The 71,275-nt window shown below is 50.3% G+C and overlaps 2 protein-coding genes across 2 annotated transcripts in view; one reads left to right on the top strand and one right to left on the bottom strand.

The window, feature by feature from the left end:
* DRC5 (dynein regulatory complex subunit 5) overlaps positions 1-1,503 on the top strand; it is a 3,758-nt gene extending 2,255 nt beyond the window's left edge. The window contains exons 3-4 of the mRNA XM_073673273.1: positions 309-758; positions 1,243-1,503. Coding sequence (XP_073529374.1) covers positions 309-758; positions 1,243-1,428 — 636 coding nt within the window. The 3' untranslated portion in view covers positions 1,429-1,503. The remainder of the gene's footprint in view (positions 1-308; positions 759-1,242) is intronic.
* Positions 1,504-18,811: 17,308 nt separating this feature from the next.
* Positions 18,812-68,997, bottom strand: TMEM151B (transmembrane protein 151B). The gene is made up of 2 exons (XM_073671614.1): positions 68,496-68,997; positions 18,812-21,259 (listed from the first exon to the last, which is right to left on the bottom strand). Exons 1-2 carry the CDS (start codon positions 68,574-68,576, stop codon positions 19,820-19,822), a joined length of 1,521 nt encoding a protein of 506 aa, XP_073527715.1. The 5' UTR covers positions 68,577-68,997; the 3' UTR covers positions 18,812-19,819.
* Positions 68,998-71,275: the final 2,278 nt, after the last annotated feature.

Raw genomic sequence — 71,275 nt, 5'->3', positions numbered from 1 at the left:
GGATTGTCTACACTGGACACAGTGTTACAAATCCCCAGCTGTCAGAATTTCTCAGGACAGGAGTGGTTTTCATCCTCCACATGTGGCCATAGGTGCAGAGCTTCCCATGATACCACCACTGCTATTCCACCACAACACGGCAGGGCTGTGCTCCGCCCTTCTCCCCGCTGCCCCGACCCCATACATTTTAGATTTTGGCGTTCTGATGACATGAATGTTGTATTTGGGGGTCCTGTGTGTGACCCTGGAGGCGGTCGGGTCACTGAAGGTTTCATAGATTTCTGACGTCATTTGTCCTCTCTCCGAAGGTCTTTCGGCTCCACAGGAGTCGGGTTGGTGACGACAAGGTTCGCGTTCTGATTAGAAGTTTACTCAACCACCCATCCCTGGTTCACCTCAACCTCTCACACAACCAGATCTCGGACAGAGGGGCCCGCGCGATCGGGAAGCTGCTGAACCAAAGCCAGCTCCAAATCCTGAACCTGTGCAACAATGACATCCGTCCACACGGGGCTCAGGCCATCGCTCACGCCCTGACCAAAAACAGCAGCCTGCAGATACTGGACCTACGCCTCAACCACATAGGGGATGAAGGGGGGCAGGCGCTGTGCAACGCTCTGCTGCGGAACATCAGCCTGCACACACTTCACATTGGGAGCAATGAGCTGTCTGAGCCCACCGCCACCGTCCTCGCACAAGTCCTCTCCCAAAATACATCTTTAAAGATCGTCAACATCTCCTGCAACCACGTCGGCCCGGTACGCTCCCGATCACCCAGCTGTCATTTCTCCTAATCACATTTGTTAGAAAGTTTTCAACAATACCCGATAAAAATCACATTTTACCCTAAAGCTTTAACCACAAATTATTAATCGCATTGTTGAATAATTAGTAAGGAAATCATTGTATTTTTGTTCTAAAGTAAAAGCGCAACCTGATTCATAGGATAAATCTCCCCATAATGCTGAATAACTCATTTGTCATGTGATCTGCCTCCTCCCTGGTCATGTGATCTGTCTCCTCCTTGGTCATGTGATCGTATTGTCATGTGATCTCCCCTCCTCCCTGGCCATGTGATCTGCCTCTTCCCTGGTCATGTGATCTGCCTCTTCCCTGGTCATGTGATCGTATTGTCATGTGATCTGGCTCTTCCCTGGTCATGTGATCTTATCATGTGATCTGCCTCCTCCCTGGTCATGTGATCTGCCTCCTCCCTGATCATGTGATCCTTTGTACCCACAGGATGGCGGGAAGCAGCTCCTGGAGGGACTGTCTGACAACGAGACGCTGTTGGAGTTTGATCTGCGGCTGACGGACGTGGGGCAGGAGAGCGAGTTCTACATGAGTCGGATTTTGCAGGGTAATCAGGAGCGCGGCCGGGTTCAGGCTCCGCAGAAGCCGCTGTCCACGTCGGGGCTGGATCAGTAAGATGGAGATGACTCCGGATGCCACTTTGTATCTCCCCATCACTGGTGTCTATTCAATAAACACTGTTTTCCTCTATTTTTCACTTTATGGTGTGATCTGCTGATCCCCGGGCCAAGGCGGGTGATGAGAGGGTTGGGGGTGGCAGTTAAGACGGAGCTGGATGACAGTAGAGTGGCGGAGGGGTCCGGCCTCGGCAATCCTCCTGACAGAACAGTTTCTGCACTGCAGCAGCTCATCATCTCTATGATGTAGATCCTTACATCCACCAGTAGGTGGCATTCTCATGTTGTTTTGCTGTGTTGCTGGTGCTGTTAGTCGTGTGACCACCATGCTGCGCCCAGGACAGATGGAAATGATGCGTCACCGGACTAAGAGGGATTTCCTAATTCTTTTCTGTAAGCTTTCCAGACCAGGTGGTCCGTGGTCCCATCCCGGGAGCGGCTCGTCTGTAATGTGTGACGGTGACTGGACATGCCGTCAGTAAGGAAGAGGCGCGTCAGCTGCCGTGTCCAGAAGGTGCTACGTCCGGGCCACACCGCCTGACGCCATAATGAATGTGTCACGGGGATACGAACTCCTGCTCTGGTTAGAAATACTTCACCATCTTATTAAGATGTCGCAGGGCGCATCTCCAAGCAAATGGCGCCCGTGCGCTTACTTTTCAAAGAAATTTGTCGTCCACTGAGAAAAAATTATGACATTGGTAACAGGGAACTCTTGGCAATAAAGTGCACTTTTGAAGAGTGGCGACATTTTCTGGAAGGGGCAGTTTATCCGTCATGGTAATCACGATCATAAAATTCTGTTATATTGGGAAGTATCTGACGCCTAAACAGGCAAGGTGGTCATCGTTCTTCACCAGATTCAACTTTTTTATGACGTATAGGTCGGGGAATAAGAACATTAAGGTGGATGTCTCATCTCGTTGTTTTCCTAGGGGAGGAGACAATTGTGAACCAGTTCCTATTTTACAGAAAGGGGTAGTTATTGTAACTGTATGTTCTTGTCGTGGGTTTACCGCGACAGAGAGGAACCAGAAGACCGCAGCATCTGATTCCTCCCACTCCTGCACTTACTAGAAGTCTTTCATCTTCATATTAAATGGTGCAGGTTTCTTTCAGCAGCGATGGAGTTAATCTGCTCAGCTGTGAGCTCCAGGAAGCTTACCTGCATTAAGGCTCTCAGCTGTTCAGTATTAGCCACTCCCCGCTCCTATATATTCTGGGCTTTGGCTTGCAGTCATTGCCAGAGCTAGCTTATGCTGCATGGTGCTAGGCGTGTGGTGGAGAGTGGTTGTTTGAGTAGGCGTTTGGAGGATTTAAGCTAAGACTGTTGTGTGGACTGTTCTCCTATTTTGGTTTTTCCCCATCCTCAACTCCCCGGTGTTGACCTCTGTTGTTTGTGTGCATATATTTGTATGATTGTTTTTTGCCTTTAGCCCTGTTTGTATTACCTTGTTAGTCTGGTTGGTGTACTTCCATACACTTCTACTCCTCTCTTCCCTGGGTGGGGAAAGGGAACAGACTGAGGGCAGATTGAGGAGCTCAGACAAGGTACATGGCCCCGGCGTCTTCACCTTCAGAAGTAATCCAGGGAACAGGGCCAGCTACAGTGCCGCTAGCGTTAGGGACAGGGAAGGAGCCACTGACCCCAGGACACCCGACAACAGAGTCGTGATAGTTGTGATCTGGAGAGGGAGGTTGTAGAGGCTCAGGTGGATGTCCCTGCTGCCTGTCCTGTCCTTTAGGTAGACTGTTTGTTCCTGTGAATCTCCGTCTTAAAGTTTTAAATGAACATCATGATTTGGTCTTGGCCACCATAGATCTCCTTACTTGTCATTTTTTGGTGGTCTGGGGTGCACCAGGATGTTCGGGAGTATGTAGGTGTGTGTGTGCATTCTAAGACCCTCACAGAAAAGAAACCAGCTTTTCCAACACCCTTTCAGATTACCAATGCACTAGCAGGATGCAGCAGACCCCCATAATAAAGGCGGGGGCAGCGCAAGTGCGAAATACTGATGCGACAGCCCCCCCTCCATGAATTGGCAGATATGTGAGTGGCTGTGTAGTATTACAGATGCACACCGATGGAGTCTGCATAGGACGCCAGTCACACCGATATGTGTGATGCACAGTGTCTGACTTTCAGCCTATTAATGACGCCCATAATTTTAAGTCAAGCGGACCGCCCGGCACTATATCCGTGCACCCTACAAGACAGATGCCCCAATTCACCCACCCAACAAAAAAGGGCCTGGCTGCGTCCTGCAAAAAATGGAAAATGTGCAATAAAAAATAATGTATAAGATAAATACACCACATGAGGTATTGGTCGATATTTTAGCCAAAATACGCAAGCTCACAACCCGCGTCAAGGATCCTCATACTTGTGAGTAGTGTTGAGCGAATTTGTTCGTCATTTCAAATTGGGGTTCGTGTTCGGGGTTCCGGTTTGTTCGCGCCAAAAAATCGTCTCCGCCTACGAACATCCCTGATTTGTCACGCAATGCATGTTATCTGCGTGGCAAATCAGGGATGTTCGTGGGCGGAGCCGATTTTTTTTTGGCGCAAACTAGCCGGAACCCCGAACCCAAATTTGAAATGCCGATCAAATTTGCTCAACACTACTGGTGAGTCCCTACGCTAAAATAAAACAGCTCACAGAAAAGGACATGAATTCAAAAGACATCACAGAAAAGAAACCAGCCTTACCAACACCAGGTCAGATTGTGGGGTGCACGTATATAGTGCCGGGCGGTCCGCTTGATTTAAAATGATGGGCGTCATTAATAGGCTGTAAGCCAGACACTGTGCATCACACACATCTGTGTGACTGGCGTCCTATGCAAGCCCCATCTGTGTGCATCTGTAATACTACACAGCCACTCACATATCTGCCAATTCATGCAGGGGGGGCTGTCGCATCAGTATTTCGCACCTGTGCTGCCCCCGCCTTTATCATGGGGGTCTGCTGCATCCTGCTGTTAGAACCTTGCTGTTAGGTTTTTTTTCCTTTGCTGGTCACATGACCTTGTTGGCCTATTTAATCCTGCTCCGCCCTTCTGGCTTTGCTGGACTTCATTGTATATCTACTTTCTAGCTAGCCTGTGCTCTGTATCTAACTCTGTTAGTTTGCTTGGTCTACGGACCTCTAGGTTCTATCTATTTTGTTTGTTCGTCTGTCTGCTACTATTTCTGTTAGGAGGTGTCCCATATTCCTCCCAGTCCTTAGTACTTGTAGGGATTCCCTCCCCAAATCTATAGGTCTCCGTACAGACTAGATTAGGACTTTAGCAGGTCTGATCGCAGGATCAGGTTCCCTGTTACATCGTAGGGATTCAGCTGAGTCTTATAGTAGGGACAGATCTCCTCTCTTTCCTTAGCTTTGGTAGCAGAACATAACAGTAAGTCCAGCCTGTAAATTCTCTAAGGAAAGATTTTTTTTTGTTCCATCATGGTGTCGGTTCAGGATTTGGCTAAACACCTGCAGGGACTCTCTCTGGAAGTGGCCGAGCTCCGTCAGCACGTGAGTAACTGTCCTGGAGCATATTTCTTGGAGCCTAAGGTATGTTTGCCGGATTTATTTTTTGGTGAACATCGAGAATTTTTTTCATTTAAAAATGCTTGCTTATTGTATTTTCGTTTGAGACCCAAGTCCTCTGGGGATGAATCCCAGCGCGTAGGGTTCATAATGTCACTTTTGCGCAAAGAGCCTCAGGAGTGGGCCTTTTCTTTGCAACCTAGTGATACATGCTTCAGATCAGTGGATAGTTTTTTTTCTGCTTTAGGACTATTATATGATGATCCTGACCGTGTGGCATCAGCTGAGACTGAGTTGAGACGTTTAAAACAAGGATCAGGTAATATGGAAAAATATTGTACACATTTTCGTCGTTGGTCCACTCAAACAGGGTGGAACGATTCTGCTCTGAAAAGTCTATTTCTTGCTGGGCTCAGTGAAAAGGTTAAAGACCTGCTAATTGCTTATCCTACACCTGAGGATTTGCAACAGGCTATGCAATTAGCTATACGGGTGGACAGAAGACTGCGTGCTAGGGTTAATGAGAGCAAATCCTCTGCTATGTCAGTTTCTGGTTATGATAATGTGTGTACTAACAGTGGTGAACCGATGGAGATTGGATCGGTGGCACCTCGCTCTCAAGAAAAACACCGTCGTTTTTCAGAAGGCTTGTGTTTCTATTGCGGGAAATCTGGTCATTTGATTAAAGGCTGTGAGCTTCGTATGAAGAAAGAAAAAAAAAATGGTCAGTCACGCCCGTATTGCCTGTTTAAATTCCAAGGGTATATTTTTAGCTGCTTCCACGATTGCTCAGGAAAAATTAATGGAATTTCGGGTGTTTGTTGATTGCGGGTCTACACTGAATGTTATTGATGGGGGATTCGTGGAAAAACTCAATTTAAAACCTGAACCTTTATCATCCCCCATTGCTGTGGTTTCTGTGGATGGCTCCCCTTTGAAGAATATTACTCTCAAGGTCAGTGAATTTCCTCTCACTATTAATGGTGTTCACCATGAGAAATTGGATTTGGTAGTGTTGAATAACTTGCCTTCTCCAGTAATATTGGGTTTGCCCTGGTTAAAATTTCACAATCCTGTACTGGATTGGTCTACCAGTGAAATTAAATCCTGGAGCCATAAATGTTATGACAAGTGTTGTAACGGGCGTATTGCAGCTTTGGATAGGGGAGAATTGCCTGTTCCTATTCAGGATTTTTGGAGAGTTTTTTCTGAGAAAGAATCGCAGGTTTTGCCTCCCCATAGAGACTATGATTGTTCTATTGAATTTGTCCCTGGAGCGACTCTTCCTAAAAGTCGTTTATTTAACCTTACTATTCCTGAGAGGAAGGCTTTGGAGGAATACATACAGACAAGTTTGGCCGCCGGTCACATTAGGCCCTCTAAGTCTCCTGTGGCGGTTGGATTTTTTTTTGTAAAAAAAAAGGACGGCGGTTTACGTCCTTGTCTGGATTTTCGTGAGATTAACAAAATTACGGTACGCAATCCTTACCCACTGCCATTGATTCCTGATCTGTTTAACCAGTTATTGGGGGCCAAGTGGTTCTCTAAAATTGACCTTAAGGGGGCATACAATCTGTTGCGCATGAAGGAGGGTGATGAATGGAAGACTGCTTTTAACACTCCTGTGGGTCATTTTGAGAATCTGGTTATGCCTTTTGGTCTTACTAATGCTCCTGCATTTTTTCAGAATCTGATTAATGACATCCTTAGACCTTTGATCGGTAAAAATGTGGTTGTGTATTTGGATGACATTTTGATTTATTCGCCAGATCTGGAGTCTCATTGGCGGAGCGTGCGTGAGGTATTACAGTTATTAATGGACAATTCGCTTTTTGCTAAGCTGGAGAAATGTGAGTTCGCTGTACAGAGAATTAGTTTTTTGGGCTACATTATCTCCAGCAAAGGTTTTGAGATGGATCCGGTTAAGGTTCAGGCTGTGCAGGAATGGCCTAGGCCTATTGGTTTGAAATCAATACAGAGGTTTTTGGGTTTCGCCAATTACTATAGAAAATTCATAAAAATTTTTTCTAGTATTGTCAAACCTCTGACTGATCTCACCAGGAAAGGTGCTGATGCGGTTCAGTGGTCTTCTGAGGCCATTGAAGCTTTTGTGTATCTCAAGGAGAGGTTCACCTCTGCTCCCATCCTTATGCAGCCTGATGTTACTAGGCCGTTTTTGGTTGAGGTTGATGCTTCCTCTGTGGGGGTTGGCGCAGTATTGTCTCAGGATAACGGGGATGGATTACATCCCTGTGCATTTTTTTCAAAAAAATTTTCGGAGACTGAATTGAATTACGATATTGGTAATCGGGAATTATTGGCTATTAAACTCGCATTTGAACACTGGCGCCACTTCTTGGAAGGTGCGGAATTTCCCGTTCAGGTTCTTACGGATCATAAAAATCTGATATATCTTGACGCTGCCAAGCGCCTGAATGCCCGTCAGGCTAGGTGGGCACTGTTTTTCTCGCGGTTTAATTTCTCCGTTACTTACATCCCTGGTACTAAGAATGTTAAGGCGGATGCCTTGTCTCGCAGTTTTTCTCCCAGAGTCGGTGCTGAGAAAGAGGAAAACATTTTACAAGAAGGTGTTGTGATAGCTGCTTTAGACTCCGTTTTGGAAGATGAGATTCTTAAAGCTCAGGAGAATGCCCCATCTAACACTCCTCATGGGAGGTTGTTTGTGCCTGGGACCTTTAGGAGAGATTTGTTTGTTGAGTGTCACGAATCTCGGTTGGCAGGTCATCCCGGAATCTCTGAGACCAAGAGACTGGTGGGTCGCAGTTTTTGGTGGCCTGGATGGCAGAAGGAAGTCATTAAGTGGGTGCGCCAATGTACTATATGTGCTAGATCTAAGTCCTCACATACTCCTGCTGCGGGGTTGCTTTGTCCTTTGGAGGTCCCCAGTGCTCCTTGGACACATTTGGCTATGGACTTTATAACTGACCTTCCCCCCTCTGAGGGTTTTACTGTCATCTGGGTGGTCGTGGACCGTTTTAGCAAGATGTGTCACTTGGTTCCCTTCGTCAAACTGCCCTGCGCTAAAACTCTCGCTAAGGCCTTTGTCAAGGAAATTGTCAGACTTCATGGCGTTCCTACTGACATTGTTTCTGATAGGGGTCCTCAGTTCGTGGCTCGTTTTTGGCGTGCCTTTTGTGACAGGTTGGGAATTCATTTGTCGTTTTCGTCCGGATATCATCCTGAATCTAATGGCCAGACAGAAAGGAAAAACCAGGATGTTGAGCAGTTCTTGCGTTGTTTTGTGGCAGACAATCAAGAGGGGTGGTCTGAGTTTCTGCCACTTGCCGAATTTGCTCTGAACAATCATACATCTTCTTCTGCTGGTTGTTCGCCTTTTTTTTGTTGTTCTGGGAGACATCCGTCGTTTGGGTCGTTCTCCAAGTTGGGATCTGCCGTGCCTGAGGAGGAGAATTTTTCCGGTGATTTGGAAAGAGTTTGGACGGATGTGCGTGGTAATCTTCAGGAGGCCAACAGAAAATCTAAAGACTACTTTGATAGGAAACGACAGGAGGTTTTGTTCGCTGTTGGTGACATGGTTTGGTTGTCCTCTAGGAATCTGCGGTTGAGGATTCCTTCTAAGAAATTGGGTCCCAAGTTTGTAGGGCCCTTTAAGGTGCTTCAGGTTGTCAACCAATCTGCTGTTAGGTTGGAGGTTCCTACCTCCTGGAGAATTAATCCGGTCTTTCATGTCTCTCTGTTAAAAAAAGCTGTTGTGTCGGATGGTGACGCCTCTGCCTCTGTTCCTCCGGTGGTGGAGGACGGGGAATATGAAATTTCTCGCATCCTTGACTCTAGACGGTATAGAGGTAGTTTGCAGTATCTTGTGGCCTGGAAAGGTTTCGGACCCGAGGATAACTCTTGGGTGAGGTCAGATGATGTTTCCGCGTCCAGACTTATCAGAGCGTTTCACAGGAGATTTCCTGATAAGCCTGGTCCTAGGGGATCCGGAGGATCCTCTTAGAAGGGGGGGTACTGTTAGAACCTTGCTGTTAGGTTTTTTTTCCTTTGCTGGTCACATGACCTTGTTGGCCTATTTAATCCTGCTCCGCCCTTCTGGCTTTGCTGGACTTCATTGTATATCTACTTTCTAGCTAGCCTGTGCTCTGTATCTAACTCTGTTAGTTTGCTTGGTCTACGGACCTCTAGGTTCTATCTATTTTGTTTGTTCGTCTGTCTGCTACTATTTCTGTTAGGAGGTGTCCCATATTCCTCCCAGTCCTTAGTACTTGTAGGGATTCCCTCCCCAAATCTATAGGTCTCCGTACAGACTAGATTAGGACTTTAGCAGGTCTGATCGCAGGATCAGGTTCCCTGTTACATCGTAGGGATTCAGCTGAGTCTTATAGTAGGGACAGATCTCCTCTCTTTCCTTAGCTTTGGTAGCAGAACATAACACCTGCTTGTGCCGGGTGTTGGAAAAGCTGGATTATTTTCTGTGATGTTTCTTGGATTCATGTCCTTTTCTGCGAGCTGCATTTTAAGACCCCTCATTCTTGTCCGTCTGGGGCTCTTCAACCTTTGGCGATTCCCAGTAGACCTTTGACTCATTTTTCGGTAGATTTCATCACCGGTGTCGGCAGGTGATACTTTTATATTGGTGGTGGTGGACAGATTAGGCAAGATGTCTTATTTCATTGCGCTACCCGATTTACCTAATGCCAAGAACTTGGCGCAAATATTTATCAAAGAAATCGTGAAGTTACGTAGGATTCCTTCTGATATTGTTTCTGACCGGGGGTTGCAACTTATATCCAAATTTTGGAAAGCATTTTGTGTTAGTTCGGAGATCCATCTGTCGGTTTCCTCAGCATTTCATCCACAGTCGAATGCACATACTGAACGAGTTAACCACAATCTTGAGACTTATCTTAGGTGTTTAGTGTCTGAGAATCAGGAAGATTGGGTTACTTACTTACCTGTAGCTGAATTTGCGGTGAATAACCGTTGTCATGAGTCTACTGGTAAGTCCCCATTCTTCGGGGCATATGGGTTTTATCCTCAATTCTGCTTTTTATCTTCAAGAGTCCCTGAGGAGGAACGGTTTTCTTCATCTATTACATCAGTGTGGCAAAGTGTTCTTGATAATTTAAAGAAGATGGGGTCTAAATATAAGAGTGTGGTTAGTCGGAGACATTTGGTCCAGACCTGTGTGTTAGTGATTTGGTGTGGTTGTCCTCGAAGAACATTAAGTTGAAGGTTCCTTCTTGGAAATTGGGAACCAGGTTCATCGATCCCTATAAGATTCTTGCCCTCGACAATCCAGTAGCATTCCGCCTTGCTTTGCCACCCACTTTAAGGATTCATAACGTGTTTTACCGATCTCTACTCAAAAAATATATCCCTTCCTCTGAACCATCCCCACCACCATCTTCCCCAGTCATTGTTGATTGGAATCTGGAGTTTCAGATAGCTAAGATTATGAATTCTCTCTTGTCAGTCTCTTCAGTATCTGGTACACTGGAAGGGCTATGGTCCTGAAGAGAGGTTGTGGCTACCAGAGTCTGACGTCCATGCGATCAGGTTGGTCCGGTCTTTCCACGTGGCTCACCCAGATAAACTCGGCTCTGAAGTTACGGAGGTCCCTCTTAGAAGGGGTGTACTGTCACGGGTTTACCATGACAGAGAAGGACCAGAAGACCATGGTGTCTGATTTCAAGAACTCCTGCACTGGTTAGAAGCACTTCACCATCCTATTAAACAGTGCAGGTTTTTTCCTTGCTAGCCATGCAGGGGTTAATCTGTTCTGTTGAAGCTCCTGGAGCTTTCCTACCTGGATTGTCTCAGCTGTTCAGTGTTGTCCACTCCCCTCTGCTATATATGCTCGCCTCTGGCACTTAGGGATTGCCAGTGTTAGTTCTTATTGCCTGGTTCTGGAGTTGGAGGTGTAGTTCGTGGTTGGAGTTGGTGTTTGGAGATTTGTTCAGGATGTTGTTGGTTGGAGTTTGTTTGGGGGCACATCCTCATCCTCTCCAATTTGGTTTCTCCTTAATTTATCACCCCTCTGTACCACTTTGTTGTTTGGTAAGTGTATTTTGAAGTGATTGTTATTTTCATTTATCCCTGTCCGTCTTTCCTTGTTTGTCTAGTTAGTGTGTTCCTATACACTCTGGCTTCCCACCTCCCTGGGTGGGGGAGGGAACAGATAAGGGTTGATTTAGGAGCATAGCAAGGCACGTGAATCCAGCGTCTTCACCTTCAGAAGTAATCAGCCGAGGTACTGTGTAACAAAATGTGACACCAGAGGCCGACATGAAAGTGTCCGTGATTCGTCTGTGACTTTATTACACAGATGTCATTTACAATCTTCAATATTGCAGCCAAAAGGCAACATTGTGGTAAAAGCTATATACATATATATATATATATATACCTCATAATCATCAGATACGTAGCAAAATACATAAAAAATCTCCACAAAACATATTGTAAAAGGTGATGTGCAGTGCTGACCCTGGAGTGGTGACCGCACAGGGCCACGTCGTACTGGGGGGCTGATAATGACATTATTGCCATAAAGGCCGGGGATGCCGGCACGCAGTACAGGGCAGGCGCACGCTGGCAAGTCAACGTGGAAACACTTCTGGTCTGACTGTAACAAAGTGTCATCACTACACAGAATGTCTGACGCTGCTGCACCCTAAGGATTTCTGATGGGATCATCGAAGGGGAACCCTAAAACTGCATCTAAAGCCCGTGATAAGGTTGTACCCAAATGTCTGCCCAGCCGGGAGAAAGAAAAGATGGCATGTGTGCGACTGATGGGTCACTTACTATGCCCGGAAATTGGGCGGCTCCTTATCTCCCGCACATGACCACCTGGTAACAAAACCTCTCCACCCCCTGAATATTACCGCTTCTGACTGCCACATGTGCACCCCCTGAATATTACCGCCTGTGACTGCCACATGTGCACCCCCTGAATATTACCCCCTGACACTGCCACATGTGCACCCCCTGAATATTACCGCCTGTGACTGCCACATGTGCACCCCCTGAATATTACCCCCTGACACTGCCACATGTGCACCCCCTGAATATTACCGCTTCTGACTGCCACATGTGCACCCCCTGAATATTACCGCTTCTGACTGCCACATGTGCACCCCCTGAATATTACCGCCTGACACTGCCACATGTACACCCCCTGAATATTACCGCCTGTGACTGCCACATGTACACCCCCTGAATATTACCGCCTGTGACTGCCACATGTACACCCCCTGAATATTACCCCCTGACACTGCCACATGTACACCCCCTGAATATTACCACCTGACACTGCCACATGTGCACCCCCTGAATATTACCACCTGTGACTGCTACATGTGCACCCCCTGAATATTACCGCCTGACACTGCCACATGTACACCCCCTGAATATTACCGCCTGTGACTGCCACATGTACACCCCCTGAATATTACCGCCTGTGACTGCCACATGTACACCCCCTGAATATTACCCCCTGACACTGCCACATGTACACCCCCTGAATATTACCCCCTGACACTGCCACATGTGCACCCCCTGAATATTACCACCTGTGACTGCTACATGTGCACCCCCTGAATATTACCGCCAGTGACTGTCACATGTGCACCCCCTGAATATTACCCCCTGACACTGCCACATGTACACCCCCTGAATATTACCACCAATGACTGTCACATGTGCACCCCCTGAATATTACCGTCAGTGACTGCCCCATGTGCACCCCCTGAATATTACCTCCTGTGACTGCCCCATGTGCACCCCCTGAATATTACCTCCTGTGACTGCCCCATGTGCACCCCCTGAATATTACCACCTGTGACTGCCCCATGTGCACCCCCTGAATATTACCTCCTGTGACTGCCCCATGTGCACCCCCTGAATATTACCGCCTGTGACTGCCCATGTGCACCCCCTGAATATTACCGCCTGTGACTGCCCCATGTGCACCCCCTGAATATTACCACCTGTGACTGCCCCATGTGCACCCCTTGAATATTACCTCCTGTGACTGCCCCATGTGCACCTCCTGAATATTACCTCCTGTGACTGCCCCATGTGCACCTCCTGAATAGTACCGCCAATGACTGTCACATGTGCACCCCCTGAATAGTACCGCCTGTGACTGCCACATGTCCGCCCCCAGAATATTACAGCCTGTGACTGCCCCATGTGCACCCCCTGAATATTACCGCCAATGACTGTCACATGTGCACCCCCTGAATATTACCGCCTGTGACTGCCATATGTGCGCCCCTTGAACATTACCGCCTGAGACTGCTACCTGTCTAATCTTACACTCTACCATCTGTGAGATACACTTGTCCATCCTCTGCACACTACTGACTGGGACCTCCACCTGTCTACCTCTTGCACACTACTCACTGTGACCACCTGTTTACCTCCTCCACACTACTGACTGGGACCTCCACCTGTGTACCTCCTCCACACTACTGACTGGGACCTCCACCTGTGTACCTCCTCCACACTACTGACTGGGACCTCCACCTGTCTCCCTCCTCCAAACTACTGACTGGGTCCTCTACCTATCTACTTCCTCCACATAACTGACTAGGTCCTCCACCTGTCTACCTTCTCCAAACTACTGACTGGGACCTCCACCTGTCTACCTCCTCCACACCACTGACTGGGACCTCCACCTGTCTACCTCCTCCACACAACTGACTGGGACCTCCACCTGTCTACCTCCTCCACACTACTGACTGTGACCTCCACCTGTCTACCTCCTCCACACCACTGACTGGGACCTCCACCTGTCTACCTCCTCCACACCACTGACTGGGACCTCCACCTGTCTACCTCCTCCACACCACTGACTGGGACCTCCACCTGTCTACCTCCTCCACACAACTGACTGGGACCTCCACCTGTCTACCTCCTCCACACTACTGACTGTGACCTCCACCTGTCTACCTCCTCCACACCACTGACTGGGACCTCCACCTGTCTACCTCCTCCACACCACTGACTGGGACCTCCACCTGTCTACCTCCTCTACACTACTGACTGGAACCTCCACCTGTCTACCTCCTCCACACCACTGACTGGGACCTCCACCTGTGTACCTCCTCCACACTACTGACTGGGACCTCCACCTGTATACCTCCTCCACACTACTGACTGGGACCTGCACCTGTGGACCTCCTCCACACTACTGACTGGGACCTCCACCTGTGTACCTCCTCCACGCTACTGACTGGGACCTGCACCTGTGTACCTCCTCCACACCACTGACTGGCACCTCCACCTGTGTACCTCCTCCACACTACTGACTGGGACCTCCACCTGTCTACCTCCTCCACACTACTGACTGTGACCACCTGTCTACCTCCACACCATTGACTGGGACCTCCACCTGTCTACCTCCTCCACACCACTGACTGGGACCTCCACCTGTCTACCTCCTCCACACCACTGACTTGGACCTCCACCTGTCTACCTCCTCCACACCACTGACTGGGACCTCCACATGTCTACCTCCTCCACACCACTTACTGGGACCTCCACATGTCTACCTCCTCCACACCACTGACTGGGACCTCCACCTGTGTACCTCCTCCACACCACTAGCTGGGACCTCCACCTGTCTACCTCCTCCACACTACTGTGACCTCCACCTGTCTACCTCCTCCACACCATTGACTGGGACCTCCACATGTGTACCTCCTCCACACAACTGATTGGGACCTCCACCTGTCTACCTCCTCCACACCACTGACTGGACCTCCACGTGTCTACCTCCTCCACACCACTGACTGGGACCTCCACCTGTTACCTCCTCCACACTACTGACTGGGACCTCCACATGTCTACCTCCTCCACACACTCTTAGCTTCCACTTTCTGCAGCCCCCACCTCCTGGACATCTCCAGCTTGTGGTTGTGTTCTCTGTACTGTAATCCTTCCATCCTCTCTCATTACACCACCTTCACAAATACTGTATCTATAACTCCACGATCACCCATGACACCAGGCCTGTAGTAACTGCTCCTTTATCACCCCAGGACCTTGAGTTTTCCCCCATTGCCGCCTGCCTCTCAGTGTCCGTCTGCGGCTGTGTGGCCTCTGATGTCCTGTGCCACCTTGAGAAGCCCCTGGATTGATATATAACAGTCTGTACCATGTGGGTGCATGTTCTGGGGCACAGGAGGTAATATTACAGCTTCTCATACAATCACGAGACCGGCCCTCTGGTAGTCCGCCACCCTAATAAGGCTGAATCCTCCTCAGAAATTCTATGTGGAATGAGTGTTCTGCTGTGAAGTCGCTCCTCACTACAGCCGGGTGCTCATACTGCCATTACTGCGGTCGGTGGCGGTCTCCTGTGGCTACAGAGGTGGTCTCCTGCAGTCGGTGGTGGTCTCCTGCAGCTACGGAGGTGGTCTCCTGCGGCTACAGAGGTGGTCTCCTGCGGTCGGTGGCAGTCTACTTTGGCTACGGAGGTGGTCTCCTGCAGTCGGTGGTGGTCTCCTGCAGCTAAGGAGGTGGTCTCCTGCAGTGCAGTCGATGGTGGTCTCCTGCGGCTATGGAGGTAGTCTTCTGCAGTTGGTGGTGGTCTCCTGCAGCTATGGAGGTGGTATATCATTAGAAGTAGAATTATTCCTGATAAATGAGATATTATCCTCCATGTCGGAGGGTCGCAAAGTGATTTTTCTCGTGGCGTCTGAGCCCATCTGTCCATATACAAACCCCACAGAAACAGAAAGGAACAGAAGTGGGGCAGTGTGTGGCACACGGAGGTGCCGCCTGGACCTGACACCCTATGTCTTTTCATATGTCTTCCCAATTGTGTACATGACCCCTGAGACCGACCAGTCAGTAAAATTACTTCCTCAAAGGGAGTGTCAGCAGGGAAAGACGGGCCAGACCCAGCACAAGCGCTCGGTGCATTGGGGCGGGGCCAGACATCTCCGTGCTCTTTCCCTCCTGCTCGTTCTCCCTTTATCTCTGCCCTCCTCTGGGTCTATGAAGCCAGAGCTGTCAATCACATAATAGGAGGCGGAGACAGAGGGAGAACAAGCAGGTGGGAAGGAGCACAGAGATGTCTGGCCCCGCCCCAATGCACCGAGCACCTGTGTTGGGTCCGGGCTGACGCTCCCTGCTCCCTTTAAACAAAACTACTGTGAATGGTGAGAGAATAATAATATAGGACTGAATGTAATAATATGTGCTAGTAAAAAAGATGCGCTGCCATTAATAAACTTCACATTCCCGAGGGTGCCACATCAGTACGGACATATACTGACGCAGGAAGGAAGAGACAATACAAGTAACCATGTGCGCAGCTGAAGATGTGTATATATACAGTGGTGTGAGAGTCTTTGCCCCCTTCCTGATTTCTTATTCTTTTGCATGTTTGTCACTTAAATGTTTCAGATCACAAAACAAATGTAAATATTAGACAAAGATAACACAAGTAACCACAAAATGCAGTTTTCAAATGAAGGTCTTTATTATTAAGGGAAAAAGAAATCCAAACCTACAGGGCCCTGTGTGAAAAGTCATTGACTCCTCCCACCCCCAATGCAGCAGGGCAATGATCCAAAACACACCAGCAAGTCCACCTCTGAATGGCTTAAGAAAAACAACATTAAGACTTTGGCGTGGCCTAGTCAAAGTCCTGACCTTAATCCGATTGAGATTCTGTGGCCAGACCTTAAAAAGGCGGTTCATGCTAGGAAACCCTCCAACGTGGCTGAATTACAACAATTCTGCAAAGATGAGCAGCCAAAATTCCTCCCGAGCGTTGTAAAGACTCATTGCCAGTTATCACAAACGCTTGATTGCAGTTGTTGCTGCTAAGTCCGGCCGGACAAGTTATTAGATTTAGGGGCAAGCACTCTTCACACAGGGCCCTGTAGGTTTGGATTTCTTTTTCCCTTAATAATAAAGACCTTCATTTAAAAACTGCGTTTTGTGGTTACTTGTCTTATCTTTGTCTAATTTTACATTTGTTTTGTGATCTGAAACATTTAATTGACAAACATGCAAAAGAATAAGGCTGCGTCCCCACGATCAGGAATAGCAGCATTTTGGACTCGGCTCACCTGCGCTGCTTCCAAAACGCTGCTGCGTAAATGCACTGGCGGCGCGGCTTTACGAGCCGCGTGTCAGTTTCTGTTGTGCAGACGCTGGTCTCCGCAACAGAAATTTCCCAAATAGAATGGTATTGGATGCGGTAACTCTGTATCATTCAATGAACACATGCGGATTAACCTGCATTATTGGACGCAGCGAAAATACGCTGCGTCCAAAGCAATGCTATAGCCTGATCGTGGGCACATAGCCTAAGAAATCAGGCAGGGGGCAAACACTTTTTCACACCACTGTATGTATTCATGAAGCAGCAAACTACGTGAGTAAAGCCAATGATAAATCTCCATAAATCTCCATCACTGACTGCATAGAAACAAGGAAATTCTCCAAAGTGACTGCATGTATCAGAGCAATCAGTGCACATTCAACAGAAAATGTCAGCGAGGGAAGCCCACACGTATCGCTGCTCAGCGAGCTTCATCAGGGTCAATGTTCACCCCTGATGGAGCAGTATCGTATCCTCCTATAGATCGCCTTGTTATTGATAGGGCGTCATTCATTCCAGCACCTTATACACTTGCCGGCACATGCACTATATTTATTCGCTTATACATTTGTACACATTGTATCCTAGGTTTGTATTTGGATATACATGTATAACATTTAGTTATTAGATATATATAAATTCTATTTTTTTTATTATTATGGGATATATATCTGATTGACTTTCTTACCTATTGTGATATAGACATTCGGTTTTGCTGCTGTTTATGCATTATCGATGCACGTTGATGTTTGCGGTCACTTTGGTTTTACTCAAGTAGTTTGCTGCTTTATGAATAAATACACATACATGTCTTCAGGTCAGCACATGGTTACTTGGATTGTCTCTTTATTCTGTTTTTTTTTAATGTAATTACATGGGACTGTCGGGGGCTGTAATTACATGGGACTGTCGGAGACTGTCTATAACTTCAGTATTTTTAGATTCGGCTCTGGGACATGTGGAATAAAAGTCCGCACTTTTGGAGAAATACATTGTACAATAACCCCCGGATCTCCTGACGTCCTGACACGTTGGGATACTGATCCCAGGATTCCCTCAGCGGATCACTGCCCGGGCCTGGAGGCTGCAGGATCTCCTGACGTGGTCGGTGGAGGCCCAGGAGTGTCCGGCCTTATGAGGTATGACATTCTTATAGTATTGCGCCCATCGTTCCCCCTATATACAGAGACTCCTATCTCACCGACCATCCGCACAGCGAGCGTGGGTCTAAATCTGCCCATATAACATAAGTGTTGGCTGACGTGTACGACCCTGATGATTCCTGCCGTGCAGGCTCGGGGATCATGTCACATACATGTACACATGTTCCTAGTGTGTGATACATCCAGAAATCTGGAGAAAAGTGACATGCAATAAAAGCTTAAGAGATGAGAATTATACTTGTGTATATACAACCTGAAGTTCTTCATGCTGAATATACGTAGAGCAGATGCGTCCTCCTTACATCGAGTGGACAGAAATATTCAATGCATTTTATGTTTGGCGGTACTATAAAAGTAAGGAAAGTGAGAGTGAAGAGTCCATGGTGATCCCTCCTACGCCAGGCCGTGCATGGTCCTCCAACCAGAGAGTGATATGTATAGTCCACTTTTCCCTCTCTTATAAACAGTCCTTGACCTTGCAGCCCCTCAGTGTAAACTTTGGCATGGACTAGTGACCAGCAAGAAACGTAACCCCCGTGGGAGATGATCTGGCGATGAACGGAGAATGCACATGGGTGCATGGACTATTGCCACATGGGTGCATGAACTATTGCCACATGGATGCATGGACTAATGCCGCATGGATGCATGGACTATTGCCACATGGGTGCATGGACTATTGCCACATGGATGCATGGACTATTGCCACATGGGTGCATGGACTATTGCCACATGGGTGCATGGACTATTGCCACATGGATGCATGGACTATTGCCACATGGATGCATGGACTATTGCCACATGGGTGCATGGACTATTGCCACATGGGTGCATGGACTATTGCCACATGGGTGCATGGACTATTGCCACATGGATGCATGGACTATTGCCACATGGATGCATGGACTATTGCCACATGGGTGCATGGACTATTGCCACATGGGTGCATGGACTATTGCCACATGGGTGCATGGACTATTGCCACATGGGTGCATGGACTATTGCCACATGGATGCATGGACTATTGCCACATGGATGCATGGACTATTGCCACATGGATGCATGGACTATTGCCACATGGGTGCATGGACTATTGCCACATGGGTGCATGGACTATTGCCACAAGGATGCATGGACTATTGCCACATGGATGCGTGGACTATTGCCTGTTTGGTACTGAATGAAATACTTGTTCTGGTCTAGTGATGCCCGAGCAGGATGAACAGTCACTGGATTCTCCAGTATTTTGGTCAGATTTGAGAGTTTTTGCTGCCCGGTCCTGTTTGGACATTGTACTGGGCCGCTATGGCTCAATCCACATTTAGGTCTCATGTCTCAGCTTGTCCACGTTATAGTCGTAAAATCCAGGAGCTGAAGCCTGTAAATATCGTCTACTGATTTGTCTGCGGCGTGTGCTTCACAGATGCAAAGCCCTGATGGTGTTTCTGAGGTTTCCTCTGTGTCGTATTTTTGCATGGTACTGGGCTGTCCATGATCATCGTACAAAAATTTCCACTGCCATGCCGTGGTGGCAACGTAGAAATATCCAGAATTCTGGAACATAGTAAGAAGTCTATCACAGTGATGTTTCTACACAAGAGCCATTACGGTGGAGACGTCGGTGATCATGGTTTGTACAGCCTTCATTACGATGGACAATGAGGATGGGAAAGTAGAGGGCATCTTGGTATGGAGGAGGTTCCTCCTCCTCCTGCACAGTCACCTGGCTGGAGAGCCGCGTCTGTTCTGTGGGACAACCCTGCTCATTGAGGCTTTCACTACGGCTCTGCCACAGGCAACTCCGGCGAGATCCATATAAACGTCCCAGAGAGAAGCGACTGCTGCTGAAAGGGATCCTGGGACTGCCATTGCAGATACTGAGGGCGCTACGGGAGAAGATAGAGGAACTGCTCATGGTACGATGGCATCGCTCGCAGTTCTGCCGATAACCACGAGTGTACCGGCAGGAAGTGTAACCTGAAGAAATGCCTACTAGATCCATCAGAACAGCCTCCGAGTAGCTGGGCACCAGTTGTTGATTGGACCGTATATGCCACTCGAGCTCTGTACTGTCGATGGTGTTCACGCGAGGCATTCTCCGGCATATGGTCCGATCATCCGCCACTGGTGTTACTGGTGTGAACTCAAAACCAAAGAGCTTCTCCACGTGATAGTGAACACAAGAGGTGCGGTACTCATTCAGGACCCTTAATGGCCATGACAGCGTTAGGAGAGCTGCCACCCAGAAGACGTAGTGGGACACGTACCATGGAAGGTTATCTGGATCAGAAAAAGCAACCATGTATTCTTTGAAATCCACATTTTTTAGGTGCATTCCTTCTCGAGCCTCCATGTAGTCATCCAGACCCTCATTCTCTGTGAAGAACCGAGCCCTCTGTGTCAAGTACGAATTCTCAGACTCCACATTCGCAAAACTGAAGCATTTGGTAAACCTGAGCCGAGTGACTGGATAGCTGTCCAGGTCAGTCAGGTCTTTGGAAACGTCCTTCACTCCACAGTTGTTGTAGTCAAACTCTGATTCAGCCACATGAGTGTTGACGCGCTCGTGGTATACTTGAGTAGTTGTGTATGCGTCTCCATTGCGATAACGCGTCACCTGACGAGTCCTGCGCACATAGTGATAACTGATTGCCTTCCACCAGATACATGGCGTCGCCTGCTGCATCCTCAGCACTCGTTCCTGCACGCTCTCCACGTCCACCTTATACTGCAGCTCGTTGCGTGTATAACAGTGCCAGCACTCCACCAAGTAGACCACATACAGCATGACAAGGAAAGCCAAAGGGATGTAGATGTAGCCGTTGGAGCAAGGACTGTCGTGATACATCATGGAGTTGCCTTTGTAGGCGCTGTCGAACGTCAGGCGAGTGACTTTGGTAACGTGGCACCAGGTCATAGCACCCATACAGCCATAGATGAGGAGAGACAACAGGAGGCATTTCCAATGGGATTCACGGCACAGGGACTTGCTGAGCGACTGCTTCACTGGTCTTTGCTGCAAGTAAGTAGAGAAGAAATAATCAGAAATCATTCTGGTAAAATATATCCAACGCCCAGAACACACATCCTGGCACAGTTATTCCTTCTTAGACTCTCGTGACCTCTCGGGGAGCCATCAATGGCTCTTTATGTCACTAGAGGCATGACTTTTACCTCCTAGACTATGACTACTTGGCCAAATACTTATCACTTTTACTCCAACCAAGTGTCATGCTCCACCAAGGAGCCAGACGGTGCACGGCGAGACAGATGGGATGGGAAGCACTGCCACTAGGGAAAGATTAAGGGGGCAACCCCTGAAACTTGCTCTATGCAACCCTGAGCTCCCTGATGTCCCTAGATGGGTTCTTTCACCCTTCTAATCCCTGTCTTGTCGTAAGCACGGCCCTGGCTACTGCAAGGGGCAGCAGGAAGGCTGGTCCAGCTCTATAATACAAAGGGAAACAATTTTTTTTAATTTTTCGATACTTCTGGAATAAAATTTTAGATTTTAACTATTTTTTGGATGTGCCGTTCAACTTTACTTTTTCTTTGACTAATTTCCTGAAGATCAACAGCATTTTAAGCGGAACCCATTGCATACATAGGACAGATTTGGTCATTTACCGCATGGTGACCGATTCATTCACTCGTTGTTTAGGAAACAGATAAGGGTAACAGAAAGCTGCAATCACTCTCAGCACACTCAGACTATGGAATGGTATATTAGGGGAAAGGTAGGGTGAGGCTAACCAAAAAGGAGATTATTAGTTATTATAGCGCCATTAATTCCATGGCGCTTTACATGTGATAGGGGTATACATAGCAAACAACAAGCACAATAATTTGAACAAAAACGAGTTAGTGACTGGTCCAGGAGGAGAGAGGACCCTGCACGCGAGGGCTCACAGTCTACAAGGGATGGGTGAGGAAACAGTAGGTGAGGGTAGAGCTGGTCGTGGAGCGGTATGGTGGAGCGAGGACCCTGCCCGCGAGGGCTCACAGTCTACAGGGGATGGGTGAGGATACAGTAGGTGAGGATAGAGCTGGTCATGCAGCGGTATGGTGGAGCGAGGACCCTGCCCGCGAGGGCTCACAGTCTACAGGGGATGGATGAGGATACAGTAGGTGAGGGTAGAGCTGGTCGTGCAGCGATATGGTGGAACGAGGACCCTGCCCGTGAGGGCTCACAGTCTACAAGGGATGGGTGAGGATACAGTAGGTGAGGATAGAGCTGGTCATGCAGCGGTATGGTGGAGCGAGGACCCTGCCCGCGAGGGCTCACAGTCTACAAGGGATGGGTGAGGATACAGTAGGTGAGGGTAGAGCTGGTCAAGCAGCGGTATGGTGGAGCGAGGACCCTGCCCGCGAGGGCTCACAGTCTACAGGGGATGGGTGAGGATACAGTAGGTGAGGGTAGAGCTGGTCATGCAGCGGTATGGTGGAGTGAGGACCCTGCCAGCGAGGGCTCACAATCTACAAGGGATGGGTGAGGATACAGTAGGTGAGGGTAGAGCTGGTCGTGCTGCGGTATGGTGGAGCGAGGACCCTGCCCGTGAGGGCTCACAATCTACAAGGGATGGGTGAGGATACAGTAGGTGGGGGTAGAGCTGGTCGTGCAGCGGTATGGTGGAGCGAGGGTTACTGCAGGTTGTAGGCTTGTCGGAAGAGGTGGGTCTTCAGGTTTCTTTTGAAGGTTTCCACGGCAGGCGAGAGTCTGATACGTTGGGGTAGAGAGTTCCAGAGTAGGGGGGATGCACGGGAGAAATCTTGTATGCGATTGTGGAAAGAGGAGATAAGAGGGGAGTAGAGGAGATCTTGTGAGTATCGGAGGTTGCGTGCGGGTATGTACCGGGAGACTAGGTCACAGATGTATCTAGGAGACAGGTTGTGGATGGCTTTGTATGCCAGGGTTAGGGTTTTGAACTGGAGTCTCTGGGCAATGGGGAGCCAGTGAAGAGATTAACAGAGAGGAGAAGCCAGGGAATAGAGGGGGGACAGGTGGATTAGTTGGGCCGCAGAGTTTAGGATAGATCGGAGGGGTGCGAGAGTGTTAGAAGGGAGGCCACAGAGCAGGAGGTTGCAGTAGTCGAGGCGGGAGATGATGAGGGCATGCACTAGTGTTTTTGCAGATTCGTGGTTGAGGAATGTGCGGATCCGGGAAATATTTCTGAGTTGGAGTCGGCAGGAAGTGGAAAGGGCTTGAATATGAGGTTTGAAGAAGAGATCAGAGTCAAGGGTTACCCCGAGGCAGCGAGCTTGCGGGACAGGGGAGAGTAGACAGCCATTGACTTTGATAGATAGATCAGATGGGGGGGTTGAGGGAGATGGTGGAAAGATGATGAATTCGGATTTATCCATGTTAAGTTTTAGGAATCTAGCAGAGAAGAAAGATGAAATAGCGGACAGGCATTGTGGGATTCTGGTTAGTAAGGAGGAGATATCAGGTCCAGAGAGGTAGATCTGTGTGTCATCGGCATAGAGGTGATACTGAAAGCCGTGAGACTCTATGAGCTGTCCCAGGCCAAAGGTGTAGATGGAGAAGAGAAGGGGTCCTAGAACTGAGCTTTGGGGGACAGAGACAGATAGGGGACGAGATGAGGTGGTGTGTGAGTGGGAGACACTGAATTTCCTGTCTGTTATCCAAGATAGGGCTAAGTCTGTGATGCAGAGAGATGAGAGAGTCTGTAGTAAGAGGGAATGTGATGAAAGGGTAGTTATCCAGCAACTCATGAAACCCAGTAAGAGGGAATGATCTACTGTGTCGAAGGCAGAAGACAGGTCTAGAAGGAGAAGGACAGAGTAGTGTTGCTTGGATTTGGCGTTTAGTAGGTCGTTGATGACTCTTGTTGATGGTGTGGTCGGAAGCCAGATTGGAGGCGGTCAAAGAGGGAGCAGGAGGAGAGGTGGGAGGACAGCTCAAGATGGATGTGTTGTTCCAGTAGTTTTGAGGCATAGGGGAGAAGTGATATGAGGCGATAGCTAGACAGAGAGGATGGGTCAAGGGATGGTTTCCTCCTTTCACCTTGCTCAATGGTCTTCAGCCTCCACTCACAAAGATGGCCACACACTGGACCTCATCTTCACCCGATAAGTAAAAAGAAGACACCAGACAAACTTCCAAGCATTAATCTCCGGAAAAGACTGCTAGACGATTTCTCTTTCCACGGCTCACAGCTCCAAACCAATTCCAAGATATAGCAAGCTATCACTGGCAACTACCCAAGCTAAGAGGTGAGTACTTATACCAGAGGGCAGTGAAGAAATCAGAACAGCTGAGATAGATCAGGACTGAGAGCTCTAGGAGTCAAACAAAACTGTTTATCCCTTGCAACAAATGAACAAGGGAAATCTGCATAGCTAAGTGGAAGGCAATGAAGATCCAACCAGTTCAGACATGCGTGTAGCTAAACGCCGCAATCTTCTGAAACCTGAAATAGAGGAGACCACTCTCTGTCATGGTACCCTGTGACAGTACCCCCCCTCCTAAGACACGACTCCGAACCCTCAGGACCAGGTTTATCTGGATGTGAGGCATGAAAGGACCAAATCAACGTGGTCACATGAACAACAGACGCTGCTACCCACATTCTCCTCTGGACCGTAACCCTTCCAATGCACCAAATACTGAAGTGACCGGCGTACAAAGTGGGAATCAATAATCTTGGCTTTCTGAAACTCCAGATTCCCATTAACAACGACTGGGAAAGGGGGCGGCAGAGTTGGTTCTGAAGAAGCAATATATTTTTTGAGAAGTGATCGGTAAAACACATTATGTAATTTGAAAGTAGGTGGTAAGGCGACTGGGTGGATTACGGCAACTATCTTATAGGGACTGGTGAACCTGGGTCCCAATTTCCAAGAAGAAACTTTCAATTTAATGTTCTTAGTAGACAACCACACCAAATCGCCAACACACAGGTGCACACCAGCCAAGCGTTTCTGATCAGCCATACTCTTATATTTGGAACTCATCATCCTCAAATTATTAAGAATCTCCCACCACACAGATGTAATAGATGAGTAAAACCGCACCTCCCCAGGGACTCCTGAAGAAGGATTTCCATTAAAGGTGCAGAACTGAGGTTGAAAACCATATGCCCCGAAGAACGGGGACTTACCAGTAAATTCATGATGACGGTTATTCACTACAAACTCAGCTAAGGGTAAATAAGAAACCCAATCCTCCTGATTTTCGGAAACAAAAGACCTCAGAGAGGTCTCAAGATTCAGATTCACCTGTTTAGTCAGCCCATCAGACTGTGGATTGAAGGCGGAGAAAAATGAGAGATTAATCCCTAAATGAGCACAAAATGCCTTCCAAAATGTTGATATAAATTGGGTCCACAATCAGAAACAATATTCAGAGGGGATCCCATGTAGTTTCACAATCTCATTAATGAAAACTTGTGTCAAAGTTTCAGGATTCGGAAGTGCGGGTAACGCTATACAACAAGCCATTTTGCTAAATCTATCCTCAACCACTAATATTACCATTTTACCTGTCGACACGGACAGATCAGTGATAAAATCCACCGACACGTAAGTCCATAGTCTTCAAGGAATGGCCAAAGGTTGCAGAACCCCGGACGGACGAGTATTATTATTAATTTTTATTTCTATAGCGCCAATATATTCCGCAGCACTATATGCATTTTAGAGGGGACTTGTCCAGACAATAACAGACATTACAGAATAACAATAATCACATAAATCACCAGATACCAGCAGGTGAGAGGGCACGGCTCGTAAGCTTACAATCTATGAGTATGGGAGGGGTTGTCGAACTGCACAAGTATTGCAAGATGAGACATAATCCCGAACATCCTGGTGCAACCTTGACCACAAAAAATGACAAGAGAGAGTAGATCAGTGGTAGTTTTACTACCATGATAACCAGCAAGAACCGTATCATGGTGTTCACTTAATATTCTAAGTCAGCGGTTCAAAGGAACAAACAGTTTACCTGGAGGACAAGCGGCAGGAGCGTCCCCCCTGGGCTTCTACGACCTCTCTCCAGGTCCGAACATATTGCAGAAATGACGGCTCGCCACCACTACCTCTCCTCAGAAAATAACGGGACAATGCATCAACTTTGATGTTTTTAACTCCTGGACGATAAATCACAAAAAAAGGCAAATCTGGTGAAGAACAAAGACCACCTTGCCTGTCTAGGAGTAAGTAGTTTAGCAGACTCCAGATACAGTAAATTTTTATGATCAGTGATAACCATGTCCGGATGTACTGCCCCCCTTTTAAAAAATAACGCCATTCCTTGAAAGCCAACCTTATTGCCAAAAGTTTCCAATTGTCGATATCATAATTCCTTTCGGCGGGTGACAATTTTGTAGAGAGAAAGGAACATAGACACCATTTACTTGAGGACGAACCAGGCGACGATACAATCCCTACATCTACCTCCACAATAAACGGTTGTGTAACGTGAGGCTAAATGAGGACCAAAGCAGAAAGGAACCTTTTCTTTAAAGAAGTAAACACTTTATAGGGCGATTTAGACCATCTAGAAAAGTCTGTCCCTTTCCTGGTCATATCCGTTAGTGGATTAGCCACTACTGAAAATTTCTTGATAAACCTGCTGTAATAGTTGGCGAAACCAAAAAAACGCTGTAAAGACTTCAAATTTTCAGGAAGATTCCAATCCAGAACAGCCCGGACTTTCGCAGGATCTATACGAAAACTGGTGGATGATGATAGATACCCCAGAAATGGAAACATACATTTTCCTGACTTGACATAGAGTTTATTATCCCTAAGTACCTGTAAAACTTGCCTCACATGTACCTGGTCTAGATCAGGCGAATAGATTAAAATGTCATTCAAATAGACTACCACAAATATACCTGCCAGATGTCGGAAAATGTAATACAAAATGTTGAAAAACGGCGGGCCATTGGTCAACCCAAATGGCATGACGAGGTTTTCATAATGCCCCTCTGAGGTATTGAAGGCCATCTTCCACTCATCCTCCTGGGTAATACGGATAAGATTGTAGGCCCCCCTAAGATCCAGTTTGGTAAACAAATTAGCCCAAACGACCTGATTAAAGAGACTGGGATGAGAGTTCGCGGAAGTCCAAGCAGGGGCGTAGCCCCCCCATCTTTTTACTTGACAAATAATAACACTATTGCCATGGAAGATGAGGAGGGTCTGATATGTCCTTTAGCAAGGCTCTCTGTAATATAATCTTTCATGGCCTGCCTCTCAGGACCTGAAATGTTATATAGCCTGCTCTTTGGCAACTTGGCCCCTGGAATTAAATTGATTGAGCAGTCATAAGGGCGGTGAAGTGGAAGCTCCTGACACCCTTGCTCAGAAAAAACATCCTCGAAATCAAACAAATACTGCGGTAGAGACCTGGTAGTTACCATGGATAAACGAGTGCTCATGCAGTTATTTAGAAAGAGATTGCTCCACCTCACAACCTCCTGTGCCTGTGAGTCCACCACTGGATTGTGTAAAATCAGCCAAGGAGGACCTAGAACCACCGAGGATTGCAGACCCTCGAACACATAACAATTGATGGATTCATTGTGCATTGCCCCTTCCTGAAGATGTATATTCTGAACAACCTGAGTGAAATGCCCCTGACTCACGGGTGCAGAATCTATAGCGATTATGGGAAAAGGCTTAGGCAACTTATCAGGAGTTAGGCCCTGGGTCCAGATGAACCGCGCGTGAACAAGATTGGATCCCGCCCCACTATCCAAAAAGACAGGAATAAACACTTTTCTTCCACTTAATGGACCTCGGTGGGCAAAAAAATTGCGACTTACCAACGGAGATGATATGTATACCCAGGTTGCTTCCCTACAAACAACTTGGGCTTGTTAGTTTTGTATTGAGGGGCAGGTACCTAGAAAATGTCCCTTACAACCACAACTCCCATTTTGTGCCGAATCACTGGTGGACTGCTACAATGAGTTACCCGTCTCCTACTGTATGGGCTCCTCAGTGGGCTCAGACCTACATTTATTAAGTACAAGACCCCGAGTAGATAATGGTGTGTCCTTTGGTCTTTCTCGGAGACGATGGTCCACACGGATAGCTAGGGACATGGCGGCCTCTAAGTGCGCTAAAAAATTATTCAACCGTCCAGAGCGACTGAGAACCAGACGAGAAAGAAAAGTCCAAGCTTTGGGTCCCCTGAAGAAGGAAAATGACTATCACCACCCCCTGCTTTTCGGTAACTGAGGAATGAATTTGAAGTCTAAAGTACAGTTTACAGTTCTCCCTAAAAACCACTTGTCCCGACCTAAAAAGAACCTATCCTGCAAAGCCAATTTAGGCTCAGACGGGAATTTCTCGGGAGCAGTGACCGCTGAACTCGGGGTTTGTGTTGGGCACTGCGATATCACAGAATGCAGGTTTGCCACCTCCTGTGACAGATTGTGCAGCTACACTGCCAAAGAAGGAACAGGGTCCATTATTGACCTGAATAAGGTGAGGCCAGCGATAATGTCATGCTCCACCAAGGAGCCAGATGGCGCACAGCGAGACGGATGGGAAGGGAAGCACTGCCACTAGGGAAAGATTAGAGGGGCAACACCTGAAACTTGCTCTGCACAACCCTGAGTTCCCTGACATCCCTAGGTGGGTTCTTTCACCCTGTGCGGCATCCTATCATCGTCTTGCCTTAAGCACGACTTTGGCTAGTGAGTGGGGCAGCAGGAACGCTAGTCCTGCACTATCATAAAGAAACAAAAGAGAAACAGACAAGGGCAACAGAAAGCAGCAATCACTCAACGTGCACCCAGACTATGGAATGGTACATTAATGTAGACGAAGGGAGAGAAAGACCAAAAGGGAGATAAGGAAAAGGAAGACACCAGACAAACTTCCAAGCAGCAATCTTAGGAGACGACTCCTAGACGACTTCTCTTTCCATGGCTCACAGCTCCAAACCAACTTTAAGGTATAGCAAGCTATCACTGGCACTACCCAAACTAAGAGGTGAGTACTTATACTAGAGGGGAGTGGAGAAAATCAGAACAGCTGAGATAACTCAGGACAGAAAGCTTTAGACAAGCACGAGTGTTTAACCCTTGCAACCAACGAACAAGGGAAATCTGCACAGCTAACTGGAAAGCAAAGTAGATCCAAACAGTGCAGGCGTGCATGTAGCCAAACGCCGCGATCTTCTGACCCCTGAAATAGAGGAGACCACTCTTTGTCGCGGTATCCCCGTTACACCAAGAGAATGTTGGAATCTAAAGTGTCCCCATAACATTAGAGGACTGTCCAGAACTAGGGCTTGCTCATTTCAGCATAAAAATAGTTTAAAATATTTATAATGATCTCAGAAAGGGGCGTGTGAGGCCGACACCCCAAGACTTCAATGAATAGTCCACCAAAAGGCAAACTAAAGGACTGCTTAGATAAGTAGATCAACATGTCAATGTGTACGTGTTTAACAATACGATCATAGTAAACTATCAGATCGTGATGCCAGATACCTATAACAAGCCACCGTAATCGTGTGAGAAACCGTTCATCTTCAATTGTATAATCTGTGAATTGAACATGCGCTGTATTTAGGAACAAGCGATTGACATTGCACAACCCATGAGCGAGCCACGATCATTTATTTGATGTATATACTTAAAAAGGACATGTGCTTCTGTAGCAGGAAAAAAAAACTTTAGACAGAAATTGGAAAGAGACTTTACAGGGAGAGTCAAGGTTCAGACTCTCTGAGACCATCAACTTGGAAGTATGGCTTTAACCAAAGAGACACAGATTTGGATTCTACATGATTCTAGCCTAAGGATATATGGCTCTGACTGGAAAGATATGGATCGGCTCCATTAACCATCAGAGAGACCATGGATATGTTTGGGGAGACCAGGTTGGGATGATGAAGTCACCTGGCCCCATGGATATGTTGTTAGGGGTTGCCAGAAGGGACCACCCGGTCGCCTGGAATAAATGGAGACATTCGGAGAAGCCAGATTGGAACCAGCCGGTCATCTGGCACCATGGATATGTTGTTTGGGGTTGCCAGGAGGGACACATCGGTCGCCTGCAACCCATGGAAACTCTCGGAGAGGCCAGGATGGGACTCTCGGGCCTCCTGGCCTTGTACCTCGATGGACTGCTAGCTTCCTAAGCTTGCTGCTACTTTCTCTCTGTGGGGGCCCGCCAGAAGTGGGGGGCCACTGGTTGAGGTAGTCGGCCCTGAAAGTTTCCAAAGTTGCAGCTGTTCTATCCCAGGCGGGCGGAGCGGAAGGGTGAGACTGTGTAATGTTGCACCATCTTGGGTATCTGCTGGGACTGTTCTATGTGTTTATTGTCCACTTTGTGGTTCAATAAAGTATTGCCACGCTGTTTTACCATCACCCTGTGTTGTCTGAGTAGTATGAAGACCCCGGGTCTTTACAATGAGCCAAAAGCGTTCACTTCTTAGCAATTATCAGCTCACCTACATCTGATGCCCCTGACCTGATTAAAACCTTCAATTGGAAGAAATAGATGGTAGATTTCAGCTGACGAGTGCAGCTGGATAGAATTCCTCTAACGTCCTGTCTTCAGAAATCAAGGGCATGAGGTTGTCCCAGGAGAGCGGACCGAACACTAGATACAGTATATTTGGACTGTCCTATTCATCTAGTTAGTGTGGAAAACAACTTCTGCTCACAATCTGCCGTATGTGAATGTTGCTTGGCTGGTGACTAAAAGTGGATGATCTACATTTTGTGCTTGCTGTTAGTTCACACTTCAATTATACACTCTCAGCACTGAAAATGCAACTCCAGGACAAGATGGAAAAGTCATGGAAGGGATGAAAGTCACGGGATGGAAATATGTTAATGATTGCAAATGATAAAAAAATGGAAACAAAATTTTGAAAACATCTCAATGTATGAAGTCTGAGTGGTAGACACAGGAATCCCGGCACCTCCGGCCTCGGCTGCTGTCACTGAGGTCATTAATGGTCGCCTGAGGAAGGTTCTGCCCCTGAATGTACAAATCATCAGGACCTGCTGCCGTCAGCTTCTGACCAATGACGTCCCCGATGTGCTCGATGGACACAAGTCCAGAGACGCTACCTGCAGCTCCTGTGTGATCACCGACCAATGACGTCCCCAATGTGCTCGATGGACACAAGTCCAGAGACGCTACCGGCAGCTCCTGTGTGATCACTGACCAATGACATCTCCGATGTGCTCGATGGAGACAAGTCCGGAGACGCTACCGGCAGCTCCTGTGTGATCACCGACCAATGACATCCCCGATGTGCTCGATGGACACAAGTCCAGAGACGCTACCGGCAGCTCCTGTGTAATCACCGACCAATGACGTCCCCGATGTGCTCGATGGACACAAGTCCAGAGACGCTGCCGGCAGCTCCTGTGTGATCACCGACCAATGACGTCCCCGATGTGCTCGATGGACACAAGTCCAGAGACTCTACCGGCAGCTCCTGTGTAATCATCGACCAAAGACGTGCCCGATGTGCTCGATGGACACAAGTCCAGAGACGCTACCGGCAGCTCCTGTGTGATCACCGACCAATGACGTCTCCGATGTGCTCGATGGACACAAGTCCAGAGACGCTACCGGCAGCTCCTGTGTAATCACTGACCAATGACGTCCCTGATGTGCTCAATGGAGACAAGTCCAGAGACGCTACCGGCAGCTCCTGTGTGATCACCGACCAATGACATCTCCGATGTGCTCGATGGAGACAAGTCCGGAGACGCTACCGGCAGCTCCTGTGTGATCACCGACCAATGACATCCCCGATGTGCTCGATGGACACAAGTCCAGAGACGCTACCGGCAGCTCCTGTGTAATCACCGACCAATGACGTCCCCGATGTGCTCGATGGACACAAGTCCAGAGACGCTGCCGTCAGCTCCTGTGTAATCACTGACCAATGACGTCCCCGATGTACTCGATGGACACAAGTCCAGAGACGCTGCCGGCAGCTTTTGTGTGATCACCGACCAATGACGTCCCCGATGTGCTCGATGGAGGCAAGTCCAGAGACGCTGCCGGCAGCTCCTGTGTAATCATCGACCAATGACGTCCCCGATGTGCTCGATGGAGACAAGTCCAGAGACGCTGCCGGCAGCTCCTGTGTAATCACTGACCAATGACGTCCCCGATGTGCTCAATGGAGACAAGTCCAGAGATGCTGCCGTCAGCTCCTGTGTGATCACCGACCAATGACGTCCCCGATGTGCTCGATGGAGACAAGTCCAGAGACGCTACCGGCAGCTCCTGTGTAATCACCGACCAAAGACGTGCCTGATGGAGAGAAGTCCTGAGACCCTGCAGCCATGGGAGCATGTTTAGGCAACGCAGGAGGCTCACAGTAGTGTGAGGAACATGTGGCCTGGTACTGTGTTGAAAAATAGCTCCTGAGAAATGGCCGCACCGCTGATGCCATGATTGATCCCATCTGTGCTGCACATGGCATTAGAGGTCACATACCAAGGCTAAGGTGTCAGTGTCTACACAAACCATCAGGAGGCATCTGCACGATATTGGGCTATGAGCCAAATGTCCACTTACATGTATCCATTGACTTCACCCCTTCGCTTTGAAAGGGTAGCTGTAAAGGAGGATGAAGTGGAGGTCTGTCCTCATCGATGAGTCCCACTTTTGTCTTGGGCACAAAAATTGCTGGAGATTGGTCTGGGGACCATGTGGGCAACGCCATGAAGAGGTTTCATGGGGGAACGTCACACTGTTCCTACACCCAGGATTATGGCATCTCAGCATTACATTGATTGGCGGTGGACTCAGCCATTTCTCCAGTATCCCAGGAGCCATTTTTCCACAAGACATTCCCAGGCCGCATGTTCCTCGCACTACTGTGAGTCGCCTGCGTGGGCTAAACCTGCTGCAGCGTCTCCGGACTTGTCTCCATCGAGCACATTGGGGACGTCATTGGTCGGTGATCACACAGGAGCTGCCGGCAGTGGATCCTGATGATTTGTACATTCAGCACCAAAACCTTCCTCCGACAACCATTGAAAGTGACAGCAGCCAAGGCCGGAGGTGTCGGGATTTCTGCACGAGGCTCAGACTCCGGACTGGAGAAATTGGTCTGTTTCCATATTTCTTCATTTACAGATCAGTGATGTCTCTGTCCTGTGATCGCCTTCATTCCACCACGTCTCATTCCTGGTGATGCAACTTCAGTGCTGAGGAGTGTAAAAACCTCAATTCGTACAAATCTTCCTCCATACGTTGTATGCAGCCTCTTGCACTAATTAGAAAAGCTTGGTGACAACCATTGATGGCAGCCATTATGATTCAAAGCAAACAGCCAGTACAACCAAACAACACGAAGTAAATGTGCCTGAGGCAGTGGCTAACATGCAGAGAAAAAAGTGCAAAAGATATGGCGACAGACCAGCACCAAGAGATGCAGACACTGCGTATGAGGAGGACTTCACTGCTCTATCTACAATACTCCCAGGTCCTTATTGCAGATTTTGATCAGATTGTGTGAGCCCATCTACATCATCCAATACCGTGCCCGTCAGCCCGGCTCCGGTGTCACTCTTCTCTGGTCTCTCCATCCCAGACATCCTGTGTGTCAGTACACGAGGCTCTGCCACCAGAAGCTTTGCCGGACATGTAAAAGGGACTTGTCCTTGCCCCACGTCTCCCGGTCTTTGCCTCACGTCTCCCAGTCTTTACCTCACGTCTCCCGGTCTTTGCCCCACGTCTCCCGGTCTTTGCCTCACGTCTCCCGGTCTTTGCCTCACGTCTCCCGGTCTTTGCCCTACGTCTCCCGGTCTTTGCCCCACGTCTCCCAGTCTTTACCTCACGTCTCCCGGTCTTTGCCCCACGTCTCCCGGTCTTTGCCTCACGTCTCCCGGTCTTTGCCTCACGTCTCCCGGTCTTTGCCCCACGTCTCCCAGTCTTTGCCTCACGTCTCCCGGTCTTTGCCTCACGTCTCCTGGTCTTTGCCTCACGTCTCCCGGTCTTTGCCTCACGTCTCCCGGTCTTTGCCCCACGTCTCCCGGTCTTTGCCTCACGTCTCCCGGTCTTTGCCCTACGTCTCCCGGTCTTTGCCCCACGTCTCCCGGTCTTTGCCTCACGTCTCCCGGTCTTTGCCTCACGTCTCCCGGTCTTTGCCTCACGTCTCCCGGTCTTTGCCCTACGTCTCCCGGTCTTTGCCCCACGTCTCCCGGTCTTTGCCTCACGTCTCCCGGTCTTTGCCTCACGTCTCCCGGTCTTTGCCTCACGTCTCCCGGTCTTTGCCCTACGTCTCCCGGTCTTTGCCTCACGTCTCCCGGTCTTTGCCTCACGTCTCCCGGTCTTTGCCTCACGTCTCCCGGTCTTTGCCTCACGTCTCCCGGTCTTTGCCCCACGTCTCCCGGTCTTTGCCTCACGTCTCCCGGTCTTTGCCTCACGTCTCCCGGTCTTTGCCTCACGTCTCCCGGTCTTTGCCTCACGTCTCCCGGTCTTTGCCCCACGTCTCCCGGTCTTTGCCTCACGTCTCCCGGTCTTTGCCTCACGTCTCCCGGTCTTTGCCTCACGTCTCCCGGTCTTTGCCCCACGTCTCCCGGTCTTTGCCTCACGTCTCCCGGTCTTTGCCCCACGTCTCCCGGTCTTTGCCTCACGTCTCCCGGTCTTTGCCCCACGTCTCCCGGTCTTTGCCTCACGTCTCCCGGTCTTTGCCTCACGTCTCCCGGTCTTTGCCTCACGTCTCCCGGTCTTTGCCCCACGTCTCCCGGTCTTTGCCCCACGTCTCCCGGTCTTTGCCTCACGTCTCCCGGTCTTTGCCTCACGTCTCCCGGTCTTTGCCTCACGTCTCCCGGTCTTTGCCTCACGTCTCCCGGTCTTTGCCTCACGTCTCCCGGTCTTTGCCCCACGTCTCCCGGTCTTTGCCCCACGTCTCCCGGTCTTTGCCCCACGTCTCCCGGTCTTTGCCTCACGTCTCCCGGTCTTTGCCTCACGTCTCCCGGTCTTTGCCTCACGTCTCCCGGTCTTTGCCCCACGTCTCCCGGTCTTTGCCCCACGTCTCCCGGTCTTTGCCCCACGTCTCCCGGTCTTTGCCCCACGTCTCCCGGTCTTTGCCTCAAGTCTCCCGGTCTTTGCCTCACGTCTCCTGGTCTTTGCCCCACGTCTCCCGGTCTTTGCCTCACGTCTCCCGGTCTTTGCCTCACGTCTCCCGGTCTTTGCCTCACGTCTCCCGGTCTTTGCCCCACGTCTCCCGGTCTTTGCCCCACGTCTCCCGGTCTTTGCCCCACGTCTCCCGGTCTTTGCCCCACGTCTCCCGGTCTTTGCCTCACGTCTCCCGGTCTTTGCCTCACGTCTCCCGGTCTTTGCCCCACGTCTCCCGGTCTTTGCCTCACGTCTCCCGGTCTTTGCCTCACGTCTCCCGGTCTTTGCCTCACGTCTCCCGGTCTTTGCCTCACGTCTCCCGGTCTTTGCCTCACGTCTCCCGGTCTTTGCCTCACGTCTCCCGGTCTTTGCCTCACGTCTCCCGGTCTTTGCCCCACGTCTCCCGGTCTTTGCCTCACGTCTCCCGGTCTTTGCCCCACGTCTCCCGGTCTTTGCCTCACGTCTCCCGGTCTTTGCCTCACGTCTCCCGGTCTTTGCCTCACGTCTCCCGGTCTTTGCCTCACGTCTCCCGGTCTTTGCCTCACGTCTCCCGGTCTTTGCCTCACGTCTCCCGGTCTTTGCCTCACGTCTCCCGGTCTTTGCCTCACGTCTCCCGGTCTTTGCCCCACGTCTCCCGGTCTTTGCCTCACGTCTCCCGGTCTTTGCCCCACGTCTCCCGGTCTTTGCCTCACGTCTCCCGGTCTTTGCCTCACGTCTCCCGGTCTTTGCCTCACGTCTCCCGGTCTTTGCCTCACGTCTCCCGGTCTTTGCCTCACGTCTCCCGGTCTTTGCCTCACGTCTCCCGGTCTTTGCCTCACGTCTCCCGGTCTTTGCCTCACGTCTCCCGGTCTTTGCCTCACGTCTCCCGGTCTTTGCCTCACGTCTCCCGGTCTTTGCCTCACGTCTCCCGGTCTTTGCCTCACGTCTCCCGGTCTTTGCCTCACGTCTCCCGGTCTTTGCCTCACGTCTCCCGGTCTTTGCCTCACGTCTCCCGGTCTTTGCCCCACGTCTCCCGGTCTTTGCCTCACGTCTCCCGGTCTTTGCCCCACGTCTCCCGGTCTTTGCCTCACGTCTCCCGGTCTTTGCCTCACGTCTCCCGGTCTTTGCCTCACGTCTCCCGGTCTTTGCCTCACGTCTCCCGGTCTTTGCCTCACGTCTCCCGGTCTTTGCCTCACGTCTCCCGGTCTTTGCCTCACGTCTCCCGGTCTTTGCCTCACGTCTCCCGGTCTTTGCCTCAAGTCTCCCGGTCTTTGCCTCACGTCTCCTGGTCTTTGCCCCACGTCTCCCGGTCTTTGCCTCACGTCTCCCGGTCTTTGCCCCACGTCTCCCGGTCTTTGCCTCACGTCTCCCGGTCTTTGCCTCACGTCTCCCGGTCTTTGCCTCACGTCTCCCGGTCTTTGCCCCACGTCTCCCGGTCTTTGCCTCACGTCTCCCGGTCTTTGCCTCACGTCTCCCGGTCTTTGCCTCACGTCTCCCGGTCTTTGCCTCACGTCTCCCGGTCTTTGCCTCACGTCTCCCGGTCTTTGCCTCACGTCTCCCGGTCTTTGCCTCACGTCTCCCGGTCTTTGCCTCACGTCTCCCGGTCTTTGCCTCACGTCTCCCGGTCTTTGCCTCACGTCTCCTGGTCTTTGCCTCACGTCTCCCGGTCTTTGCCCCACGTCTCCCGGTCTTTGCCTCACGTCTCCCGGTCTTTGCCCCACGTCTCCCGGTCTTTGCCTCACGTCTCCCGGTCTTTGCCTCAAGTCTCCCGGTCTTTGCCTCACGTCTCCCGGTCTTTGCCCCACGTCTCCCGGTCTTTGCCTCACGTCTCCCGGTCTTTGCCTCAAGTCTCCCGGTCTTTGCCTCACGTCTCCCGGTCTTTGCCTCACGTCTCCCGGTCTTTGCCTCACGTCTCCCGGTCTTTGCCTCACGTCTCCTGGTCTTTGCCTCACGTCTCCCGGTCTTTGCCTCACGTCTCCTGGTCTTTGCCTCACGTCTCCCGGTCTTTGCCTCACGTCTCCTGGTCTTTGCCTCACACACGTCAGGGTGAGACCTCGCCAGAGAGGAAGCAAATGTCCAATTGATCCACGTGAAATTCCTTAATTGCTCTGCTTAACCGCGGCTTTAATCTCACAAGTAATCCCACAAATGGTTTAGGATTAACTGGGGAAGTGATCCGCTGTGATTCACACCCAAATATTTAGCTGATGGCAGAGATCATCGTGTTCAGGCCTGGATAATACGGGGTTAAGTGCCGGTTTATAAACATCTTAATTATGCATCCACCTATCATCACAGCATTACCCAGCAGCCTCTGCTGCACCTGCCAGGGGAGAATGAGCGGCGAAAGGGGGAAGCGACAGAATGAGGAGGATGGTGCGGGAGTAGTGCGGTCGGGATATGAGGAGGATGGTGCGGTAGTAGTGCGGTCGGGATATGAGGAGGATGGTGCAGTAGTAGTGCGGTCGGGATATGAGGAGGATGGTGCAGGAGTAGTGCGGTCGGGATATGAGGAGGATGGTGCAGTAGTAGTGCGGTCGGGATATGAGGAGGATGGTGTGGGAGTAGTGCGGCCGGGATATGAGGAGGATGGTGCGGTAGTAGTGTGGTCCGGATATGAGGAGGATGGTGCGGTAGTAGTGTGGTCGGGATATGAGGAGGATGGTGCGGTAGTAGTGCGGTCGGGATATGAGGAGGATGGTGCGGTAGTAGTGCGGTCGGGATATGAGGAGGATGGTGCTGTAGTAGTGCGGTCGGGATATGAGGAGGATGGTGCAGGAGTAGTGCGGTCGGGATATGAGGAGGATGGTGCAGGAGTAGTGCGGTCGGGATATGAGGAGGATGGTGCGGTAGTAGTGCGGTCGGGATATGAGGAGGATGGTGCGGTAGTAGTGCGGTCGGGATATGAGGAGGATGGTGCAGGAGTAGTGCGGTCGGGATATGAGGAGGATGGTGCGGTAGTAGTGCGGTCGGGATATGAGGAGGATGGTGCGGTAGTAGTGCGGTCGGGATATGAGGAGGATGGTGCAGTAGTAGTGCGGTCGGGATATGAGGAGGATGGTGCGGTAGTAGTGCGGTCGGGATATGAGGAGGATGGTGCAGTAGTAGTGCGGTCGGGATATGAGGAGGATGGTGCGGTAGTAGTGTGGTCCGGATATGAGGAGGATGGTGCAGTAGTAGCAGTAGTAGTGCGGTCAGGATATGAGGAGGATGGTGCGGTAGTAGTGCGGTCGGGATATGAGGAGGATGGTGCGGGAGTAGTGCGGTCGGGATATGAGGAGGATGGTGCAGTAGTAGTGCGGTCGGGATATGAGGAGGATGGTGCGGTAGTAGTGTGGTCCGGATATGATGAGAATGGTGCGGTAGTAGTGCGGTCGGGATATGAGGAGGATGGTGCGGTAGTAGTGTGGTCCGGATATGAGGAGGATGGTGCGGTAGTAGTGTGGTCGGGATATGAGGAGGATGGTGCGGTAGTAGTGCGGTCGGGATATGAGGAGGATGGTGCGGTAGTAGTGCGGTCGGGATATGAGGAGGATGGTGCGGTAGTAGTGCGGACGGGATATGAGGAGGATGGTGCGGTAGTAGTGCGGTCGGGATATGAGGAGGATGGTCGGTAGTAGTGTGGTTGGATATAAGGAGGATGGTGCGGTAGTAGTGCGGTCAGGATATGAGGAGGATGGTGCAGTAGTAGTGCGGTCGGGATATGAGGAGGATGGTGCGGTAGTAGTGCGGTCGGGATATGAGGAGGATGGTGCGGGAGTAGTGCGGTCGGGATATGAGGAGGATGGTGCAGTAGTAGTGCGGTCGGGATATGAGGAGGATGGTGCGGTAGTAGTGTGGTCCGGATATGAGGAGGATGGTGCGGTAGTAGTGTGGTCGGGATATGAGGAGGATGGTGCAGTAGTAGTGCGGTCGGGATATGAGGAGGATGGTGCGGTAGTAATGCGGTCGGGATATGAGGAGGATGGTGCAGTAGTAGTGCGGTCGGGATATGAGGAGGATGGTGCGGTAGTAGTGTGGTCAGGATATGAGGAGGATGGTGCGGTAGTAGTGCGGTCGAGATATGAGGAGGATGGTGCAGTAGTAGTGCGGTCGGGATATGAGGAGGATGGTGCGGTAGTAGTGTGGTCAGGATATGAGGAGGATGGTGCGGTAGTAGTGTGGTCAGGATATGAGGAGGATGGTGCGGTAGTAGTGCGGTCGAGATATGAGGAGGATGGTGCGGTAGTAGTGCGGTCGGGATATGAGGAGGATGGTGCGGTAGTAGTGCGGTCGGGATATGAGGAGGATGGTGCGGGAGTAGTGCGGTCGGGATATGAGGAGGATGGTGCGGTAGTAGTGTGGTCCGGATATGAGGAGGATGGTGCAGTAGTAGCAGTAGTAGTGCGGTCGGGATATGAGGAGAATGGTGCGGGAGTAGTGCAGTCGGGATATGAGGAGGATGGTACAGTAGTAGTGCGGTCGGGATATGAGGAGGATGGTGCGGTAGTAGTGTGGTCCGAATATGAGGAGGATGGTGCGGTAGTAGTGTGGTCGGGATATGAGGAGGATGGTGCGGTAGTAGTGCGGTCGGGATATGAGGAGGATGGTGCGGTAGTAGTGCGGTCGGGATATGAGGAGGATGGTGCGGTAGTAGTGCGGACGGGATATGAGGAGGATGGTGCGGTAGTAGTGCGGTCGGGATATGAGGAGGATGGTCGGTAGTAGTGTGGTTGGATATAAGGAGGATGGTGCGGTAGTAGTGCGGTCAGGATATGAGGAGGATGGTGCAGTAGTAGTGCGGTCGGGATATGAGGAGGATGGTGCGGTAGTAGTGCGGTCGGGATATGAGGAGGATGGTGCGGGAGTAGTGCGGTCGGGATATGAGGAGGATGGTGCAGTAGTAGTGCGGTCGGGATATGAGGAGGATGGTGCGGTAGTAGTGTGGTCCGGATATGAGGAGGATTGTGCGGTAGTAGTGTGGTCGGGATATGAGGAGGATGGTGCGGTAGTAGTGCGGTCGGGATATGAGGAGGATGGTGCGGTAGTAGTGCGGTCGGGATATGAGGAGGATGGTGCGGTAGTAGTGCGGACGGGATATGAGGAGGATGGTGCGGTAGTAGTGCGGTCGGGATATGAGGAGGATGGTGCGGTAGTAGTGCGGTCGGGATATGAGGAGGATGGTGCGGTAGTAGTGCGGTCGGGATATGAGGAGGATGGTGCGGTAGTAGTGCGGACGGGATATGAGGAGGATGGTGCGGTAGTAGTGCGGTCGGGATATGAGGAGGATGGTGCGGTAGTAGTGCGGTCGGGATATGAGGAGGATGGTGCGGTAGTAGTGCGGTCGGGATATGAGGAGGATGGTGCGGTAGTAGTGCGGTCGGGATATGAGGAGGATGGTGCGGTAGTAGTGCGGTCGGGATATGAGGAGGATGGTGCGGTAGTAGTGCGGTCGGGATATGAGGAGGATGGTGCGGTATTAGTGCGGTCGGGATATGAGGAGGATGGTGCAGTAGTAGTGCGGTCGGGATATGAGGAGGATGGTGCAGTAGTAGTGCGGTCGGGATATGAGGAGGATGGTGCGGTAGTAGTGTGGTCCGGATATGAGGAGGATGGTGCAGTAGTAGCAGTAGTAGTGCGGTCAGGATATGAGGAGGATGGTGCGGTAGTAGTGCGGTCGGGATATGAGGAGGATGGTGCGGGAGTAGTGCGGTCGGGATATGAGGAGGATGGTGCAGTAGTAGTGCGGTCGGGATATGAGGAGGATGGTGCGGTAGTAGTGTGGTCCGGATATGATGAGAATGGTGCGGTAGTAGTGCGGTCGGGATATGAGGAGGATGGTGCGGTAGTAGTGTGGTCCGGATATGAGGAGGATGGTGCGGTAGTAGTGTGGTCGGGATATGAGGAGGATGGTGCGGTAGTAGTGCGGTCGGGATATGAGGAGGATGGTGCGGTAGTAGTGCGGTCGGGATATGAGGAGGATGGTGCGGTAGTAGTGCGGACGGGATATGAGGAGGATGGTGCGGTAGTAGTGCGGTCGGGATATGAGGAGGATGGTCGGTAGTAGTGTGGTTGGATATAAGGAGGATGGTGCGGTAGTAGTGCGGTCAGGATATGAGGAGGATGGTGCAGTAGTAGTGCGGTCGGGATATGAGGAGGATGGTGCGGTAGTAGTGCGGTCGGGATATGAGGAGGATGGTGCGGGAGTAGTGCGGTCGGGATATGAGGAGGATGGTGCAGTAGTAGTGCGGTCGGGATATGAGGAGGATGGTGCGGTAGTAGTGTGGTCCGGATATGAGGAGGATGGTGCGGTAGTAGTGTGGTCGGGATATGAGGAGGATGGTGCAGTAGTAGTGCGGTCGGGATATGAGGAGGATGGTGCGGTAGTAATGCGGTCGGGATATGAGGAGGATGGTGCAGTAGTAGTGCGGTCGGGATATGAGGAGGATGGTGCGGTAGTAGTGTGGTCAGGATATGAGGAGGATGGTGCGGTAGTAGTGCGGTCGAGATATGAGGAGGATGGTGCAGTAGTAGTGCGGTCGGGATATGAGGAGGATGGTGCGGTAGTAGTGTGGTCAGGATATGAGGAGGATGGTGCGGTAGTAGTGTGGTCAGGATATGAGGAGGATGGTGCGGTAGTAGTGCGGTCGAGATATGAGGAGGATGGTGCGGTAGTAGTGCGGTCGGGATATGAGGAGGATGGTGCGGTAGTAGTGCGGTCGGGATATGAGGAGGATGGTGCGGGAGTAGTGCGGTCGGGATATGAGGAGGATGGTGCGGTAGTAGTGTGGTCCGGATATGAGGAGGATGGTGCAGTAGTAGCAGTAGTAGTGCGGTCGGGATATGAGGAGAATGGTGCGGGAGTAGTGCAGTCGGGATATGAGGAGGATGGTACAGTAGTAGTGCGGTCGGGATATGAGGAGGATGGTGCGGTAGTAGTGTGGTCCGAATATGAGGAGGATGGTGCGGTAGTAGTGTGGTCGGGATATGAGGAGGATGGTGCGGTAGTAGTGCGGTCGGGATATGAGGAGGATGGTGCGGTAGTAGTGCGGTCGGGATATGAGGAGGATGGTGCGGTAGTAGTGCGGACGGGATATGAGGAGGATGGTGCGGTAGTAGTGCGGTCGGGATATGAGGAGGATGGTCGGTAGTAGTGTGGTTGGATATAAGGAGGATGGTGCGGTAGTAGTGCGGTCAGGATATGAGGAGGATGGTGCAGTAGTAGTGCGGTCGGGATATGAGGAGGATGGTGCGGTAGTAGTGCGGTCGGGATATGAGGAGGATGGTGCGGGAGTAGTGCGGTCGGGATATGAGGAGGATGGTGCAGTAGTAGTGCGGTCGGGATATGAGGAGGATGGTGCGGTAGTAGTGTGGTCCGGATATGAGGAGGATTGTGCGGTAGTAGTGTGGTCGGGATATGAGGAGGATGGTGCGGTAGTAGTGCGGTCGGGATATGAGGAGGATGGTGCGGTAGTAGTGCGGTCGGGATATGAGGAGGATGGTGCGGTAGTAGTGCGGACGGGATATGAGGAGGATGGTGCGGTAGTAGTGCGGTCGGGATATGAGGAGGATGGTGCGGTAGTAGTGCGGTCGGGATATGAGGAGGATGGTGCGGTAGTAGTGCGGTCGGGATATGAGGAGGATGGTGCGGTAGTAGTGCGGACGGGATATGAGGAGGATGGTGCGGTAGTAGTGCGGTCGGGATATGAGGAGGATGGTGCGGTAGTAGTGCGGTCGGGATATGAGGAGGATGGTGCGGTAGTAGTGCGGTCGGGATATGAGGAGGATGGTGCGGTAGTAGTGCGGTCGGGATATGAGGAGGATGGTGCGGTAGTAGTGCGGTCGGGATATGAGGAGGATGGTGCGGTAGTAGTGCGGTCGGGATATGAGGAGGATGGTGCGGTATTAGTGCGGTCGGGATATGAGGAGGATGGTGCAGTAGTAGTGCGGTCGGGATATGAGGAGGATGGTGCGGTAGTAGTGCGGTCGGGATATGAGGAGGATGGTGCGGTAGTAGTGCGGTCGGGATATGAGGAGGATGGTGCGGTATTAGTGCGGTCGGGATATGAGGAGGATGGTGCGGTAGTAGTGTGGTCAGGATATGAGGAGGATGGTGCGGTAGTAGTGTGGTCAGGATATGAGGAGGATGGTGTGGTAGTAGTGCGGTCGAGATATGAGGAGGATGGTGCGGTAGTAGTGCGGTCAGGATATGAGGAGGATGGTGCAGTAGTAGTGAGGTCGGGATATGATGAGGATGGTGCGGTAGTAGTGTGGTCGGGATATGAGGAGGATGGTGCGGTAGTAGTGCGGTCAGGATATGAGGAGGATGGTGCAGTAGTAGTGAGGTCGGGATATGATGAGGATGGTGCGGTAGTAGTGAGGTCGGGATATGAGGAGGATGGTGTGGTAGTAGTGCGGTCGAGATATGAGGAGGATGGTGCGGTAGTAGTGCGGTCTGGATATGAGGAGGATGGTGCTGTAGTAGTGCGGTCGGGATATGAGGAGGATGATGCGGTAGTAGTGCGGTCGGGATATGAGGAGGATGGTGCGGTAGTAGTGTGGTCGGGATATGAGGAAGATGGTGCGGTAGTAGTGTGGTCGGGATATAAGGAGGATGGTGCTGTAGTAGTGCTGTTGAATATAAGGAGGATGGTGCGGTAGTAGTGTGGTCGGGATATGAGGAGGATGGTGCGGTAGTAGTGTGGTCGGGATATGAGGAGGATGGTGCGGTAGTAGTGAGGTCGGGATATGAGGAGGATGGTGCGGTAGTAGTGCGGTCGGGATATGAGGAGGATGGTGCGGTAGTAGTGCGGTCGGGATATGAGGAGGATGGTGCGGTAGTAGTGCGGTCGGGATATGAGGAGGATGGTGCGGTAGTAGTGCTGCTGAATATAAGGAGGATGGTGCGGTAGTAGTGCGGTCGGGATATGAGGAGGATGGTGCTGTAATAGTGCTGTTGAATATAAGGAGGATGGTGCAGTAGTAGTGCGGTCGGGTTATGAGGAGGATGGTGCGGTAGTAGTGTGGTTGAATATAAGGAGGATGGTGCAGTTGTAGTGTGGTCGGGATATGAGGAGGATGGTGCGGTAGTAGTGTGGTCTGGATATGAGGAGGATGGTGCAGTAGTAGCAGTAGTAGTGCGGTCGGGATATGAGGAGGATGGTGCGGTAGTAGTGCGGTCGGGATATGAGGAGGATGGTGCAGTAGTAGTGCGGTCGGGATATGAGGAGGATGGTGCGGTAGTAGTGTGGTCAGGATATGAGGAGGATGGTGCGGTAGTAGTGTGGTCAGGATATGAGGAGGATGGTGTGGTAGTAGTGCGGTCGAGATATGAGGAGGATGGTGCGGTAGTAGTGCGGTCAGGATATGAGGAGGATGGTGCGGTAGTAGTGTGGTCGGGATATGAGGAGGATGGTGCGGTAGTAGTGCGGTCGGGATATGAGGAGGATGGTGCAGTAGTAGTGAGGTCGGGATATGATGAGGATGGTGCGGTAGTAGTGTGGTCGGGATATAAAGAGGATGGTGCTGTAGTAGTGCGGTCGGGATATGAGGAGGATGGTGCGGTAGTAGTGCGGTCGGGATATGAGGAGGATGGTGCGGTAGTAGTGTGGTCGGGATATGAGGAAGATGGTGCGGTAGTAGTGTGGTCGGGATATAAGGAGGATGGTGCTGTAGTAGTGCTGTTGAATATAAGGAGGATGGTGCGGTAGTAGTGTGGTCGGGATATGAGGAGGATGGTGCGGTAGTAGTGTGGTCGGGATATGAGGAGGATGGTGCGGTAGTAGTGAGGTCGGGATATGAGGAGGATGGTGCGGTAGTAGTGCGGTCGGGATATGAGGAGGATGGTGCGGTAGTAGTGCGGTCGGGATATGAGGAGGATGGTGCGGTAGTAGTGCGGTCGGGATATGAGGAGGATGGTGCGGTAGTAGTGCTGCTGAATATAAGGAGGATGGTGCGGTAGTAGTGCGGTCGGGATATGAGGAGGATGGTGCGGTAGTAGTGCTGTTGAATATAAGGAGGATGGTGCGGTAGTAGTGCGGTCGGGATATGAGGAGGATGGTGCTGTAGTAGTGTGGTCGGGATATGAGGAGGATGGTGCTGTAATAGTGCTGTTGAATATAAGGAGGATGGTGCAGTAGTAGTGCGGTCGGGTTATGAGGAGGATGGTGCGGTAGTAGTGTGGTTGAATATAAGGAGGATGGTGCAGTTGTAGTGTGGTCGGGATATGAGGAGGATGGTGCGGTAGTAGTGTGGTCTGGATATGAGGAGGATGGTGCGGTAGTAGTGTGGTCGGGATATAAAGAGGATGGTGCGGTAGTAGTGCGGTCCGGATATGAGGAGGATGTTGCGGTAGTTGTGCGGTCGGGATATGAGGAGGATGGTGCAGTTGTAGTGTGGTCGGGATATGAGGAGGATGGTGCGGTAGTAGTGTGGTCGGGATATAAAGAGGATGGTGCTGTAGTAGTGTGGTTGAATATAAGGAGGATGGTGCGGTAGTAGTGTGGTCTGGATATGAGGAGGATGGTGCTGTAGTAGTGTGGTCGGGATATAAAGAGGATGGTGCTGTAGTAGTGTGGTTGAATATAAGGAGGATGGTGCGGTAGTAGTGCGGTCGAGATATAAGGAGGATGGTGCGGTAGTAGTGCGGTCGGGATATAAGGAGAATGGTGCGTGTCATAGAAAATATTAAGAGAATATTTTCTCTCCCCCCTGAAGCCCCTCTCACCCCTCCCTTATCCACCATCTGTCTGCGTAAAAGCTGACAATCTAAAGAGCTGTATTTATGCAAATTAGCACACACATGAGAAGTGGCTACTAGGCAGAATAAATCTACACCTAGGTGAGAAGTTTGTATTCCCAGAACTTCAGAAGAATTCAACTGAAATCTTTAGCCGGGCCGGCACCGACACAAAATATGAAATATCTGAAGTTCTATATGTCCGATAATAATGGGACCCATATTTTTAGTGGCAGGGTCAGCTAAGGAACAATATGCATAATTTTCCGTAGCTGTACGCCCCTCCGGGGTGCGGTAACGCAAAAGTACAAATTAACAGACCACAGCTATGTCAAGTGTGGTCTCTAAAGAAAGGCAAATTCATAATGGAAAATATGGTATCACTTTTGGGCTTCTGTCATTAACCAGCGATAAGTTATCGCAGAAGCCAGATATTTTAATAAAAATATGAAGGCTGCGCGCTTGCCAATACCGACATAGTGAGTAATTGGGATTGTGTGCGTGCGAATCCCTGCTCAATCCTGACAGAGAGACGGCAGCGGTGGGATATTGTGTGTTCTCCCCCCTGTCGTTCCCTGACAGTGCGGTAGTAGTGCGGTCGGGATATGAGGAGGATGGTGCAGTAGTAGTGCGGTCGGGATATGAGGAGGATGGTACAGTAGTAGTGCGGTCCGGATATAAGGAGGATGGTGCGGGAGTAGTGTGGTCAGGATATCCGGAGGATGGTGCGGTAGTAGTGCAGTCAGGATATAAGGAGGATGGTGCGGTAGTATAGTGGTTGGGATATGAGGAGGATGGTGCGGTAGTAGTGTGGTCGGGATATGAGGAGGATGGTGTGGTAGTAGTGTGTTTGGATATAAGGAGGATGGTGCAGTAGTAGTGCGGTCGGGATATAAGGCGGATGGTGCAGTAGTAGTGTGGTCGGAATATAAGGAGGATGGTGCGGTAGTAGTGTGGTCAGGATATGAGGAGGATGGTGCGGTAGTAGTGTGGTCGGAATATAAGGAGGATGGTGCGGTAGTAGTGCGGTCGGGATATGAGGAGGATGGTGCGTTAGTAGTGTGGTTGGGATATGAGGAGGATGGTGCGGTAGTAGTGCGGTCGGGTTATATGGAGGATGGTGCGGTAGTAGTGTGGTCGGAATATAAGGAGGATGGTGCGGTAGTATTGTGGTTGGATTTAAGGAGGATGGTGCGGTACTAGTGCAGTCGGGATCTAAGGAGGATGGTGCTGTTATGATCTGCAACATGAACTAAGGAAAGATAGGAGAAAGCTGTCCCTACAGTAAGACTAAGCTGAATCCCTACGATGGAGCGGGCTGCCTGTTCCTAGTGAACAGACCCGCCTTAGTCCTCGGCTAGTCTGAAAGAAGACCTATAGCATAAAGGGAGGGGTCCTTAAAAGAACTAAGGACTGGAACAAAAATGGGACACCTCCGAAACAGAGAAGTTGTTGCAGAACACAAAAAGACAAACTGACAAAAGGTACAAGAGGTCCCAGAACGACCAAGCGAACTGACAGAGAAAGGCACCAAAGCACCTGGCTAGAGAAACAGTCAAACACTGAAGTCCAGCACAGCCAAAAGGGCGGAGCTGGAATATAAAGGAAGATGGTCACGTGACCGCAAAACACAAGATAGAAAAAACTAACAGGAGGGTTCTAACAGTACCCCCTCTTTTATGAGGATCCTCCGGATCCTCCAGGCCCTGGCCTATCAGGAATCCTCCTGTGGAAAGCTTTAACAAGCCTAGGAGCAGAGACATCATCCGTCCTTACCCAGGAGTTATCTTCGGGACCGAAACCCTTCCAGGAGACAAGATACTGTAATCTCACTCTATGCCATCTAGAATTCAAGATACGAGAAATCTCATATTCACCGTCTTCCACCACCGGAGGAACTGTGACAGTGGCGTCCCTATCCGATACATCAGCTTTTTTCAACAAGGAAACATGAAACACAGGATTAATCTTCCAGGAAGTAGGGACATCCAACCTAACAGCAGACGGGTTAACCACCTGAAGCACCATAATTGGACCCACAAACTTAGGACCCAGTTTTTTAGAGGGAATCCTCAACCGCAGGTTCTTTGAGGACAACCAAACCATGTCACCCACAGTAAACAAAACCTCCTTACGTTTCCTGTCAAAATACTTCTTGGACTTCTTGTTAGCCTTTTGAAGGTTGCAACGTACATTAGTCCAAACTCTCTCCAAATCACCGGAAAAATTCTCCTCCTCCGGCACCGCCGACCCCAATTTGGAGAACGAACCAAAAGACGGATGTCTCCCAGTAAAACAAAAGAAAGGAGAACACCCAGCAGAGGAGGATGTATGATTGTTAAGAGCAAATTCTGCAAGAGGCAGAAACTCAGACCACCCCTCTTGATTGTCTGCCACAAAACAACACAAAAACTGTTCTACATCCTGGTTCTTTCTTTCTGTCTGTCCACTAGACTCAGGATGATAACCAGACGAAAATGACAAATGGACTCCCAACCTGTCACAAAAGGCATGCCAAAAGCAAGCCACAAACTGAGGTCCTCTATCAGAAACAATGTCGGTGAGAAGGCCATGAAGTCTGACAATCTCCTTAACAAACGCCTTAGCGAGTGTCTTGGCGCAGGGCAACTTAATGAATGGAACCAAATGACACATCTTACTAAAACGGTCCACGACCACCCAGATGACAGTAAAACCCTCGGACACAGGAAGGTCAGTAATAAAATCCATTGTGAGATGTGTCCAAGGCGCACTAGGAACCTCCAGAGGGCAAAGCAACCCCGCAGCAGGAGTATGTGAAGCCTTTGACCTAGCACACACCGTACATTGACGCACCCACTTAATGACTTCCTTCTGCCATCCAGGCCACCAAAATCTGCGACTGATAAGTCTCTTAGTCTCCGAAACTCCTGGATGACCTGCCAACCGAGACCCATGACACTCCACAAACAAATCTCTCCTAAAGGCTCTAGGCTCGAACAACCTCCCATGGGGAGTGTTAGATGGAGCATCATCTTGAGCATTCAGAATCCCATTCTCCAAAACGGAGTCCAAAGCCGCCACCACAACTCCTTTCTGTAAAATGCTCTAATCCTCCTCAGCACCGACCGTAGGAGAGAAGCTGCGAGATAAAGCATCGGCTTTAACATTCTTAGTAGCAGGTAGGTAACAGAAAAATGAAACCGGGGAAAAAAAAAGTGCCCACCTAGCTTGACGGGCATTCAAGCGGAATTCTTATGATCTGTGAAAACCTGAATAGGAAATCTAGCGCCTTCCAAAAAATGACGCCAATGTTCAAACGCGAGTTTAATAGCCCGCAACTCCCGATTTCCAACATCATAATTCAGTTCGGTTTCCGAAATTTTTTTCAAAAAGAAGGCACAAGGATGAACTCCACCCTTGTTCTCCTGAGACAAAACTGCTCCGACCCCCACTGATGAAGCATCGACCTCGACCAAAAAAGGCTTGGTCTCATCAGGCTGCATAAGGATAGGGGCAGAAGTGAACCTCTCTTTGAGATACTCAAAAGCTTCAATGGCCTCAGTAGTCCACTGGACCGTATTCGCACCTTTCCTGGTGAGATCGGTTAGAGGTTTAACAATTACAGAAAAATTCTTAATGAATTTCCTGTAATAATTGGCAAAACCCAAAAATCTCTGTATCGATTTCAAACCAATAGGCCTAGGCCATTCCTGCACAGCCTGAACCTTCACCGGGTCCATCTCAAAGCCCTCGCTGGAGACAATGTAGCCCAAAAAACTAATTCTCTGCACAGCGAACTCACATTTCTCCAGCTTAGCAAAGAGTGAATTATCACTCAATAACTGCAAAACTTCACGTACACTCTGCCAATGAGACTCCAGATCTGGTGAATAAATCAAAATGTCATCCAAATACACAACCTCATTCTTACCAATCAAAGGTCTCAGGTGCAGGGAATGCAATTAGCAGATCCTTAACCCTTTCACTCAGACCAGCAAGAAATAAACATTTCAGCACAGGATCATTCCATTTAACTTCTGAGGCCCATCTTCTGAAGTGTGTGCAATAATTTTCAACATCACCTGACCCCTGATTCAAATGCCTGAGTTCTGCTTCAGCAGATGAGATTCGATAAGGATCGTCATATAATAGCCCCATAGCAGAAAAAAATTATTCTACTGACCTTAAGCATGGATCATTAGGTTGGAGAGGAAAGGCCCACCCCTGTGGTTCATTGCGCAAAAGTGACATAATAAAACCAATGCGCTGTGATTCATTCCCAGAGGACCTTGGTCTCAAACGAAAATATAACAAACAAGCAATTTTAAAGGAAAAAAAATCTTGCTGTTTACCATTAAAAACATCAGGCAGTCCTACCTTGGGTTCCACAAAATGCGCTCCAGAACAGCTACTCACATGTTGCTGTAGCTCGGCCACCTCCAGAGACAATCCCTGCAGGCGTTGAGCCAAATTCTGGACGGAAACCATACTGATCCCCGAATTTCTTTCCTTTTAGTTTTTTGGGCTGGACTTACTGTTATGATCTGCAACATGAACTAAGGAAAGATAGGGGAAAGCTGACCATACAGTAAGACTAAGCTGAATCCCTACGATGTAGCGGGCTGCCTGTTCCTAGTGAACAGACCCGCCTTAGTCCTCGGCTAGTCTGAATGGAGACCTATAGCATTAAGGGAGGGGTCCCTAAAAGAACTAAGGACTGGGACAAAAATGGGACACCTCCTAAACAGAGAAGTTGTTGCAGAACACAAAAAGACAAACTGAGAAAAGGTACTAGAGGTCCCAGAAGTACCAAACGAACTGACAGAGAAAGGCACAGAAGCACCTGGCTAGAGAAACAGTCAAACACTGAAGTCCAGCACAGCCAGAAAAGCAGAGCTGGAATATAAAGGCAGATGGTCACATGACCGCAAAACACAAGATGGAAAAAACAAACAGGAGAGTTCTAACAGGTGCGGTAGTAGTGTGGTCGGGATATAAGGAGGATGGTATGGTAGTAGTGCGGTCGGGATATAAGGAGGATGGTTCGGTAGTAGTGCGGTCGGGATATAAGGAGGATAACTTAACATTTTCAATCGGACTGCTTACATCCACTAATCCACTATCTCTGTGATCGGCGTAGTAAGTTCTTTTGTTAAAGCACACCTGTCAGCAGGATTGTGCTCATTAAACCACATATACTGTCAGGTTGGCGCCGTTACACTGATTAAAATGATACCTGGGTTGATGAAATCCGTCCTGTGGTTGATCTTTATTTGCAGTTTGGAGATAATAATATGCTCGTGCTTTGGGGCGGGCCAGCGGCGCGTCTGTGGGGGGGCCTGTGGCGTGTCTATTGGTGGGTCTTTCTTTTTGATCAAAATTTTGATCAATATCAGAGCAGAGCATCAGCAAAAGCCCAGCCCACAGGCCCACCAACAGAACCGCCCCAAAGCACGAAAATCTAATTATCTCCAAACTGCAAATAAAGATTAAACAAGAACCACAGGACAGATTTCATCAACCCAGGTATCATTTTAATCAGTGTAATGACACCTATCGGACACTGCATGTAGTAGACCAAGATGAATCCTTCTGACAGGTTCACTTTAATTCTGCTTTATTTTATGTAACTGTATATTCTGTATTGTTTTGTCTCCTTTAAAATCTTTTGTATATTTTTTATAAACACTGCCTATCGTTTCATATTAAATATAAAAAGTAATAGTTCTGTTCCTTTTGTTCTGTAATCCGCTACCAGAACCAGAACTAGGCCTCCAGTTAGCATGTATAAAACATGACCGGTGGTGGCAGCGACTAGTCTTTGGTTATCACGGAGTTAGCGGTGACTGTATGGGGGTATATACACATATTCCATGAGATGGAATCAGAGGTGTATATACCATATGCTCACTGTTAGTTTCCCGATAACCGGCCTATTAGTGGAAACAGCCTGCAATCTCCTCGGTTAATCGTCGGCCAATCATGTAATTGTCCGAACGATAGGGGGCAGAAGTTTGCTGTTTGCTCCAAAGATAACTGCGGGTGGGTTCAGTGATGACCCCCTTGGCTGCAATATCTTGACAATTGGTGGCAGCGGTAGGATATTATTGAACATCAGTGACCTGATTTGAGCAATCATTCTTGTCACTGAAAACTTGCACGGTTCTTGTGAGAATTCTGTGCAAAGTTTTGAGGAATCACACTCAGTGTTTTTATTATTTTTTATTTGGGACATTGGGGGGTAATTACACCCCACCTTTTTTCTGTCCTATCTTTTGTTTGGTAATAATGGCTACGCTTGGAAAGCCATGGTATAACTAGAAGACTAAGGATACTCTTATTGCCCTCTGCACAATGAGGCGGATTGACCTCACGGGCAAAACCAAGCCCAAAATGGTTGCTGAATTCTTGCAAGGCGACGCACAGCAAGTCTGTCACCCAAGCCCTGATGAAGGTGAGGCCAGCCAAGGTATATGTGGCACTGCTGCAGAAGTCCCATGTGTGAATGCCAGCCATAGCCGCAACCAGTGTAGTGTGGACCCCCACTTGCAAATAACCTTGGAGCAACTCAACGCACATGATCGCGAGGGATGTCTGAAGCTGATTCTGCAATTCCAGAAGTGAGCAGAGCAACAGGCCAAAGCCAACCAAAAGGCTGAGAGGGCATAGCGAGAGCAACAGGCCCAGGCTGAGAGAGCTGAGCGACAGGTCCAAGTCAACGAAGAGGCTGCTGAGCGAGAGCAACAAGGCGAGCATCAGTAACAGCTGGAGTTAGGCCGAATCCACAAGGAGCCATCCACCTCATCGAACAGTGAGTCCAGCCATGTCAACAGCTTTAAACCCTGTCCTGAGCATTTTCCTGTAATAACAAGGATAGAGACTTTGATATATTTCTGCGGGGGTTTGAAAAGGCCTGCAGACAGTACCAGCAGCTTGCAGAGGTGTTTGCTGCTCTGGAGGTATTTGCTTCTCTCCCTCGAGACCAAGATGGAGACTATGAGGCCGTCAAGCAGGCCCTGATAAAAAAAAAGTACCAGCTGACTCCAGAGGTTTACCGCAAAAATATCAGAGCCCTCCAGCGTGGACCACACGACAGCTTCAGTGATGTGGTGGACGGGCTCAGGACCTACTTTGAGCAGTGGGTCCAAGGACTGTCAGTCACCACCTTCGAGGACCTGAAGGACCTGATGGTGAAAGACCAGTTCCTTCATCTTTGCCCTGTGGAGGTGAGACAGTTCGTGCTAGCCCGGGAGCCAAAGGAGGCTACTAAAGCAGCACAGGTCGCCGACGCGTATGAGGCCAATCATACACCGAAGGTTTGGAAGTCAGCCACCGCCAGCTGGAAAGGGGGTAAACCGACAACCACCCCCAGTGCCCCTGCCAGCCGACCCAGCCAACATCTGACTCCTGCCGGTACTATACCTGCGACCGAACTGGTCACATCAGCCTAGTCTACCCGGAGAGGCAGAAGATGAGCCCCACACCTGAGGCTCAGGGGCCTAATGCAGCTATTCTTGTTGTGGGTGAGGCGGTTAGGAGGGCCCGTGAGAATTTAAAACCGGTTACTGTGGGCAACATTATTACTGTTGGGCTGAAGGATACCGGCGCAGAATGTAGCCTCATTCACTTTGAGTTTGTGCTACCAGAAGAACTCATTCCTGGGAAGACCCTGACTGTCACCAGGTTTGGAGGTGTCCCTTACCAGTGGCCCCTGTTTTCCTGGATTGGGTTGCGGGGAGGGGGTTAAGGAAGTGAGGGTGTCTGAGAACCTCCCTACAAATGTTTTATTGGGAACTAATCTGGGACGGTTGGTTGCCCGATACATCCCTGACAACCCTCCCAGATCTGATATGTCATGAATTTCAAAAGTTGATAATGTGAATGTGAATGTCATGCCTAGTGAAAGTGTGTGTTGCGGTAAAGGGGAACTCAGCCACGTCACGCTGCAGGGAATCCCCTAAAAGGAGCCAGTATAAGTGCTAAGGGCGTTGGGAGCAGGCACGGAGACCATGAAGCAGGTGGTCCCGTGCAGCTGACCAGTGTCACGATGGACAGCAGTGACACGGCAGGTGGTAGCTGCCCCATAATTAGCACAGCTCCTGAGATAACAAGGGGGGCAGGGAAGATCTTAACTCCAGCCTGGTGGGAGAGTTGGGTCCACAGCCTGTCAGACAAATAGGAAAATGTGGTTATCCCCCAGGGAGGCAGCCTGCCTGGGCGCTGTCACCTGCGGCCCGAGAGCCCCAAACGCGGGTAATACCCTGCCTTCTGGGTCCTCATCATCCAGAGGGATAACAGGACCAGTGACTGATCCAGAACAGGTCCCGGAGGGTTCCTGTGAGGTTGGGGCCTTAGAGTCACTTCTGGCTACCTCTAGCCAGGAGTCTCAGACCCGGTGGCACTGGTAGCACTGAGTAACCCCTCGGAGAAGCCCATCTCCGAAACCCAGAAGGAGAGGATATTGTGGTATCCAGAAAGGGCTGGCCGTAAAGTAGGCTTGTGTAACGATCTGTAAATCGGTTCCCCACGGAACCTCAAAAAGGGGAAGGTGTCTTAGAAAATATTAAGATCTCTGAAGCCCCTGGTGAGGGGGGCATTCACCCATCCCCCTCCTCCTCTCTCTGGGCAGTAGGACAAGAGCTTGCAATCTTCTAGACTTGGGCATAGATAAGTAGGAAATGAGGTATAATTGGGAAGTGACAATCTTAATTAACATGCGGGCAGCTCCTTTTTGAAGTTAAAGACCCCGGCAGTGCCAAAGAGGATGTCTATTATGCGGAGATAAAGGTATATAGATTGGACAGGTAATTAAGGCAGGATACCTATTGTCTCTCCAGAAAGTATATCCTGAGAATGTCACACCAGGTGTGAGTGCAACACAGAGAGTCACGCCAGGTGTGAGTGCAACACAGAGGGGAAAGGGAAAGGGAGCCCAGACACTAGGGAAAGGGGGAAGAGGTGACCTCCTAATCTGGACTAGAGTCACCCTGTCTCCCCCTAATGTCCCTATACAGCCTCTGCAGCTGTCGCCGATCACGTGCCTCGCCCTAGTATATCTGGCGTAAGGCTATAGCTGGGGGAGGAAGGAGATGAGCACTAGTCAACCTCCGCTAGCACTCTAAAGACAAAAGGGAAGACAACACAGGGGAACAACAACTCAGCTTTAGAAGAACTCCAACTGGGCACACGGCCTAAAGACTCCAGAGAGGACGTGATGCTGCTTCAGCCAAGTTCCAAGTTGAAATGAGTATAACTGGTGACGCCCACCTAGACACACCAGGTATATATACACCCAGACTAAAGAGAGGTAGTCGCTGGGTCCTAAACACAGCCTCCTATCTAGGCAGCTGTCTGCATTGCCAAACGTGGAGATCTCCTGCAAACCATTGCAGGGCGACTGTCTGTCACCTTTGACACACCGGTGACAGAGAAGCTTTGTTCCCTCAGGGGAAAATGTTATATCTACAACAGACGTCTGTCTCCGAAATAAAATTGGGACTATTGGGGCTTGAATAGATCCAATAGTGATGGGACATCCATTTTCAGCTTCAGGGCTAAAAGGGGAAGAATATGCATATTTTTTAATAACTGTGACCCCAGCCTATAAGCCCCAAATCCATAGTAATCAGATAACTGACGACAGCCATGTCATGTTTGGTCTCTGGGTAACTGTAAAATCCTGATGAAAAATATGGCGGCGATCTCGAACTTCTGTGATCGTCCAGAGTGGAGATATTGTTGATGTTGGGGATTTCATAAAATCCTGAAAGGCTGAGGACATCCTACAACCCGGCCCACGTGAGGTAATCATGAAGGGGGTGTGTGGTTGTAACTCAGGTGCTGATAAAAGGTCAAGACAAATTATGATCTGTGTTCAATGCTGAGGAAGAAACATATCAGTGTAGGCTTGATCCTGTTAACCAGATATTTTCAATCGGATTGCTTCTATCCACTAAGCTGAATCATCTCAGTGATCGGCGTAAGTTCTTTTATTAATCCTTTTTTATTTTATATAATTGTACCCTATTCTATTGTTTTGTCCCCTTTGTAAAATCTTTTGTATATTTTTAATAAACACTGCCTATCGTTTTGGATTAAATTTAAAATGTAATAGTTTTGTTCCTTTTGTTCTGTAACCCGCACCCCGAAGCCATATGCTACCAGAACCAGGCCTCCAGTCAGCCTGCATAAAACTCGACTGGTGGTGGCAGCAACTAGTTTTGGGTTATCGTCGAGTTAGCGGTGACCGTGGTATATACATATATTCCATACGTTGGAATCAGAGTTTTATATACCATATGGTCACTGCTATTTTCCCGATAACTGGCCTATTAGTGGAAATAGGGTACGGCCTCCTCTGTTAATCGTCGGCCAATCATATAATTGTCCGGACGATAGTGGGCAGCAGTGAGCTGTTCACTCCAAAGATAACAGTGGGTGGGATCAGTGACGACCCCCTGGCTGCAATATCTTAACAGGTTGTAACGGGAAAAAATGTTGAAAAGTTCACGGGGTATGAAGACTTTTTCAAGGTACTGAATCGGAATCCACTGCTCTAAGGGATGCAGACTTTTTCTAGCACGGAGCACTGGTTACGTCAATCTTATTGTTGTGTTTTATTAGAGATTTGCTTGTTCGACAGTTCAGCCTCAGGAATCAATGTTTCCATTCAGTGACAGTAAGCAGAGGAAGACATGCAGGATGGCTCTTGTGCTTACACAAGGCCAGACACAAGATTCATAATCAGGTAAAGCAATCATTCCATTACCCTTGTTAGTGTTTCAGGGGCCTCAAGCCATTGTTCTCCGAGTCACTAGTCCCATTATGTGGATAGGGGTAGTAGACCCAGTAGAGCAATCACCACAGAGGTCTCACATGCAGTCCGAGGTGATGGGAATCGGCCTGAAGAAAATACCTCTACCAATGCACAGTTAGCTTTGGGTATGGGGGTGTTTCCCTGGGGCTGAGCTCAATTCTGGGGGGCAGCTTGGGGTATTTAGGACACTGATGAGGAAATGGAGTGGTTGTTGCTGGCTGGAGTTGGATACACGTCAGGCCTGGATTGGCAATCTTTCAAGGCGGGCATTTTCCCGGTGGGCCGGCGGCCCTGAGCTGTAACATGGGCCACCGGCCCTTTAAAACTTTTGAATAAGCCCCTGTGTGCGCGCTCTCCCCCTCACACGCACTGACAAGGCCGCAGGGCGCACTGCTGCAGCCCTTGTCAGTGCATGTAAGGGGGAGAGCGCGCACACAGGGGCTTATTCAAAAGTTTTGTGAGCGTATGTGAGCTGCGGCGGCCATTCTCAGCGCGTGCAGGGGAGAGAGCGCATGCACAGAGGAGCTTATTAAAAAGCTTTAAAGGGCAGTCGGCCCACCGCGGCGCGCACAGAGCTCAGGCTGTGTCTGACGCTGGCCCGTACTAGCGTCAGAATGTTTTTTGGGGGGCGGAGTTCGTGCTCTACTCACCGGCCCCACCACCCCAGGGATCTACTCACCGGCCCCACTGGGATCCATCCGCTCATCTGCACGACTGATGGACAAGCTCTTCACCCCCCCCCCCTTCATCGTAGGGATCTGGGTGAGTGCCAATATAGAATAGATGTATCTACAGCAGCCAGTTTTACCTGTATAATGTATATTGACTGCTGTATATATGTTATATAGGTGATACAGCAGTAGCACCTGTATAATGTATGTACAGTGGGTACAGAAAGTATTCAGACCCCTTTAAATTTTTCACTCTTTGTTTCATTGCAGCCATTTGGTAAATTCTAAAAAGTTCATTTTTTTCTCATTACAGTGCACTCTGCACCCCATCTTCACTGAAAAAAAACAGAAATGCAGACATTTTTGCAAATTTATTAAAAAAGAAAGCCTGAAATCTCACATGGTCATAAGTATTCAGCCCCTTTGCTCAGTATTGAGTAGAAGCCCCCTTTTGAGCTAGTACAGCCATGAGCCTTCTTGGGAATGATGCAACAAGTTTTTCACACCTGGATTTGGGGATCCTCGGCCATTCTTCCTTGCAGATCCTCTCCAGTTCCATCAGGTTGGATGGTGAACGTTGGTGGACAGCCATTTTCGGGTCTCTACAGAGATGCTCAATTGGGTTTAGGTCAGGGCTCTGGCTGGGCCAGTCAAGAATGGTCACAGAGTTGTTCTGAAGCCGCTCCTTTGTTATTTTAGCTCTGTGCTTAGGGTCATTGTCTTGTTGGAAGGTGAAGCTTTGGCCAAGTCTGAGGTCCAGAGCACTCTGGAAGAGGTTTTCATCCAGGATATCTCTGTACTTGGCTGCATTCATGTTTCCTTCAATTGCAACCAGTCGTCCTGTCCCTGCAGCTGAAAAACACCCCCATAGCATGATGCAGCTACCACCATGTTTCACTGTTGGGATTGTATTGGGCAGGTGATGAGCAGTGCCTGGTTTTCTCCACACATACCGCTTAGAATTATCACCAAAAAGTTCTATCTTCGTCTCATCAGACCAAAGAATCTTATTTCTCATAGTCTGGGAGTCCTTCATGTGTTCTTGAGCAAACTCTATGCGGGCTTTCATATGTCTTGCACCGAGGAGAGGCTTCCATCAGGCCACTCTGACATAAAGGCCCGACTGGTGGAGGGCTGCAGTGATAGTTGACTTTGTGGAACTTTCTCCCTTCTCCCTACTGCATCTCTGGAGCTCAGCCACAGTGATCTTGTGGTTCTTCTTTACCTCTCTCACCAAGGCTCTTCTCCCACGATTACTCAGTTTGGCTGGACAGCCAGGTCTAGGAAGACTTCTGGTGGTCCCAAACTTCTTCCATTTAAGGATTATGGAGGCCACTGTGCTCTTAGGAACCTTGAGTAATGCAGAAATTCTTTTGTAACCTTGACCAGATCTGTGCCTTGCCACAATTCTGTCTCTGAGCTCCTTGGGCAGTTCCTTTGAGCTGATGATTCTCATTTGGTCTGACATGCACTGTGAGCTGTGAGGTCTTATATAGACAGGCGTGTGCCTTTCCAAATCAAGTCCTATCAGTTTAATGAAACACAGCTGGACTCCAATGAAGGAGTAGAACCATCTCAAGGAGGATCACAAGGAAATGGACAGCATGTGACTTAAATATGAGTGTCTGAGCAAAGGGTGTGAAGACTTATGACCCTGTGATATTTCAGTTTTTCTTTTTTAATAAATTTGCAAAAATTTCTACATTTCTGGTTTTCTTCAGTCAAGATGGGGTGCAGAGTGGACTCTAATGAGAAAAGAAATGAACTTTATAGAATTTACCAAATGGCCTCAATGAAACAAAGAGTGAAAAATGTAAAGGGGTCTGAATACTTTCCGTACCCGCTGTATACAGTCACGTGATGGCATCTATCCTCAGGGCTGTGACTTTGCGGCTTCAGATCAGCGTCTCGCTGGTCACCAGTTGGACACTTGAGACTGCTGAGCAGAAGTCCACGTCTGGGAGCAGGATGTCTCCGGAAAGGACACATCTACTAATCTTGGTATAAACAGCGTAGACTCGGCCCAGCAGTGTGAGGACGAGCTCCGCGCTGCACTTTGTGACAAGTAGTAGAAATTCTCTGCCGAACCCTCATGTTGTGGACTTTATTTCGCAATCTTGCGGATAATTTTTGTGCATATTGCTGATGAATCTGTAAGATCAGTTCTGCGTGTGATACGGAAGCAGCTGATCCGCGACAGAATCCTCTGCCGGTTCTCCGCCCGCCGGTGGACTTACTCTTCGTTCTCTCACTATGGACCATTCATTTACACCAAAAAATCTGACGCACCACAAGTTTAAAGTTTACGACTTTACATTGCATTAAAGCAGAAGTTAAGGGGTGATTGGGGGGAAAACATGAATAAATCAGCCTATAAACCCGGGCAAAAGGATTTTTGGTTGAAAAAAAAGGTAAGAAGATTAGTAAATGTGGGCGAGTGACCCCCAGATGGTGTGAGACATCTACAGCAATGACCACAGAAAACTCACCACCAGAGGAACCGTCCAAAGCCAGCCCCCTCCAAGCAGATGGACAAGAAGTCTCAGCCCGGACAGTGCTCCTGAGGACCATAGCGTCACAGCTCCGATACACCTGTGTCCTCATGACAACACTTCTTGTACTAGGCTTCATCCATCCTAATCAGCATTTACACCATGGTTCGCACATAACCGCCCTATTTCCAGCCAGGTAAGGTGTCCGCACTGAGGTTCATGAGGTCGACTCCATGAACTGCACCGGACAGGAGGTGTTGTCATGTGGACATCATGATAAGGATATTGACTCTCCAGCAGGTGCAAACCTACAACACCCATCACGCCCTGACCACACGTAGTCCAACCACGTCACCCCGATTCATGAAGACATTTTTCCAAAAAATGCAAACTGTTTAAAATGTTGCAAACTTTTTGCACAACTTGAAGATGCACAAAAAAAGTTACGATTTTTTTCTCACGTTTACACCAGTTTCAGACAAATGGGTGGAGCTTAGTGCGGACGCCACGTGGCGTAAATTAGCAAACGGAAGTTCTGGGCGAGGGTATACGGCGTACGGCAGCTGAAAGATGCACGATATTCATCGAGAATAAAACACCGGTGACCGGGGCCAAATCTTCACCCGTCCACAGCTGCCGTAGATTAGTTCTAGTGGTGCACGGCGGACATCAATCAGGCGTGGGCGACCACTTCTCCTGACGGTGGCAGAGCTGCGTAAAAACACCAAAACTCGCAACGTCGATGACTCGGGGCCAGTGGTCCGGCTCGCAGTGAGTGAAGGGGATATTCAGCCCCCCATTCATCTACACCAGCGATCTTCATGCCGGTCTCCCTGAAGGTGGAGGGCGCCTCTTCATGGATCAGGCGAGGCGCGATGTGGCGTGCACCTCTGTCTGCACCTTGCCATAAATCTTACTCTAGTCCCTGCAGGATTCGTGGCGCAGCGAGCAGCATTGCTGGTCAGAACTGGCCAAAGCTTTGAGGAATCGGGCCCAAAGTGTTTGCATGCAGACCTGCTCTTCCAGATGACTACACCCTCGTACATTGTTACAAACCTGCAGCTGTGCGAGCAGGATCAGACCCGGACACGTTCTCTTTCAGTAGGTGTAATCGGGAATATAGGCAGTGACAGCTGCGCCATATCCCAGGTGACAACTAGTGTGATATTCGCTGTGACACACTTATCTGGGTGACAATTGTGTGTTGTGATAGGTGATAACGGTATTTTTTGGTAATTTATGGATGCATTTTATGGAGTTTGTATTATACTGGGGTGATAGCCGAGTTTTATAGCAAGGTGATGGCTGTGTGTTATAATGAAGTGATAGCAATGGTTGTACTGTAGTAGTGGAGTGGTGCTTGTGTGTAGTAGTGGAGTGGTGCTTGTGTGTAGTAGTGGAGTGGTGCTTGTGTGTAGTAGTGGGGTGGTGGTTCTGTACAGTAGTGGGGTGGTGGTTGTGTGTACTAGTAGGGTGGTGGTTCTGTACAGTAGTGGGGTGGTGGTTCTGTACAGTAGTGGGGTTGTGGTTCTGTACAGTAGTGGGGTGGCAATTGTGTGTAGTAGTGGGGTTGTGGTTGGGTGTAGTAGTGGAGTTGTGCTTGTGCGTACTAGTGGGGTGACGGTTGTACTGTAGTGGGGTGGTGCTTGTGCGTACTAGTGGGGTGACTAGTGGGGTTGTACTGTAGTAGTAGGGTGTTGCTTGTGCGTACTAGTGGGGTGATGGTTATACTGTAGTAGTGGGGTGGTGCTTGTGCATAATAGTGGGGTGACTGATGTACTGTAATCGTTGGTGTTGCTTGTGCGTACTAGTGGGGTGATGGTTGTGTGTACTAGTAGGGTGATGGTTCTGTACAGTAGTGGGGTGGCAATTGTGTGTAGTAGTGGGGTGGTGGTTGTGTGCACTAGTGGGGGTGGTGGTTCTGTACAGTAGTGGGGTTGTGGTTTTGTGTAGCAGTGGGGTTGTGGTTGGGTGTAGTAGTGGTGTTGTGATTGTGTGTAGTAGGGGGTGACGGTGGTACTGTAGTAGTGGGGTGGTGCTTGTGGGTACTAGTGTGGTGATGGTGGTACTGTAGTAGTGGGGTGGTGCTTGTGAGTACTAGTGGGTTGACTGTTGTACTGTTGTAGTGGGGTGGTGCTTGTGCGTACTAGTGGGGTGACGGTTGTACTGTAGTAGTGGGGTGGTGCTTGTGAGTACTAGTGGGGTGACGGTTTTACTGTAGTAGTGGGGTGACGGTTGTACTCTAGTAGTGGGGTGGTGCTTGTACGTACTAGTGGGGTGACTAGTGGGGTTGTACTGTAGTAGTGGGGTGTTGCTTGTGCGTACTAGTGGGGTGATGGTTATACTGTAGTAGTGGGGTGGTGCTTGTGCATAATAGTGGGGCGATGGTTGTACTGTAGTAGTGGGGTGGTGCTTGTGCGTACTAGTGGGGTGACTAGTGGGGTTGTACTGTAGTAGTGGGGTGTTGCTTGTGCGTACTAGTGGGGTGATGGTTATACTGTAATAGTGGGGTGGTGCTTGTGCATAATAGTGGGGTGACTGATGTACTGTAATCGTTGGTGTTGCTTGTGCGTACTAGTGGGGTGATGGTTGTGTGTACTAGTAGGGTGATGGTTCTGTACAGTAGTGGGGTGGCAATTGTGTGTAGTAGTGGGGTGGTGGTTGTGTGCACTAGTGGGGGTGGTGGTTCTGTACAGTAGTGGGGTTGTGGTTTTGTGTAGCAGTGGGGTTGTGGTTGGGTGTAGTAGTGGTGTTGTGATTGTGTGTAGTAGGGGGTGACGGTGGTACTGTAGTAGTGGGGTGGTGCTTGTGGGTACTAGTGTGGTGATGGTGGTACTGTAGTAGTGGGGTGGTGCTTGTGCGTACTAGTGGGTTGACTGTTGTACTGTTGTAGTGGGGTGGTGCTTGTGCGTACTAGTGGGGTGACGGTTCTACTGTAGTAGTGGGGTGGTGCTTGTGAGTACTAGTGGGGTGACGGTTTTACTGTAGTAGTGGGGTGACGGTTGTACTCTAGTAGTGGGGTGGTGCTTGTACGTACTAGTGGGGTGACTAGTGGGGTTGTACTGTAGTAGTGGGGTGTTGCTTGTGCGTACTAGTGGGGTGATGGTTATACTGTAGTAGTGGGGTGTTGCTTGTGCGTACTAGTGGGGTGATGGTTATACTGTAGTAGTGGGGTGTTGCTTGTGCATACTAGTGGGGTGACTGTTTTACTGTAGTAGTTGGTGTTGCTTGTGCGTACTAGTGGGGTGACGGTTGTACTGTAGTAGTGGGGTGGTGCTTGTGCGTACTAGTGGGGTGACGATTGTACAGTAGCAGTGGGGTGGTGGTTGTGTGTATTAGTGGGGTGACTGCTGTACTGTAGTAGCGGGGTGGTGCTTGTGCGTACTAGTGGGGTTACGGTTGTACTGTAGTAGTTGGGTGGTGGTTGTGTGTACTAGTAGGGTGGTGGTTCTGTACAGTAGTGGGGTGGCAATTGTGTGTAGTAGTGGGGTGGTGGTTGTGTGCACTAGTGGGGGTGGTGGTTCTGTACAGTAGTGGGGTTGTGGTTGTGTGTAGCAGTGGGTTTGTGGTTGGGTGCAGTAGTGGCATTGTGATTGTGCGTACTAGTGGGGTGACGGTTGTACTGTAGTAGTGGGGTGGTGCTTGTGCATACTAGTGGGGTGACGGTTGTACTGTAGTAGTTGGGTGGTGGTTGTGTGTATTAGTGGAGTGACGGTTGTACTGTAGTAGTGGGGTGGTGGTTGTGTGTACTAGTAGGGTGGTGGTTCTGTACAGTAGTGGGGTGGCAATTGTGTGTAGTAGTGGGGTGGTGGTTGTGTGCACTAGTGGGGGTGGTGGTTCTGTACAGTAGTGGGGTTGTGGTTTTGTGTAGCAGTGGGGTTGTGGTTGGGTGTAGTAGTGGTGTTGTGATTGTGTGTAGTAGGGGGTGACGGTGGTACTGTAGTAGTGGGGTGGTGCTTGTGGGTACTAGTGTGGTGATGGTGGTACTGTAGTAGTGGGGTGGTGCTTGTGAGTACTAGTGGGTTGACTGTTGTACTGTTGTAGTGGGGTGGTGCTTGTGCGTACTAGTGGGGTGACGGTTGTACTGTAGTAGTGGGGTGGTGCTTGTGAGTACTAGTGGGGTGACGGTTTTACTGTAGTAGTGGGGTGACGGTTGTACTCTAGTAGTGGGGTGGTGCTTGTACGTACTAGTGGGGTGACTAGTGGGGTTGTACTGTAGTAGTGGGGTGTTGCTTGTGCGTACTAGTGGGGTGATGGTTATACTGTAGTAGTGGGGTGGTGCTTGTGCATAATAGTGGGGCGATGGTTGTACTGTAGTAGTGGGGTGGTGCTTGTGCGTACTAGTGGGGTGACTAGTGGGGTTGTACTGTAGTAGTGGGGTGTTGCTTGTGCGTACTAGTGGGGTGATGGTTATACTGTAATAGTGGGGTGGTGCTTGTGCATAATAGTGGGGTGACTGATGTACTGTAATCGTTGGTGTTGCTTGTGCGTACTAGTGGGGTGATGGTTGTGTGTACTAGTAGGGTGATGGTTCTGTACAGTAGTGGGGTGGCAATTGTGTGTAGTAGTGGGGTGGTGGTTGTGTGCACTAGTGGGGGTGGTGGTTCTGTACAGTAGTGGGGTTGTGGTTTTGTGTAGCAGTGGGGTTGTGGTTGGGTGTAGTAGTGGTGTTGTGATTGTGTGTAGTAGGGGGTGACGGTGGTACTGTAGTAGTGGGGTGGTGCTTGTGGGTACTAGTGTGGTGATGGTGGTACTGTAGTAGTGGGGTGGTGCTTGTGCGTACTAGTGGGTTGACTGTTGTACTGTTGTAGTGGGGTGGTGCTTGTGCGTACTAGTGGGGTGACGGTTCTACTGTAGTAGTGGGGTGGTGCTTGTGAGTACTAGTGGGGTGACGGTTTTACTGTAGTAGTGGGGTGACGGTTGTACTCTAGTAGTGGGGTGGTGCTTGTACGTACTAGTGGGGTGACTAGTGGGGTTGTACTGTAGTAGTGGGGTGTTGCTTGTGCGTACTAGTGGGGTGATGGTTATACTGTAGTAGTGGGGTGGTGCTTGTGCATAATAGTGGGGCGATGGTTGTACTGTAGTAGTGGGGTGTTGCTTGTGCATACTAGTGGGGTGACTGTTTTACTGTAGTAGTTGGTGTTGCTTGTGCGTACTAGTGGGGTGACGGTTGTACTGTAGTAGTGGGGTGGTGCTTGTGCGTACTAGTGGGGTGACGATTGTACAGTAGCAGTGGGGTGGTGGTTGTGTGTATTAGTGGGGTGACTGCTGTACTGTAGTAGCGGGGTGGTGCTTGTGCGTACTAATGGGGTTACGGTTGTACTGTAGTAGTTGGGTGGTGGTTGTGTGTACTAGTAGGGTGGTGGTTCTGTACAGTAGTGGGGTGGCAATTGTGTGTAGTAGTGGGGTGGTGGTTGTGTGCACTAGTGGGGGTGGTGGTTCTGTACAGTAGTGGGGTTGTGGTTGTGTGTATCAGTGGGGTTGTGGTTGGGTGCAGTAGTGGCATTGTGATTGTGCGTACTAGTGGGGTGACGGTTGTACTGTAGTAGTGGGGTGGTGCTTGTGCATACTAGTGGGGTGACGGTTGTACTGTAGTAGTTGGGTGGTGGTTGTGTGTATTAGTGGAGTGACGGTTGTACTGTAGTAGTGGGGTGGTGGTTGTGTGTACTAGTAGGGTGGTGGTTCTGTACAGTAGTGGGGTGGCAATTGTGTGTAGTAGTGGGGTGGTGGTTGTGTGCACTAGTGGGGGTAGTGGTTCTGTACAGTAGTGGGGTTGTGGTTGTGTGTAGCAGTGGGGTTGTGGTTGGATGCAGTAGTGGCATTGTGATTGTGTGTAGTAGGGGGTGACGGTGGTACTGTAGTAGTGGAGTGGTGCTTGTGGGTACTAGTGTGGTGACGGTGGTACTGTAGTAGTGGGGTGGTGCTTGTGCGTACTAGTGGGGTGACGGTTGTACTGTCGTAGTGGGGTGGTGCTTGTGCGTACTAGTGGGGTGACGGTTGTACTGTAGTAGTGGGGTGGTGCTTGTGCGTCCTAGTGGGGTGGCGGTTGTACTGTAGTAGTGGGGTGGTGCTTTTGCGTAGTAGTGGGCTGGTGCTTGTGCATACTAGTGGGGTGGTGCTTGTGTGTACTAGAGGGGTGACGGTTGTACTGTAGTAGTGGGGTGGTGCTTGTGCGTCCTAGTGGGGTGACGGTTGTACAATAGTAGTGGGGTGACGGTTGTACTGTAGTAGTGGAGTGGTGCTTGAACATCCTAGTGGGGTGACGGTTGTACTGTACTAGTGGGGTGATGGTTGTACTGTAGTAGTGGGGTGGTGCTTGTGCGTAGTAGTGGGGTAGTGCTTGTGCGTACTAGTGGGGTGATGGTTGTACTGTAGTAGTGGGGTGGTGCTTGTGTGTACTAGTGGGGTGATGGTTGTACTGTATTAGTGGGGTGGTGGTTCTATATAGCAGTCGGGTGATGGTTGTGTGTAGTAGTGGGCTAAGAGTTGTGTGTACTAGTAGGGTGGAGGTTCTGTACAGTAGTCGGGTGGCAGTTGTGTGTAGTAGTGGGGTGGCAGTTGTGTGTAGCAGTGAGGTTGTGATTGTGTGTAGTAGGGGGTGGCGGTTGTTTGTAGTAGCTGGGTGGTGGTTGTGTGTACTAGTGGAGTGATGGCTGTGTGTACTAGTGGCGTGACAGTTGTTCTGTAGTAGTGGGGTGGTGCTTGTGTGTAGTAGAGGATGGTGGTTGGGTGTAGCAGTGGGGTGGCGGTTGGGTGTAGTAGCGGTGTGGCGGTTTGGTGTAGTAGCAGGGTGGCGGCAGTTGGGTGTAGTAGCGGGGTGGAGGCGGTTGAGTGTAGTAGCAGGGTGGCGGCAGTTGGGTGTAGCAGTGGGGTGGTGGTTGGGTGTAGTAGCGGGGTGGTGACGGTTGGGTGTAGTAGCGGGGTGATGGCGGTTGGGTGTAGAAGCGGGGTGGTTGCGGTTGGGTTTAGAAGCGGGGTGGTTGCGGTTGGGTGTAGTAATGGGGTGGTTGCAGTTGGGTGTAGTAGCGGGGTGGTGGTTGGGTGTAGTAGCGGGGTGGTGGTTGGGTGTAGTAGCGGGGTGATGCTCGGGTGTAGCAGCAGGGTGGTGGTCGGGTGTAGCAGCGGGGTGGTGGTCTGGTGTAGTAGCGGGGTGGTGGTGGGGTGTAGTAGCGGGGTGGTGGTCTGGTGTAGCAGCGGGGTGGTGGTCGGGTTTAGTAGCGGGGTGGTGGGCGGGTGTAGTAGCGGGGTGGTGGTTGGGTGTAGTAGCGGGGTGGTGGTCGGGTGTAGCAGCGGGGTGGTGGTCGGGTGTAGTAGTGGGGTGGTGGTCGGGTGTAGTAGGGGGGTGGTGGTTGGGTGTAGTAGTGGGGTGGTGGTTGGGTGTAGTAGCGGGGTGGTGGTCGGGTGTAGTAGCGGGGTGGTGGTCTGGTGTAGTAGCGGGGTGGTGGTCTGGTGTAGTAGCGGGGTGGTGGTCTGGTGTAGTAGCGGGGTGGTGGTCGGGTGTAGTAGCGGGGTGGTGGTCTGGTGTAGTAGCGGGGAGGCAGTTGGGTGTGGTAGCGGGGTGGTGGTCGAGTGTAGCAGCGGGGTGGTGGTCGGGTGTAGTAGCGGGGTGGTGGTATGGTGTAGTAGCGGGGTGGTGGTCTGGTGTAGTAAAGGGGTGGTAGTCGGGTGTAGCAGCGGGGTGGTGGTTGGGTGTAGTAGCGGGGTGGTGATTGAGTGTAGTAGCGGGGTGGTGGTCGGGTGTAGCAGTGGGGTGGTGGTCTGGTGTAGCAGCGGGGTGGTGGTTGGGTGTAGTAGCGGGGTGGTGGTCGGGTGTAGTAGCGGGGTGGTGGTCGGGTGTAGCAGCGGGGTGGTGGTCGGGTGTAGCAGCGGGGTGGTGGTCTGGTGTAGTAGCGGGGTGGTGGTTGGGTGTCGTAGCGGGGTGGTGGTCGGGTGTAGTAGTGGGGTGGTGGTCGGATGTAGTAGTGGGGTGGTGGCAGTTGGGTGTGGTGGTCGGGTGTAGTAGCGGGGTGGTGGTCGGGTGTAGTAGCAGGGTGGTGGTCTGGTGTAGTAGCGGGGTGGTGGTCGGGTGTAGTAGCGGGGTGGTGGTCGGGTGTAGTAGCGGGGTGGTGGTCTGGTGTAGTAGCGTGGTGGTGGTCGGGTGTAGTAGCGGGGTGGTGGTTGGGTGTAGTAGCGGGGTGGTGGTCTGGTGTAGTAGCGGGGTGGTGGTCGGGTGTAGTAGCGGGGTGGTGGTCGGGTGTAGTAGCGGGGTGGTGGTCGGGTGTAGTAGCGGGGTGGTGGTCGGGTGTAGTAGCGGGGTGGTGGTCGGATGTAGTAGCGGGGTGGTGGTGGGGTGTAGTAGCGGGGTGGTGGTCGGGTGTAGTAGCGGGGTGGTCGGATGTAGTAGCGGGGTGCTGGTTGGGTGTAGTAGCGGGGTGGTGGTCGGGTGTAGTAGCGGGGTGGTTGTGTATTTTCCCATTATGTTGGGCAGACTGGCACGTATCTGAGCCTGGTGGCCCCAGTCTACTCACCAGTTCTCGTACAGCGTCGGTGCTCTCCTGCGGTACGGACCCCGTGCTGCTCTCGCTGGCCGCTGATGCCGGTGGTGACATGGCCAAGGTCTGTAGGAAAGTGCCAGGTCCAAGGCCCAATCCAGGAGGATGGAGTTGCGATCCAGCTGTGATCCAGAGTCATACCCTCACCGTCCTCCGCAGGGCGCCCCCACACATCCCGGGCTGGTGGCCAGTGTGCAGGTCCATGTCACATCTCTCACAATGCCGAGTGTTTACACATGTGTAGGAGTGTGCGTCAGGGAGGCGCTGCACACCTGCACAGCTGGACACACACACACAGGGTGGACATCACAGACACACACAGGACACACAGACACACACAGCAGGAGCAGAGCGGTGCAGGGGCAGGAGGGAGGGGGCAGGGGCAGGAGGGATGGAGGGAAGGATGCTGCAGGAGCCGGAGGATGGGAGAGAATCCCAGGGAAGGAGGCAGAGGAGGAGGAGGAGGAAGAGGAGGAGAAACAGGAGGAGAGCAGAGTGCAGCTCCGCACAGCTGGAGGAATCACTGCTGACCTTGAGAGAGCGCACCCCTCCATCACTGACGGTCTCATCTCTCCATCACTGACAGTCTCATCCCTCCATCACTGACGGTCTCATCTCTCCATCACTGACAGTCTCATCCCTCCATCACTGACGGTCTCATCTCTCCATCACTGACAGTCTCATCTCTCCATCACTGACTGTCTCATCTCTCCATCACTGACTGTCTCATCGTGTCTCTCCATCTCTGACTGTCTCATCTCTCCATCACTGACTGTCTCATCTCTCCATCACTGACTGTCTCATTGTGTCTCTCCATCACTGACAGTCTCATCTCTCCATCACTGACAGTCTCATCGTGTCTCTCCATCACTGACGATCTCATCTCTCCATCACTGACAGTCTCATCTCTCCATCACTGACTGTCTCATTGTGTCTCTCCATCACTGACGATCTCATCTCGCCATCACTGACAGTCTCATCTCTCCATCACTGACTGTCTCATCTCTCCATCACTGACTGTCTCATTGTGTCTCTCCATCACTGACAGTCTCATCTCTCCATCACTGACAGTCTCATCGTGTCTCTCCATCACTGACGATCTCATCTCTCCATCACTGACTGTCTCATCTCTCCATCACTGACTGTCTCATTGTGTCTCTCCATCACTGACGATCTCATCTCGCCATCACTCACAGTCTCATCTCTCCATCACTGACTGTCTCATCATGTCTCTCCATCACTGACTGTCTCATCGTGTCTCTCCATCTCTGACTGTCTCATCTCTCCATTACTGTTTCATCTCTCCATCACTGACTGTCTCATTGTGTCTCTCCATCACTGACAGTCTCATCTCTCCATCACTGACAGTCTCATCGTGTCTCTCCATCACTGACGATCTCATCTCTCCATCACTGACTGTATCATCTCTCCATCACTGACAGTCTCATCGTGTCTCTCCATTACTGACTGTCTCATCGTGTCTCTCCATCACTCACAGTCTCATCTTGTCTCTCCATCTCTGACTGTCTCATCTTGTCTTTCCATCTTTGACTGTCTCATTGTGTCTCTCCGTCTCTGACTGTCTCATCTTGTCTTTCCATCTTTGACTGTCTCATTGTGTCTCTCCGTCTCTGACTGTCTCATCGTCTCTCCCTCTCTGACTGTCTCATTGTGTCTCTCCATCTCTGACTGTCTCATTGTGTCTCTCCGTCTCTGACTGTGTCATCGTCTCTCCCTCTCTGACTGTCTCATTGTGTCTCTCCATCTCTGACTGTCTCATCGTGTCTCTCCATCACTCACAGTCTCATCTTGTCTCTCCATCTCTGACTGTCTCATCGTGTCTCTCCGTCTCTGACTGTCTCATCTTGTCTTTCCATCTTTGACTGTCTCATTGTGTCTCTCCGTCTCTGACTGTCTCATCGTCTCTCCCTCTCTGACTGTCTCATTGTGTCTCTCCATCTCTGACTGTCTCATTGTGTCTCTCCATCACTGATGGTCTCATCGTGTCTCTCCATCTCTGACTGTCTCATCTCTTCATCTCTGACTGTCTCATCGTGTCTCTCCATCTCTGACTGTCTCATCTCTCCATCTCTGACGGACTCATCGTGTCTCTCCTTCTCTGACTGTCTCATCGTGTCTCTCCATCTCTGACTGTCTCATCTCTCCATCACTGACGGTCTCATCGTGTCTCTCCTTCTCTGACTGTCTCATCGTGTCTCTCCATCTCTGATGGTCTCATCGTGTCTCTCCTTCTCTGACTGTCTCATCGTGTCTCTCCATCTCTGACTGTCTCATCTCTCCATCACTGATGGTCTCATCGTGTCTCTCCTTCTCTGACTGTCTCATCGTGTCTCTCCATCACTGACGGTCTCATCGTGTCTCTCCATCTCTGACTGTCTCATCGTGTCTCTCCACCATTGACTGTCTCATCGTGTCTCTCCATCTGACTGTCTCATCGTGTCTCTCCATCTCTGACTGTCTCATCGTGTCTCTCCACCATTGACTGTCTCATCGTGTCTCTCCACCATTGACTGTCTCATCGTGTCTCTCCATCTCTGACTGTCTCATGTCTCTCCACCATTGACTGTCTCATCGTGTCTCTCCATCTCTGACAGTCTCATCTCTCCATCTCTGACTGTCTCATCTTGTCTCTCCATCTCTGACGGTCTCATCGTGTCTCTCCATCTCTGACTGTCTCATCGTGTCTCTCCATCACTGACTGTCTCATCGTGTCTCTCCATCTGACTGTCTAATCG

The sequence above is a fragment of the Phyllobates terribilis genome, unplaced genomic scaffold (genome assembly GCF_046119375.1).
Source record: "Phyllobates terribilis strain yellow unplaced genomic scaffold, ASM4611937v1 Scaffold_3__8_contigs__length_932513732, whole genome shotgun sequence".
Lineage (NCBI taxonomy): Eukaryota > Metazoa > Chordata > Amphibia > Anura > Dendrobatidae > Phyllobates > Phyllobates terribilis.
Note: the sequence above shows the minus strand (reverse complement) of the source record. Positions and strands in the feature narration are given on the sequence as shown.

Bases quoted from the DNA above. Each gene is read 5' to 3' on its own strand.
- TMEM151B (XM_073671614.1), bottom strand. From the start codon at position 68,576: ATGTCACCACCGGCATCAGCGGCCAGCGAGAGCAGCACGGGGTCCGTA. The intron at 21,260-68,495 runs GTGAGTAGACTG...ACTTACTTGCAG, and splicing joins CCGACGCTGTACGAGAACTG to CAAAGACCAGTGAAGCAGTC.